Raw genomic sequence first — 72,089 nt, 5'->3', positions numbered from 1 at the left:
CTCCCCATGGGACGAGTGACTCTTGGAACCTCAAAAGGTTCATCTTCATTGAGGTCAATCTCGACATGCACATCAGACGATTGCCTATGTATTATTTCAGAAGTTTTGGTTCTTTTATAATAACCACCCGTGAACGTTTCATAAGTTTCGATGTCTTGTCATTTTTTTGACATCTTCATGATATTCCACACATGCTGAAATTTAAAATTCGCCGCTTTCTGACTCCGGTAAAGTGCATAAGCTTTTTGCAAACTTGTTTCGTCATTTGCACCACTTTGCCATTGCCGTTTGACATACGAAAACACCACGCTAAACTCCATCACAACTTTGTTGATGTTTCTCCACTTTGAGTAAATTTGGTCATTTTTCTTGTAGTCTCCAAGATTCATTTCCGCAAGAAAACGCCTAGTAAATTTCCGGAAAAAATAAGAAAATCTTGGTTCGTTTCGACCACCGGATCTTCAGAAACATCTACCCACGCACGAGCTAACGCCGTTTCTTCCTCCGTAGTCCATTGCCTTGGAGTCGCCTTTCCACTTTTCTAGGGTTGTGATCGAATTTCTTCTTCCTCCGAATCCGTTTTGGGGACGACTTCGAGTTGTGTTTGAGTTTGGAATTTGGTTTGTGTATTGATTGGGGAGTTGAGAATATGGTCAAATGGGTTAAAGTAATTTTCCATTTGAGATTGGAGTTGGGATGAAAAGTTCATTTGAGGTTGGTTTTGAAATTGTGGGTGATTTTGGAAGTGAGGTTGGTTTTGAAATTGTGGTTGGAATTGAGGTTGGTTTTGGACATGATATGGGTTGTAAACACCACCATAGTGTAAATTTGGAGGTGAATAAATCGGCCGATCACTTTGGCTTTGGACGAAAGTATGTGAAGAAGGTAAGATTGGGTTTATGTTTTGGGTGTTTCTTTTGGTATTTTTTTTAGAGTTTTTGGGTTGGAAAGGAAAACCATTTTTTCACAAAAATATAGTTTTTTGAGTGAAAAATTGAAGAATATAAAATGGTATAAAATGTGGAATGTAGTAGTACTAATATAGGGGTGAAAAGGGGTAAATTTTGATTTTTTTTTTAAAAGAGTCTATTTTAACCGAAAAGCGGTCAAAAAAATTCAAACAATCCAAATCCCCCCCCTCTCTCTCATCGGTGAGTTTTTGCCGAATTGCCAAGCCGAGCTCGACACACCGAGTCTACGGCCCGGTGTTCACCAAAGTTGCCGAGTCCTTTGCCTAGCCACTCAGTCTGGCCTAATACCAAAGTTAATATAGAAAGTAATGTTGGATTGAAATGATGTTTAGACCATCTTTCATATACTAAGGTCGGACGGTATGGGGAGCGGGGAGGGCCGCGGGAAGTGTCCCGCACGGAGGAACACCGCACCGGCGGTGCGGGAAGGGAGGCGCGAGAAAGAGGTGGGGGGAGGGGGTGCCGCACTCTCTCTCCTCATTCTATTGGCCAATTTTTTTTTTCTTTTATCTTTTTTAATATTTATAAAATTATATACCTACTAAAAAAATATTAAAAATATATCAAACTTCATGGTTTTTAATTCTCTACAAAATGAGTATAATATATGTATGAAATATATATATATTTTTTAAATAAAAAAATAATGAGGGGAGCTTCCCACCCATTCCTTGGGTTTTAGGTGAGGGAAATGGTGGTAGGACCCACAAAAAGTGAGGGAAACTCCCCACCCATACCCTCCGGTCTAAAAGTCAACATAATAATGTCATTGGTTGGAGATGTCCTAAACTAAACCTTTATTGACACGATGTTAGAAATCAACCATGAAATATCAATAAATTAATTAATCCGAATCAAATCAAATTAACGAGTGAAAAATGTTTCATTTTTCGTTTGAAAATTATCCATGTAATTACCAAGAAACATTTATCCTTTCCATTCACCACATACCTTTATTTATTAATAAAATATATTTGTTATTATTTTATTGAAAAAGAATATATTCATACTATATTGATCCATTCTCTTGTCACACACATGAAGGTGTCACGGACGTTGCACGTGGAATAGTCCCGACCAATGTTCTCTTGGAAGAACCCAGTGAAGTAAAAATTGTTTACTGCCCCGAGACACCCTACATTTTGGATTAATTACACTAAGAGTGCTCTTACTTTGTTTTATTTCACTTTCACATTAAAATTACAATTAAAGTTTAGGGGTTTTATATGCAAATACAAAAAGTAATGAATATCACTATGTATTTGGGAAAAGATGTGTTGGTTCTTTGTACTGTACTGGTGAGTAAAATATTGTCTTGATCAATCTAATATTAAGGATTGTTATGTCTTATGTTTGCTTAATATTTATCTACTCATAATATTTTTTAGTCAACATTTGACATTTTATTAATATATATGTGTTTGATGGGTTTTAATATAATATATGTTAATAAGAACCAAAAGGACTATAACATTATCAAGTGATTGAAAACTAGATCATTAGATATATCAACCATAAAATGTATCTATTTAATTTGCATACAAATATATACAAAAAAAGCTTTTGAATCGTCTACTATTTTGTCTTTATATGTTTTATTTTCAAGTTAGTTCTTAAAATTAAAAGAAAATTTTATCAATTTTACATTTCAACTCGATCCATTAGCTCCAAAACAACTTGTGTAGTCATTGACGACATCATAGCCAACTTTAATACACGTGTAATTATATGGACGATATTTCGGTTGTATCCCTTTGAATTTCAATTAATTAAGATCTTAAGTTGATAAATATATATATCCAAACAAACTTTTAAAAATTAAAATTTTAATACACACTCTAAATCAAATTCTCAATGTTATTAATTATTTTATATCCTACAACTAAGTCTTGTTCCTCATAACTTTATACGCAATATTCATTTAGTTTAAAGTCAATCCTAAATGAAACTATGTTCAAGTGAATATCGACTTATATAAACGCTTACTGTATTAATTAAATACGTAGTATACTATAATACATTAATACTAATTGATTTCTATCATAAAAATGATAAATCTTTTCCATGTGCAAATATTTATGACGTGAAGGTGTGGCTATGAATACTAGTCATAACATTAGGGGTGAAGATGCATTTTACCCAAAGTTAAATTGTTGTTGCACTCTTCCTTAAAGAGACAGCAATACACAGACATACTCACATACTCATCACCACCTCCTCCGCTTTTCTCTCTCTAAAACCCTCTTTCTCTCTCTAAAACCCCTGTTACCATCGCACCTTTTTCGTCTCAAATCCTCTATATTCTTATGAATCTGATCCCAGACGATTAAAAAAGCAACTCCATTAATTTCTTCTTGTAACAGCCCAATAATGCTATCGCGAATCCATACAGATCTCCCATGAGATCTCTCTTTAATTATCGCTCTTAGTAAGGTATATACACATTCCTCAGCATATTCCCCCAAGAATGTATCTATATCCGAACGTACAGCATTTGATGAATATTCATGCATTAATGTGATTCTAGGGTTTCTCTTGATTGTGATTCGACATTTTTTTAAAATTACCTTTTACTCTACCAAACTTCATTTTCAGCCATGAATTTGTCTGTTTTATTGTTTAGTTCTAGATATTTTTTGAACATGTTTTTCCTTTGAAGTGATTTGAATTTATTGCTGAAAATTTAGTACTCTGTCGATGCCTTTTTTTTCCTTATCAGCGTGTCTAAACTAGGGTTTTGATTTGTTTTCTTTACCTTTTTTGCAGGTCGGAATCACTTAGATCTGAAGCCTTCAACTCTACTTTTTTAAAGTTACCAGGTGTTAATTATTGATTATATGTTTAAACGATTTTCCTGTTTTATTTATGATAATCTTAGCTCCATCAATAGTATAAACATGTAATAAACAATTATTTTCCTTCAGTTCCATAATGTAAGCTCTGGTTTTAAGGTTCTGAACACTTTATATCAACAATTTTGTTCATCTTTTCAGCTGTGACGAAATCCAGATGATGCACAGACCTCCTCCGCACGATGATTTCTCACTCAAGGAGACCAAACCCCACCTGGGTGGAGGAAAGGTCACCGGAGATAAGCTCACCAGCACTTATGACCTTGTGGAACAAATGCAATACCTGTATGTCCGTGTGGTGAAAGCTAGGGATTTACCTGCGAAAGATGTTACTGGTAGTTGTGACCCTTATGCTGAAGTTCGTCTTGGAAACTACAAGGGTACAACTCGTCATTTTGAAAAGAAATCTAACCCTGAATGGAACCAAGTGTTTGCCTTCTCCAGAGAGAGGATTCAAGCCACTATGCTTGAAGTCACTGTAAAAGATAAAGACTTTGTTAAGGATGATTTCATGGGGTGGGTTCTATTTGATCTTACTGAGGTTCCAAAAAGAGTTCCACCAGATAGTCCTCTAGCTCCTCAATGGTATAGATTAGAAGACAGGAAATCAAACAAGCTGAAAGGAGAGCTTATGCTAGCAGTATGGTGGGGTACTCAAGCTGATGAAGCTTTCCCTGAAGCATGGCATTCAGATGCTGCTTCTGTTGGTGGAGCTGATGCTCTTGCTAATATCCGTTCAAAAGTCTATCTTTCACCTAAGCTATGGTATCTCAGAGTCAATGTGATTGAAGCCCAAGACTTAATACCAAGTGACAGAACTAGATTCCCTGAAGTTTTTGTGAAAGCTGCACTTGGTCATCAAGTTTTAAGGACCCGAATCTCCATGAGCAAATCCATCAATCCTATGTGGAATGAAGACTTAATGTTTGTAGCTGCAGAACCATTTGAAGAGCACTTGGTTTTAAGTGTGGAAGATAGACTCGCACCCAATAAAGATGAAATCCTTGGAATGTGTGCAATTCCTCTACAGTATGTGGATCGAAGGCTAGACCACAAAGCTATCAACACAAGATGGTTTAATCTTGAAAAACATGTTATAATCGATGGTGAAAAGAAAAAAGAAGTCAAATTTGCTAGCAGGCTTCATATGAGAATCTGCTTGGAAGGTGGTTATCATGTTCTTGATGAATCTACTCACTACAGCAGTGATCTTAGGCCAACAGCTAAACAATTATGGAAGAACAGCATCGGTGTTCTTGAAGTTGGAGTCTTGAGTGCTCAGGGATTATCACCAATGAAAACAAAAGACGGACGTGCAACAACAGACGCGTATTGTGTTGCCAAATACGGGACAAAATGGGTCAGAACAAGAACAATAATTGACAGTTTTACCCCTAAATGGAACGAACAATACACATGGGAAGTTTTCGATCCATGTACTGTTATAACAATCGGTGTATTCGACAACTGTCATCTCCAAGGTGGCGATAAAGGGGGTGGGGGTGGGGCCCGCGATTCAAGAATCGGGAAAGTCAGAATCCGTCTTTCCACTCTTGAAACAGATCGTGTCTACACCCATTCATACCCTCTTCTGGTTTTACATCCATCTGGAGTTAAAAAAATGGGTGAGATTCATTTAGCTGTGAGGTTTACATGTTCTTCATTGCTAAACATGATGCATATGTACTCACAGCCTTTGTTACCCAAAATGCACTACATCCATCCGTTGACAGTGAGTCAACTCGATAGTTTAAGGCACCAGGCAACTCAGATTGTGTCCATGCGGTTGTCCCGGGCTGAGCCGCCGTTGAGAAAAGAGGTGGTGGAGTATATGCTGGATGTGGGGTCCCACATGTGGAGTATGAGAAGAAGTAAAGCTAATTTCTTCAGAATCATGGGTGTGTTAGGTGGTTTGATTGCAGTTGGAAAATGGTTTGACCAGATTTGTAACTGGAAGAATCCGATCACAACCGTTTTGATTCACATCCTTTTCTTGATTTTGGTTTTATACCCTGAGCTTATTCTCCCAACTATTTTCCTCTATCTTTTTCTGATTGGAGTTTGGTACTATAGATGGAGACCAAAGAACCCATCCCACATGGACACCCGTCTTTCTTGTGCTGACAATGCACACCCTGATGAACTTGATGAAGAATTCGATACCTTTCCAACTTCTCGCCCTGCTGACATCATCAGAATGAGATATGACCGATTAAGGAGTATTTCTGGAAGGATTCAGACGGTTGTTGGTGATTTGGCAACACAAGGAGAGAGACTTCAGTCTTTGCTGAGCTGGCGAGATCCCAGAGCAACTGCACTGTTTGTGATTTTCTGTTTGATTGCTGCTATTGTTCTTTATGTCACACCTTTCCAAGTTGTGGCACTTCTGACTGGATTCTATGTGTTGAGACACCCGAGGTTTCGCCAGAAGCTTCCTTCTGTCCCTCTCAACTTCTTTAGAAGATTGCCAGCCAGAACTGACTGCATGCTATGAGATGATCAACACCGGAATGGAATCGTCAATTCCAGAGAAGGTTACTCTATAATCAAAAAAAGCCATTCCTTTCTTCTATTCCTGGTAAGATGCATACAACTATCTTGGAACAATGTTTTTGTATATCTTGTGGTTCTGTAGTCCTTTCTTAAATTTCAAATTTCATGGTCTGTGTTTTATTTAGGTTGTGTTTTTTTTTTATTTAATTGTTATTAGTAGATTATGACAATCATCTTTGGCGATATTATTGGATAAATATCTTGGATTGGCAGTAATTTTTATCAAATGTTTCTTTAAGTGGGAGAGAATCTTCATTACTGTATTGTGTTTTTGTCTGTGTGATAAAAAAAATATAAAATAATGGGACAAAAATAGCACACCCCTCTTTTCTGCAGACGCAGAATATATTTGTTTTAGCAAGTTGGTGGTTTTTTTGTTGTAGTATGGAAACAGACAGAGATAACATAAATCTCATAAGTTGATGGACCCATGTGCAAATGAACATGGTTTTATTCTAGGATATATATATAATTGTTTCCACTATCATGCGTAATCATTATATAAAACTTTTTGTGAATGGCTATGAATTTGTACATAGCAGTTAACTTCTTTTATATGATGAAACATGATTATTTGTGCTATTGTTACTTTATTCTAGGCTACAAGTACAAAATAGTACCTTTATTCTAAGACCATGATTTATGGTCAGATGAATTGTTCTTTTTTCTGTGTGTATTTGACTTTTTTGGTACAAGTCAAGTACTGCATGATGTACAATATTATTTAGGAAATTACCTAAAGATTAAAAAGGGTAAATGGTTATGGTGTTTGGCTATTTATTTTTGAAGCATACAAGTAGGGATTGGTTGGTTTGACAGCTGTGTAGACAATGATCTTTTGAAAAGCAATTTTGGAATTTTATGGAAGCGTGGGATCTTATCACATGTGCCCTGTTTTTATCTCAATGTGACCTTTTTCGGAGCTTCTTTCTGCAACAAATATTGATTAGTTCTTTGATTCAATTATATTAACTACTTATCTTGAAGAAGAATCTCATGGTTTATATATGTTTAGATAATACAAATCAACTAAGACTTGATTATATGTGTGTGTGGGTATACATGTTTTAATAGCCGAGTTACCGATAAAGTAGGATTCTATGATTACAACAAATGTGAGTGGAACTAAGATAAGGTTACAAAAATCATTTAGGTCAAGTCAATAGACTCTTGGCTAAATTCAAGTCTCAGAGTCTTGAACCACGTTTAATAAACAACCCATATCGAGTTTTATCCTCTAAATACTGAAGCACTTGGTTTTAAGAATGACATTGCAGTTCGGTTGGGGCAAACATGATTATGCTAATTTTTATTCACAACAAAATAAATATTTTGATGAGTAATTGGTAATTTGCCAACGAGACGAGGATAAGGTATCACAACAATTTGTAATGTTCCATGGACAAGCGTAAGAGTATATCGAATTGAGTGCTGTGACAATGTTATTGATACCATCCATGTGAAATTGTTCGTGTGGGTGTGTTAATGAGAGAACTTCAACACCTAGAAACAAATGTAACGTGTTAAAACGTATGGCACTTACAAGATACTTCATTATGAACGTATGTGAGAATTTTCATCCAAGAAGACCATGAAATGTTAGAAATACAATGGAGAATAGAAATACACAAAAGAACTAAAAAACATTAAATGCAATAAACGGAGATCACACAAGAAAAGGACATGGATTTAATGATATAACTTACTAAACTATCCTAAATTTATGTATTCACACCCTCCTATTCAAGTACATATCTTCAAAAGGCACCAACTCCTTGTCTATCCTCATACAATGTACCTATTTCCTTCTAAGGTGTCCCTTCTTTCACGTACCATCGACCCGGATCCTATCTACCTCTTAACTGTTGATGGCCACTTTTATACATATTATTAGAGAGAGATTAATTGGTGGAAAAGTTTGTGTGTTTTTTATTGATACCAATACAACATCTAGTTTTTTCTTAAGAAATGAAGTTTTAGTCTTGGTTGAACGATTGTTGGCAATATTCTTAGACTTCTTCCTTTTATTTGAACTAGAAAGGTTACCCCCGCTACGCGGGGGCCAGAAGCTTTCAATGTTGTTTCCGAATTGATAAATATGACAGACATAGAAAGTGCAAGGATGAAAAGTCCGGGCTTTGTAGGGGCAAATTTACAATTTCCTAAAACTAAATTGGTATCAATATATGAGAATTGGGTGGAGTTAGTTAGAATGCCAAATTACAGGGACTATTTGTGCTAAATCAGAAAAATGGTCTCTTCTTCCTCCCTCATCAGTTGCAGGTCCGACTTTGTCCTCACCCTCCATTAGAACTGATGCCAAAAACGAATCTTGGAAAGGAAGTGGTCTAAATTCCTCAAATATGAGTCTTTGACAAAATTGACAAGTCTCTATCAAATCCTTTTTGCTGGAAATCTCGGATTGAGGCTATAAAAAGGGGATTTTTGGCATTGGAAAACCACCACCATAGCACCACCCAAAAACCACTCTCCCTTCACCCGAAATCACCACCGAACACCCCTGTTACGGTCGGAATTCTTCCCTGTCCTCCTTCTCGTCGAGCTCGCCGGAAAAAGAAGAAGAAGGAAGCAACAGGAGACCGCCGAAGTCGCCATCGCCGCCCACAGCCGCCACCCACCACCACCTAGCTGCGAAATTCCTCCTGCCACCACTCACCATTGTAAGTCCAACAACGCCCTCATCATTTTTAACCCCTTCGTTCATGGTCAAACAGGCCGAGAGACCCTTCGATTAAGTGAATTGAGGAAAGAACATTACCGTTCAAACATAGTTACGGATTAATTAAAATAAAGTGACACACAAACAAAAATAGAGGGACCGGAAATGTAATTTAAGGGACCAAAATTGGGCAAAATGTCTCATGTTTACTGTTAAAACTTTGCACAACTTTAATATATATATAATAATTAGTTTGAGGAAAACTAGGAAAAAGACGCTCATCATTACCTAAATTGATTTCTTCACTATCTCCTTTCCCCTCCATATTTTCTTCACGTTGAACATCGTTCAAATTGTTGTTGTTTAGAAATTGTAACATATAGTTTGATCTCCAACAACAATAGAATCTCGAAACAAAAAGAGCATAATGTCTCATATATGGACAAAATTGTGTCCCTAAATTTGGCAAAGTCTTTATCAACCTACAAGATAAACAATGACGTTTAATTCATATATTTCACTATACAAGCATAACCTCAAATGATTAAAAAGAATGGTAAATCTTACATTTGTTTTCTCCTTCCACTAGGAGATGCATTTAATAAGCTTCTTGTCCCACCAATTCCAGTTTCAAGCCTCATTAAGTGGCCATAAAGCTTCCAATTATTTTTTAAGTTGTCATATTTGTTTTTAAGTTGTTTCAGAGAAAAGACTTTGCATGTTTCTTCTTGCATGCCTTTCTCTAAATTCGTCCACCCAATCTTACTAAAATGAGTACCAGGTTTATGCCCCTTTTCTAGCTCAATCAAGCACAATTTGATAAACTTCATTTAAATATCATATCCCAAATGATTTTTGGTTTATTCTTTGTCTGAAGTGTTTCACAATTAACAACATTTTGGTCATTTAGGTCCATTATCTGAAAAATCAAATTCATTGCATAACAACAAGATGCAAAATCATATTCATCTAATATACTCCAACATTGAAGTTGAAATTATGAAGCAACAACACATTACATTAACTTTTGCTTATAAAATCATGAAAACTATGATGAGTAGTAGCTAAAAAAGCAATGTAGAAAAAATAGACACATGGTAATTGTCGAGGCCAACAAAATAAATACCCTAAATCTTTCACACTAAAATAGTGTGTAGTGGTAAAGGGATCGTATCCACAGAGATTAGTTCAATTTATAACTCTATGAAAATCTTCATGTGCAAATACTTGTGAAACGAAAATAAAAGTAAAATGAGGGGTTTTAATCTTTTAGTGTTTTAAAGAAATTAAAGTTACACTAAGGTTTGGAAATTGCAAACAAATAAGTAAAGAGTTATGATTCAAATCAATGAGAGGGAGATGGTTGACATTGGAATTTCATCACTTGAACATTTGGTTAAAAGATCATTAGAATCTCACGGTGCAATGCTTGTGTTCAAAATATAACTGGGCTATAACAACTTATAAGCATAACTTGCCTCAACTCTTCTTTGTTATTAAAATGGCTAGAGAAGCTCATAACACATTTTCCTTAATCAAAGTCGCAAAATTAATGAAACATATAGTTTGTGAAAATTAATTAGCATTAGGTTTTAAGAGTTACCAAATCCAAAAGGTAATCAAATGCTTCCATTACCATTATGGAGAAAATATTTTCTTAGTCTAAATGAAATTAAAACAAACATTCAAACCAACTGTTGCTTGTTAATGTGCAGATCCATTACTTAATCAATAAATTAACCAACTAAATTGATATTCATACATCTAAACTCATGATTAAAGATATATAAATATGGAGGAAGTTTTTCTAGAAAATATCTTCATAGACATTTAAACCCAAGTTCAAGAAATTCTTCAAGATAACCAAATATTCAAGCAGCTACATTAAAGTCAACCAAATATTAGTTTAGCCAAGAATGGTTAAACTCTAGAAAATGAAATAAAAGTTAGATCTACGAAACATTCCAAGTGAAAAAGATGATAAAATGATGCCAATCTTCAAGTTCTTCAAGCCTTCAAAGTCTTCAAAGTGTAGAGAAAAATGGCCCCAAACTCGGATCCAAAGAAGAGCAAAAGTGAGCCACCAACCTTCCTCAAATAACAGCTATGAGTAAAATCTTGAAAATACTCCTGCAGGAGGTCACGCATGCTGCGTGTCATTTGGCCTATTTCTTATGTGGGTCGTGTAAGCTGGTCAGGATTGGGCCTTTTTCGTTTCTTGTGTCTGAATTGCGCTAGCCCACTAGCTAAACTCTTATCCATCAGATTATAAGTCTAAGAGTCTTCAATATAACATCCAAAGTTGTTCTAATTTACCTTCTTCTAATCACTCCACACTAGTCCATATCTTCAAATCTTCATTAATCAATATCCCACTTTGCTTTCAAAACCTAACATCTTCTTCAATAATCCACGAGCCCAATTCATCACATTTTCAAAACCACAAGCTGTGACATCCCCATTTTTACGGCCAGAAAAGACCGATTTCGTTTATGCTTTTTAACAAAAATCAGAGTAACTTCTTAAGAAAAGTATTGCAGAATTTGTTCCCAAAACAAAATATGATATAAATTTATCAAATCATTTCTTAAAGAAATGTATTTTCATTATATTACAAAAACTCGGGATATCAATCATCGATACAGACCATAAGCATAAACCAAAAAGAAATAAACATCTTAGGTCACAAAACACAATCTGGCCTCAAATCCATAATCTCTCGACAAGTCATCCAACTATGCTTTTGCCACTACCTGTAATACAAGAAAACTGAGTGGGTCAGGCTGGGGAGCCTGGTGAGCATATAGGGTTTTCAACCCACAATAATACGTTCATTATTTATTTTCATCAAATCATTAACCCGATTACCCGTTCCCGTTATCCTCACTTTACGTCCCTAAAGCATCTATTATAAGGGACCTATCCTAAGGAATTTCATTGGGATGGGCACTACTGCTAAGGGGATTCCTCAGCCATATGTGTCCGTAAGGCAACCATGAGGGGGGGGGGGGAATGGAGTACATCTTAAAAAAAATACCTACAGGTTGCGAGCCTGCTAGCGTTCCACTGGACTGCCTAGAAAAGTCCGTGGTCGTCATCTATACTCCGCTAGACGACTGGATCATCTTAAACATCGTAAACATCGAGGTCTCTCATCATTTTATCACACATCATCTGTTTCATCTACCCATTGTTCTACCCAACATATTTGTAGATAGAAATACATACACAGTCCACATCTGAAAAACAATGTTTACATCCTTCATCCAACATAACTTTCAAAGCATAAAATATTTATACAGTCTAGATCTAAAAAATAATGTTTACATCTTTCATCCAGCATAACTTTCAAAGCATAAAATATATATACGGTCTAGATCTGAAGAAAAAGTTTAGATCTGAAGGAAAGAAGTTCAGATCTTTCATCCAGCATAGATCTCAAAGTATACAGTTTAGATCTGAAGAAAAAGTTTAGATCTGAGATGAAAAAGTGTAGATCTGAAGGAAAAAGTTTCAGATCCGAAAGAAAGAAGTATAGATCTTTCATCCAGCAAACATCTCAGGTAAACACATAGCATATAATTTATATAAAATACTTCATATCTATGTGTAAGATGAAAGTGACTATACACTCACCAGATAAGGAGTGATTCGGACAGCACTTCGCTTTTTAAAATAATCTTCTTTGACGAAACCAGAAAGTTTGCTTGAAAACCAGGCTCTGTACGGGTAGAGTTTCAGACCAAAAAACTCTTTTTCTCGGAGACTCCGGGCTCTCCGAGGCTTTCTTCTAGTGCTAGGAGGTTTTCCTAGGCTTTTTGGGGGGTTTGGGGGCTTAGAGAGAGACTCTACAGAGAGAAGGAGAAGATGGGAAGGTGTGAGAATGAATGGAACCCGGCACCTCTATTTATAGGGGGCTGAAGGAAGATTCACGTCATGAATTTCTTGATATTCACGTCGTGAGCCAGCTGGCTACAGCCAGGCACAGCCTGGTGCTGACACGTGGCATCGCACATAGGGTGGAAATCAGCCGATTTTCAAAAATTAGTAACTTTCGCATACGAGCTCTGTTTTCTACGTTCTTTATATCCACGCGTAGGTAAAAATAAGATCTACAACTTTCATTTTGACTCCGTCGGCTAATTCTCGACCGATCTTAAATTTAACAGTAGGAGGAGATTAGACTGTTAAATGACCGCGAAGAATTCGTAACTCCTTCATACGGACTCCGTTTTCGTCTGTCTTTTTACCGCTGAGTTCCTATTAATGAGATCTTCAACTCTCATTTAGGTCGCGTAGGCCAAAAACCGCTCGAACTAAAATTCAAGTTTCAGGCCGTGCACTGCTATGCCGAATCTTAGAAAATTCATAACTTCCTCATACGAAGTCAGATTTGGGTGTTCTTTTTATGGATGTTCTCGGTTTAACATATTCTACGACTTTTGTTTAGATTACCAAGGCCAAAAAGTCTTCTATCGTAAATTCACTATTTACGCTTCCCGGTGCCGTGCCGGTTCCGTCGCGAAACTTCGACGAGTCATAACTTCTTCGTTATAACTTGGATTTCGGCGTTCTTTATATCCCCGAAATCCTTGTTTCGACCACTACAACTTTATGTAAAGATATCAGACTTATCTCACACTTTAATTTTGACGCTTATTTTTATCCTTTATTTATTATACATTTATAAATAAGTAATAAGCACATAAATGCACATAATTCACATAATACTCAAATAATTCATCTTTATTACTTCAAAAAGAGTTACTCAAATAATTCATCTTTATTACTTCAAAAAGAGTTACAATAGTTGACCTAGACTATTACATCATCTACTAATGCTTAGTCCCGAAACATGAGCGTCACACAAGCATACCGAAATCCTCAAGTTTAGCACGATCTCACATTCCCATGATCACTCCGTTCCTCGTGGTCCTCAAGAAATCTGCAATTATACTCAAGGAAACTAGAAAGTACCCGATACAAATATAAAATAACAAAAAAGGAAAATATGCACGAGGATTAACTAAAATGAGATGAAATATGTTAGAATAAACTAGAAAAAGAAGTAAATAAAATGAACCTATCAACACACTATGAAGTAGATGCAGAAAAAATTTACACACTTGATTCAACAATCAATCAGAAACCAATTAACAATCAAGATCAGAAACCAATTAATTAACAATCAAGATGCACAACACGTTCAAGGTGCATAATCAAAAACTAATTACCAATCAACTTCAAAATCAGATTCAAAAATCAATCACAAAATTCGTTGTTTCACATAGAAGATGAAATAGTCAAGATCGATGTCAGTCAATTGATTCGAATAGAGTAAAGAAAAAAGTTAGCATACTTGTTGAACACAAAAGAAGATTGCATGAAATAGATGCATAAAAGGGCTCGGTTCATATTGAGAAACACGTCGCAGAACAAGACTCACCATAAGAAACGATTGCAGGTGGGGGATTGTAGGAGACGAGCTCACTGTGGAGGCGACATGAATGATGGAGGCTTGTGAATAACGAGTCGCTGATAAGGGTATAAGGTTAGGGTAATATTGTCTTTTGTTTGTTTTTTAACCTAATAAGTTATAAGTTGTTTTAAGAAGTTACAAATTCCGACTTCTTAAAATCTCATTTTCAAAGAGTTAACAAAAAATTGTCTTAAAAGTCATTCTTATATATCTAAACATTTTTTGAATTATTGACTTTTTAAGAAGCCAATAAGTTATTTTTAAATGAACTCCCAATGTAGCATCCAAATCCTTGAGGTACTTAATTTATTGAATTCTTACATTTTGGGAAGAGGGTCACGACGTGAGCCATAGTGATCACGACGTGAGTGACCATTGACCATTTGACCCGCATTCTTGAATCTCACGACGTAAGCATGAGGCCTCACAACGTGAGCAAGGCCTGATGACCCAAAACCCTAATTTTCGAGTATTTAATGGAATGAGAGAGCTAGGGTTGCCCATCCTCAACCTCTATAACTCTCTAGTCTCCTACAAATCCTAGATTCAAGCTCCTTGAGACCTTTGGCCATTGTTGGTGACCTTGAAGGGGTTATTTGGTGGTTTTTGGTCTATTGAAGTCGAAGAGGACTCTTGTGGTGCTTCATTTTGGCAATCTAGCTACTACCTCTTGGTCTTGCTGAGCTTTTGGACCTCTGTAAGTCATAAATCTCTTACATTTTTTCCTCTTGCATGCAAGATCTAGGTTTTGGAGCTTTCTTTGCATGGTTGGGTTGTGTAGCATGCATGGGATCCATAAAGTTGGCAACTTTATGGATCATTGAGGCATCGTCTGTATATGAGGCTTTGGATATGAGTTTTGGTGTTGGTTTTAGACTCCAATCATTAGTCTTGATCTTATTACCTTTATTTTGAGCTAGTTAGTATCTAAGTCATGTATTGGACATGCATGACTGAAAAGCTATGATTTTTATAGTCCTTAGGGTCGAGGAAGGTCCCAAAGAATGTCTTAAAGGATTAAGAGCTTAATGCTCAAAGTTGGTCAGAACAGGTCTCACGACGTGAGAAATGGGAATCTCACGATGTGAGAGATGAGGTTGTCTCGATCTGAAGAATCTGGTCGGATGAGTTGTGACCGATTCGACTCACTGAGTGGGGCCGGGTCGAGTCCATTCTCATAATGTGAACGGAGAGCAGGTCACGACGTGAGGTGAGCTGATGGGAATGTTGACCGTTGACCTTAGGCATTGACTTTTGATAAGATTTGACTTTTGCTAAACTCTTGGTTTTGAAGGATAGACTAAAGGTTTGCCTTGTATGATTATCTAGGTGTGGAGTAGCACCAGTGTAGCTGACCGTGAGAGCAGTAGTAGTTGATTATCGATTGAGAGGTGAGTTTGCTTCACTATACTCGTGGGTCGAAGGCATCAATACCGGCCCACCAAATTATGTTTAGAGGTTGATAGTTGTATTTGTGACAATTTCTTGTTATGCTTGTATGTGCTTGTTGTCTCTGTGACTCTTGCTGTTATAATTATATGCTAGTTGTAGGGGGTGAAATAGACCCGATACCGATTGAAAGATACCGAATGGGGTGAAATAGACCCAGTACTGGTTGAAAGATACCAAAGGGGGTGAAATAGACCCAATATCGGTTGAAAGATGTCGAATGGGGTGAAATAGACCCAATATCGGTTGAAAGATACCGAAAGGGTGAAATAGACCCATTATGTTTTTTTAATGTTATGCATGTATGGTATGGGGTATTTTGGGGAGCTCACTAAGCTTTGTGCATATGGTTAACAGTTTATGTTTCAGATACTTCTAGCTCAAAAGGGAAGGGTCCGGATTGATCGCACTGTATCCGCCCATGTTTTTCGAATTATTTGATTTTGGGATTTATACTCTGATATTATTCACTATGATACACTTTCGATTATTTTGACATGATTTTTGGATGTTTGAAATGAATTAAAAGCAAAAATTTTGCCTGAAATTTTGGGATGTTACACCCAAACACCACATCCTTACTAAATAATTGAGTTGAAAACGTGACATGCTTAGAGTGCACCAGAGAAGTAGGGATAAGGTCTCTAAAAATATGACATTTGACACAAAGTTAATTTCATTTATTAGATAATATAGATTCCTAAAAAAACTATTATGCAAAAAGAAAAAAAAATTGTAGATAGCTTTACAAATATAACCAAATACCTTAATAACTTTTGAAAAATAACTAAAAAGTAGTGTTTTCCCAAAATAGCCACTCATTTCACAGACAATCACCGTCAGCTATGAAATCGGCCTCTTCAACTTCAATTTCATAACTTGCAGCTACGATTCCATACCCTCCAGATGCGATCTCGTGTATACAGATGGCTAAAAGCCACCCGTGATTGATTTCCTCTTATGCGACATGCGATCCCAATTTTCCTTCGATTTTGTAGATCTTGACTATAATTTTTGTCGTCTATGATTATGATTTCATACAAATTTTCACTAGTTTATAAGAAGGTGAGTGGACTCGTTATGCTTCAGAGAAAAATTAATACATATAACAATAACATTCTAATTTTTTATAGAACATTTTATATATAAAGTAATGAAAGTTGTATGAAATCATAGTTAAAGACGTTAGTAGTCAAAATCTACAAAATCATAATCAAACTTACCAACTTTTATTAGGATTAAAAAAATATTTTATTACTAAAATCGAACAGAAATTGGATGTCACATAAGAGGAAATCGCAAGTGGCTTTTATGCTTGAGGGTGTCATGTCATGGTTTTACCATGACAAAACACTCTACCTTAATTCCACTTAGGATTAGGGTGTGGTAAAACCATGGCATGGGTATGTTGGTGAAGAAAGGAAGAAGAGAGAGATAGAGGAAAAATGGTAGGAGAAGAGAGAAAGACATGAGGTAGTAGATAAGAGAAAGATGCGGCCAATTCTAGCCTTATGCGGCCAAACCACATTGAAAACGACACGGTGGGGGTTGTTCCCCACTGCCACCATGACAAACCGCAGGGCAAACCATGCCTATACCTCCAAGTGTCGCTCCGTTCCTGAGTTCACTAAAGAAAAGAAGAGAAAAGAAAAGAAATGAATTGATATTTCTTTCCTTTCTCTCCGGTTCCTTCCGATTTTGGATGATAGTTTATAGGGAAAATTAACTTAAATCTTCTTTTCCTTTCTTTTTCTTTCTCTCCTTAAATGAAACTCGGGAGCAATGATCTTTCCAAATCTTTCCGTTTCCTTTCCTTTCTCCCTACGTCTTGTTCCTGAGTTTTTAGTAAATTCACTAAAGGAAATGGAAGAAAAATATTGCCAGAAAGAAAGGGAGGGGAAGAAATTTTTTTCTTATTTCGTGATCTTGAGTTCGAAGGAAATGAAAGAAAATTTTTAAATTTCTGTGTTCCCGAGTTAAGAGGGAAAAGAAAAAAAAAACTAAAAGATTAATCTCGGGAGGAAAATTTTAAGTATCGTTCAAATTTTTTTCCGGAATCTGTCCAATTTGAGAAAAAAATTTGAATGAAAAATATGGTTCAAAAATCCTTTCATTCCATCAATTAAACTCAGGAACACGATTTTCCTTCCACATCCCTTACCTTCCCTCTGTATCTATTCATATCCCTCCTTAAGTAGAACTTAAGAACAACACTTAAATGAAACTCCGAAGCTTAGTCCTCAACAATTTAAAAAAAATAAAAGATTTCGGGTTTTTAGGCTTCACGGAGTAATTCGACAAGAAGCTTGGCAGTGATGACATGGACTCGAAAAACACCGCCCTTGAACTCGGCATGCCTACTCGGCAACCCACTCCTCTCTTCTCCCTCTTCTGAACTTCTTCTCCCATTATCCCTATATATAAAAGTTTGTTTTTCATGATTTTGCCTCTGGAGTCTTCTTATTTGTACTTTCCTCACTAATAGGTTTTTTTTTTTTTTTTTTTCTGTTTTTTTTGCGATTCTATTTCCTTCGTTTATTCCGTCCATTTCTAAAGTTTGACTTCATCCGTCATGACTGATGACCAACTTTGTAGATCAACTTTTGCTTATATAAATACGTTTCCTTGCAAAAACAGTATTATAAATAATGGTAGTATACAATTTCTATAACGTTTGTAAATGTCATGAAATGACCCATAGTTCATACAGTGTGAAATGTCCATCATTTAACCTCAAATTCAAAGTTTCCAATGAAGAACTAACATATTGCATAGTGTATACAAAGTTCGCACCAATGTAACCTACTTTAAATAACATCGAACAATAAAGTCTTACACCAAAAGTGGCGTAGCCACGAGATCTTCCACTAGTTTTTTCTGATGTGGAGTTCGGGCAAATGCGCCGCCCAACCTTATAGCGTAAAAAATCACATCCTAATAAATGAGAGCAAGAGCAGCTTGGAAAAGCCGATTTCATAACGACGCTAATGAATGACTATTTTTTGAAAAACGCAAACTCTTCTCATTTGCTCGTCTTCTCATAATACCCTAAGGCCAAGTGGTATACCTATAACGAGGAGGTTCGTGGTCGAGCTGGCCACAAACAACGGACGTGCACACCACCCCGTTGTTTCGTGGTGGCTCGTTTTCGTGACCACTCGTGTTCGGGACAACGGAATCGCACGACCAGTTGGATTGCAGCTCACGATTTGAACGTTACACTAGCCGTTGAACGGCTAGTTTCTTTAAAAAAAAAATTAAACTATTTATTTACCTTATACAACATTTTTACTCCTTATTTTTTACACCATTCTTTTCTATCTCTATACACAATCTACATACTAAATCTTCACAACCAAAAACCATGGATCCCAACCAAAATACCCCTCCAAATTACAGAAATCGCAAACCCGATAACGTTTTTGCGTTAGATACAACACATCGCCAATTCCCGACTATGGAGTCACCTGAAGGCGGTTTTCTCAATCTACTTCAAACCGGTTCCCCTATCCAACAAACACCACTTTTCCAACAACAATATCAACCTTTTCCGTCTTTCCAACAACAACAAATTTCACAACAATACCAACAATTTCAACAGTTTCAACAACTACAACAACTCCAACAACAATCGTCACAACAACAACAACCTCCAATATCACAACCACCAAGCTCACAACCACCACTTTCGCCGGATTTTGTTGCGGAAACGCAACCTTCACCACCACCTCAACCAAAAAAGAAAAAAGGGAAAAAACCGGCCCGACCCACTACCGCCCAAGAAAGGGTTCCATGGACAAAAGAAGAAGAAAAGTTAGCGGAGGCATGGGTGGCGGCTTCCGAAGATCCAATTGTAGGCGATAGTCAGCCTTACAGAAGTTTTTGGGAAAAAGTCTGAGCCATTTTCTACGAGTTAATGGAAAGTGAAACTCGAAACGCCGATCAAATTACTTCGAAATGGTGAGATATTCGACTAAAATGCACCGAGTTTGGAGGAATCTACAACAACCTCCTAAACATACGCAAAAGCGGTTTGAACGATTTTGATGTTTTCAAGGCGGCCATGGAGCAATTTGAAAAAACAACGCCAACACGCAAAGCTTTTCCGTATATGAAACCGTGGCTAAAATTGAAAGACGCCCCAAAATGAAAAGAGCAAACGGAAGGAACTTCGCAATCTTTCGGTTCAAAGCGTTCGAGAAACCCCGATGCAACTTCCCAACAATCGGACGGCCGAACACACATCGACATCAACGACGATCCGCTAGATCTTGAAAACGACCAACCTCTTCGTCGGCCCGTTGGAAGAAGTAAAGCAAAAAAAGCGGCGTCAACATCTTCGAATTCTAGTGTTATGGATATGTTTGGCGATAAATTTGATCGATATGTGCAACTTAAAGAAACGAAGGCCGAGGTGATGACTCGGATGGAACAAAAAATGATCGAAGCACAATCATCATTTCAAGAGGCACAAACGACGCTCCAAACAAAAACCGATATGGAAATCTTGAAAATGAAAGCGGACGACCTCGAGGGCGAAGACTTGGAACTTTTCCAAATGATGAAAGAGTCGGTTCGAGCCCGACGTAGGCGTATGAGGTAGTTTATTTTATTTATGGTTGGAATTTTTAGTTTTTTTTAATTTTTTTTTATTTTAAGTAATGTAATTTTTGTTTTTATTGTTAGTTTTTTTATTATTATTTCAATTAATGTAGTTTTTATTTAATGTAATTTGGTATTTTAATTTAATGGAAAAACTAGTATTAAAAAAATGATTTTAATGTATTTTTGAATTAAATTTAAATAAAAAAATAAGGTGGAGTGGTGTGTTAGTGGTAGGTATCCCATGCTAGTGGTAGGAGAATGTGGTGCTGATGTGACACCCACCACATATGTGGTATGTGGTGGGTATAACGGATGGTTTAAGGCTCAAGACAGTGGAGCGCGGTTTTGGCCGCACTCAATGCTACATAGGCAGGAACACCGCCCCTTATGCGGTTTTGGGTGTGGTTTGGCCGCATCTCTCCCAAAAACGGCCACACCTTTTTTCTTCTCTCTCTTCATTTATGTGTTTTTCTCTCTATTTTCTTTCTCTCACCTCTCTTTTTTTTTACTATAGTTTCCACACCGGTGTGGTAAAGAATCACACTTTGTGTGGTAAAAATAATGTGACTCCTACGTGTCAAAAGTGCGGTTCTTGTGTCACCACTCCCTCGTCCAATAGTGGAAATTAAGCTAGGAGTAAGAAAACGAAGATTTTCAGAAAATTTTTTAGGGTTTACTTAGAATTTTCAGAAAATAATTTAGGGTTTAGGAAAGAGAAGGATGGCGGAGGTGGTTTGGGGAGAAGAGGTTGTCGCCTCTCTTTCTCTTTTCTTCCGGCGATGACTGCCGTCTCTCTTCATCGCAATGGCATTACGCTCTTTCCGACAGTATCATTTATCCTTCTCCGTTTTTGCATCAACAAATTCTACCTTGCCTTTTCTTTTCTTCCTTATTTCGTAATTTCTGGAACTACACTACGATGAATCTGCTGAGATTTACAGATTCATCCTACTATTTGATGAATTCATATTTGTAGTAATGCTATTTCTATGCTCTAAGTTTGAATCAAATTTTTCCTAGAAGACTACAATGTCCTCAAATTTAGATGAGATTTCATAAATTCTGAAGTTTGAAGCAGTAAAATATACTCTGTATATGAGATGGAGGTAAAGAATTTTTGAAGCACTTAAACTTGAACATTCAATCGAAACAAAACATCAAATCATAATACAAAATGAAGACAATATCGTATACCAAACACTCTATAGTTTCCCTTTACTTCTTCTCCTTCCTCAAAGCATGCTATCAGCTCGAGCTGGTAATCTCCTGAAGAAATTACTAGGCGCTGAAGGCATCTTGCTTCTAAACCTCGGATGCCTCAACAAAAACAATCCCATCCCCAAAACAACAAGCTTAAAAGGCGTCACATACAGAGCAACAGCTACCACAAGACAAAGAACCACAAACAAACAGCTCGCCCTCGGGTCCCGCCAGCTCAGCAACGCCTGAAACCTTTCCCCTTGTGTTGCAATATCACCAACCACTGTCTGTATCCTTCCAGCCACACTCCTAAGCCTATCATACCTCATCTTTGTCACATCCTGTGGCTTTGAAGAAGGAAAAGAATCAAACTCTTCATCCAATTCATCCGGCTGAACAGCTTCAGCCCATGAGAGCTTCGTGTCCATATGTGGCGGATGACGTGGACGGAATCGGTAATTCCATACTCCGATAAGAAACATGTACAGGAATCCAGTTGGAAGAATCAACTCCGGAAAACAAACCAATATAAAAAAAAGAACATGAACCAGGAGGGTAGTTACGGGATTTTTCCAATTCGAAACATCTCCTAACCACTTACTCATCGAAATCACACCCGTGAAAACAGACACAATTCGAAAAAAATTTGCTTTACTTCTTCTCATACTCCACATATGCGAGTCAACATCCAACATGTATTCAACCACTTCTCTTCTTAACGGAGGCTCAGCTCTTCCCAACCGAATTGCCACAATGTTCATGGCTTGATATCTTAATGTATCCAGCTGGCTTATAGTCAACGGATGTTGATAATGCATTTTAGGAAGTAAAGGTTGACTATAAAGATAAATCATATTCGCTAACGATAAACAAGTAAACCGAAACGCTAATTGTAACTCACCGGTTTTTTTCAACCCCGAGGGTTGTAAAACAAGAAGAGGATACGAATGCGTGTAGATTCGATCCGTTTCCAATGTCGATAACCGGATTCTTATCTTTCCAATTCTCAAATCCTTTCCACTCCCTCCGTTTCCATTCCCGCCTAAATGGGAATTGTCAAATACCCCCAAACTAACAACCGTACACGGATCGTATACTTCCCACGTATACTGTTCGTTCCATTTCGGGTTAAAACTCTCCAAAATCGTACGCGTTCGCACCCATTTTTGTCCGTATTTCGCGACACAATACGCGTCTGTTGTTTTCTTTCCGTCTTTCGTTTTCATCCCTTGAAGTCCTTGCGCGCTTAAAATCCCGATTTCGAGGATTCCGATTGGTTTTTTCCATAATTGGCGGGCCGTGGGTCGTTGATCGCTTATATACATTGTGGATTCATCTAGAACATGGTAACCACCTTCTAGACACACTCTTAGATGAATCCTAGTTGAGAATTTAAGCTCCATTCTTTGTCCACCTTCCAACATTGCAAATCCAAATTGTTCAAGATTGTACCATTTTGAATGAACAGTTCGATGATCTAACCGTTTTTCAAACGCGGTAAGTGGAAGGACGATTCTACCCACGATCTCTTCTTTTGAAGTTGCTTTGTTTTCGAGTGTGAGAACCAACTGTTCTTCAAAAGGCTCGGCTGCTACAAACACCAAATCCTCGTTCCACATCGGATTTGTTGTTTTTGTTGGGGACAATTTCGTCTTTAGTATCTGGTTCCCGAGTTGAGCTTTGACAAAAACTTGCGGGAGTTGACTTTTGTCAGCCGATTCGACATCATGCGCTTCGATTACATTAACTCTTAGATACCAAAGTTTAGGAGATACATAAACTTTTGATCTTACACTAAAAACACCTTCACCATGAACAGTTGCAGCATCCGAATGCCATGCTTCTGAAAAAGCTTCATCCGCTTGTGTCCCCATCCAAACTGCAAGCATTACCTCTCCTTTGACTTTTCTGTCTCCTTTTCGATCTTCTAACCGATACCATTGAGGTGCTAACGGGCTGTCTGGTGGGACCCGTGTTGGGACTTCATTCATGTCAAACACGACTTTTCCTAAATAATCATCTCTTGCAATCATGTCTTTATCTTTCACGTAAACTTCAAGAACAGTTGATTGTATTTTCTCTTTTGAAAACGCAAACACTTGTTTCCATTCTGCGTATGTTCTCTTTTCAAAATGCTGTGTTTTTCCTTTGTAGTTTCCGAGTTTGACTTCAACATAGGGATCACAGCTTGCAGTCAAAGGGTTGATAGGAAGATCTCTTGCTTTTTCAACACGAACATAAAGATAATACATTTGTTCTACAAGATCGTATGTGCTTGTGACTCTATCACTGCTTATCCACCCTCCACCTCCTCTTATTCCGCCATGTGGCCATCTTTCACCTAGTTGTGGCTTTGTGTCTTTGAGTTTGTAGTCATCTGGATTTGCTGCAGCTGGTTTAGAACCCATTTTTTGATCACCTGGAAATAACCCAATCAAGATATAGTCATTAGTATGTTAGATTTCACTAAGGTTGTGATAGATTATCAAGCAGAAATTCATTACCTTTTTTGTAGAAATGTGCTCTGATCTCTTTTTTCTAGATGAGAGTTGCAGTTTTTATGTGTGTTTTTGGTTTCTTTGAAACTCATGGAAACTGGAACATGTGATGTGAAACCGTTTTTTGTAGTTGTCATTTGTGAATATTTGCCTTTTGTTATTATTATTATTTTTTTTCTTTTTGAAATGTGACCATAAACATTAGTGGAAGGAGAACCTAGCAAAAGGTGCTTTGATTGTTTGCTTTCTTTAAACGCATCACTGTAAGTTGATACCTTTCTTCGTATTTAGTCTTGAGTTGAAGTTGAAAATTATTTGGCTTTCATTGATAATCATTGATGGAAAAAGTAGGGTGAAGTGTTGAAAAAACTCGTAATTTATGGAAAAAGTTGGTTGAGGTGTGACAAAGATAAGCTTTTTGAAGTTAAAATTGAACTGTATGTAGGATGTGTTAGATTCTCTTGAAAAGAAACACTACCCATGAGATAAAACCTTGTCTTTTTGGTGTTGCTAATTGTATTAAATATGGAGAGAAAGTTATATAATATATTTTGTGAGATTAAACACTTGTTATATGCTAAGAAAAGTAGTGTGGTATGGTGAAAGTTTTGATGCCAGTGTGATGATAGTTAGGAGAAAGATGCTTTTTTTATATTCTTTCATCTTTATTCTCTCCTTTTATATCTACCAAGCCTACCATTACTGATTTTTCTATTTTCCTTATGTGTTGATGAATTTTAAAGATTCTTGTGATAAACTCTGCTTTCACCTTTATTCTTGATAAATGCTCCTCTCTCACATAATCAAGAATATGTGCTCAGCTCCACTTGTCTGTATATACATATATACATATAGCAGCATATCTTCACTTTCATATGGTATTATATGGGCTTATTTAAATATCAAATCAAACATATGCAAGATTGCAAGATTCTCTTTGTATGTGGAAAAGGCCTAAAACTTATGGGGAAGTCCATACTCCATAATGGTTCTGAGGTCCAAGTTACTTTCGCTTAGGCCCAAAAGCCCATGGTGTTTTCAAGACTCACAAAAAAATGGCTTGAAGTTTTGAAATTTATAAAATTAGTGCGTCCTTGTAATGTTTTATTCCAAAAGATAAAGAAATTTAAAATAAATATTGAAGTTTTAATTGTACCAAAAAAGAAGTTTGGTTAAGCAAATAAACACAAAAATCTGAGAAGATGAAACACACAAATCTTGTGCAGACTCATGTGTGTGGCATTTGTTAACCTACTTTGTTGGTAGTTAAATGAACATAATATTTATCATACAAAGTTACTCGATTGAAGACGTGAATGGTTCTCTGTATCTGAAGCCTTTTCAGTTCGTCAGATTAAACGATAAAGTTTATTTTGATTCTTAACTTATGAGGAATTGTAAGTTGTAACCATTTTTATTTGAAACTAAAAAACTAATTATTGGTGCTAAAGAACAAAACAAACCAAAAACCATTTACAATGCAAGTTTATAACCAAAATTAGATTGGGAGTACGAAATAAATAATCAAATTCATACTTAATAACATAACAATATAAAATATACACCAAAGTAATTATTAAATATCAAAGGGTTTTTGGCCTAGCGGAAAAAAGTGACTCTCTCAAATGAGAGGTCATGGGTTCAAATTAGGAAACATATGTAGTAATTAGGAGTAGGTTAGTTTAACTTTTTAAAAATAATAATCATCATTAAATTTTACATAACAAAAGTAATCATTAACTTTTAGATAACAAAAAGATCCTCTATGTGAGTCATTTGTACTCACAAACTTTTGTCCTCCACTAACTGCTGGATTAACTTGAATCGTGAAAGGAAAACTAAAAAAATATGCACCGTGTTACTGATTCTATAATTATATCATATTTGGATTTTAGTTTGTATGTAATCTTTGTTATGTTGACACACAAAACGAGTTGTCTAAAAAGTTGTCACGTTTGAATCTTACGTGTTTTAATCTTGGGGTGAGATAGTGTCGATTGATTGCTAGAGAATTATAAGTATTCAAAATGAATTGTTTTAGGTTCGGGTCCCACATACTTTAACGATTTGGTTACCTATTGTTAAAAAGATGCAAAAATAAATATTTACTATTTACAAGGATGCAAGGTAATATGCAATGAAATTATGAAAATGTAAATACCAAAAAGTGAGTGAATTCAGTTCATTTATTTATTTTTATTTATTTATTTATTTTTGCTTAGCATCACACATTCTAATAAAATGAGTCTATTTTACATTTTTTTTAAATCAATATCACATCAAACCCGAAATCCTATATAACTGGGTATGTAAGGAATTGAGACATGGTACACGCAGCGGAAACACTATCACACACACACACAAACGAAACGAGAAAATAAAGCAATAAAGAACACAAAGATTTTACGTGGTTCGGATTCGGTGTAAATCCTACGTCCACGGGCTGCAACTAAATTTTCTTATTAACTCAATAAGATTACAATTTATAACTCTACAAATTATATTTGATGCACACATACAAAGAGTTACATTGCACATATATATATTGAGATGTGCCGTAAACTTTTCTTCAATTCACATATTGTGAATATAATATTGCGGCCGTTCATTACCGAAAGTATGCATAGTCAAAGAAATATTAAACAATTGTTTAATTGATAGCCACCGTCCAACAATATTATTAAACAATTGATAGTGCGTCCAATTCAATATTCAATTGTTTTAATTTTCAAGTTTCATTTATGGCCCTTAAACTCTTAGGAACTTGTCAATTTGTTCAAGACTCCATAAATCTTAACAATCTCCCACTTGGAGACTTGAACAAATTAGTCTTTCTCCGCCATTCAACTCTCAATTACTCCAGTAATCTTAAAAAACAACCAAGTCCTTCAAGCTTCCAGTTTCAAAGAACAAGCTAAAACTTAGTCTGATTTCTCTAATTGCAGCCGCCCCTCATCTTCAAGTACTAGAAGGGCCAGTTGAAGCTCCCACTAGCTCCAACTTAGTCGTGGCTAATCCCACCACCGACTCATCCTCTGTCTCAACCGGTTTGGACACTCCACCAGATCCAGAGATACACCGAGGACCACTAACACTCTCCAAACTTTGCAAACTTCCAACAAGAGAGAATTTTCCAGTCTTAGTCTTCAAAACCCAACGGCTCTTTGTAACTGTACCCGGGACACACCCCGTGCTCCCACTGTCACATAATCCCCTGAATGGTTTAGAATTTCCGACTCGTTCAGCTAACATCCCCTTGGCTCCAGAATTCATGTTTGCAAAATGAACTCTCTTAGCAGTAGATTTAGCGAACCAGATTTTGTTTTGCTTAATCGGGATGGTCATACTTCCCTCAGCAGGTACCTCAACCATATACAATGACCCACACTTCAAACCTTGAGCAATCACCGAATTACCATTGACCACCATCCATTTACCACCACCAAACCTTACTTCCAGTCCTTGTTTATCCAGCTGACCAACAGAAATCAATTTCTTCTTCAGCTCCGGAATCACCCTGACATCCTTCAGGCTCCATGTAGTTCCCAATGAAGTAACCAAATCAATATCTCCCATGCCCGCTACTTGAAGCATCTCGTCATTTGCTAACCGTACCTTTCCAAAATCTCCTTCTTTTAGATTCACCATCGTTTCCCCGTTGTCCATGGCGTGAAACGAAGCCCCTGAATCCATGACCCAAGAGTCTACAGAACTTTCCATACTGAGTATCAATGCATCATCCTCAGACATACTCTCAGCACCAGCAATGTTCAATTCTTTCTTTGGACATTGACTCTTAACATGTCCCACTTCTTGACAGTTCCAGCATTTCACATTCTTCAAAGTTCTAGAAGAACTTTTTCCCCGACTCCCACTGCTCCCACTATTCCTGCTATTCCCTCTACCTCTTCCGACATTTAATAAATCAGAAGAGGAAGATCCACCTTGATTCTTGCGTCTGATATCCTCGCCTAGAACCAAATCTCTAACCCCTTCAAAAGTCATACCACTGGTCCCCACGGAACTTGTAATAGCAGCAACTGTTCCGGACCAGCTATCAGGTAGAGAAGCTAGTAGCAGCGAAGCTTGAGTCTCATTATCAAATTTAATTCCCACAGATGATAATCTGGACAGAATTGAATTTAGATTGTTAATGTGAACCGTAACTGAGTCTTCCTCATTCATCCTTGTAGTGAACAGCTCCTTCATCAAGAACACCTTGTTAGCCGCCGATGGTTTCTCATACATATTTGACAGAGCCTCCATCATACCACGCGCCGTGGTTTCATTCATGATGTTGAAAGCAACGCTCTTCGTCAACGACAATGTAATAACCGCCTTGGCTTTCTTGTCCTTTGAGTTCCACGCATCTTCAGCAGCTTTTTCCATTTTCTCCGGTTTGTCTCCGAGTACCATGTCCAAGTCTTTCTGACATAGCAATGCTTCTAATTGCATTTTCCACCAACTAAAATCAGAACCATTGAACCTTTCGATTATAATCTTGTCTTCAGCCATTACGACAAACAAGATACAAATCAGGTACACTCGTGCGTGATAAAAAAAAACGATCGTACCCTCCATAACCTCGCTAACCAGGCTCTGATACCAATTGTAAGGAATTGAGACAGGGTACACGCAGCGGAAACACTATCACACACACACAAACGAAACGAGAAAATAAAGCAATAAAGAACACAAGGATTTTACGTGGTTCGGATTCGGTGTAAATCCTACGTCCACGGGCTGCAACTAAATTTTCTTATTAACTCAATAAGATTACAATTTATAACTCTATAAGTTATATTTGATGCACACATACAAAGAGTTACATTGCACATATATATATTGAGATGTGCCGTAAACTTTTCTTCAATTCACATATTGTGAATATAATATTGCGGCCGTTCATTACCGAAAGTATGCATAGTCAAAGAAATATTAAACAATTGTTTAATTGATAGCCACCGTCCAACAATATTATTAAACAATTGATAGTGCGTCCATTTCAATATTCAATTGTTTTAATTTCCAAGTTTCATTTATGGCCCTTGAACTCTTAGGAACTTGTCAATTTGTTCAAGACTCCATAAATCTTAACAGGGTATTGGGAGATCGAAGTTGGTAGTTTACATGTGGATAGACGACTGTTTCAATAAATGGTCTTCGCAATGCGAAACAAAGTTTTGCAATGACACCAATAAAAGAGGAGTACGTGCATGAGTGCAATAAAACAAGTACAACAAAAAGGAACAAGAAGGTTGCAATATAACAGATAATGGCCCCAACAATAACCTATAATGGGCAAATGAAACTTGAAAATTGAAGTTGTTACAATGGAAAATGATGACCTTGGTGTTAAGGCAATGGAGTTCGCGAATGAGATTGCAAATCCAAGATGTTCTGATGACTACATTACCACCCTATTACCACCCTATCTATTTAACTTTGACATTGGAAGGAGAAATAATACACACACTTAGATGGTCAAGAGTTGTGGTTGTCATCCAGAAAGATAAAGTTCCCGGATGTGAGACGACGAGTTATTAGGCAACCCCTCAATCGACATCAAAATAAGTAGTAAGACTTTTCGAGGACGATATATGAAGCTGAAGACCATGATCAAGAGCACATTATAGCTAACCAAGATGTGTATTATGGAAGGAAAGTGTACCTCATGAGGGTCAATCATAACAAACTCATAGTAGTGGATAAATTGAGATTATAACAAAAAGGGTCTCAAGAAGGGAGAAGAGAAAACGACCAAGGAACGAAGTGAATATATTTTAGGAGAGGGATTACCAATGAAACCCTTGATCTCAAGATAATTGGTAAATATATCATTGATTCCATATATGAAGATAGATACAACATAGCAAAATTAAGAATCAAGGAAACAAACTGTATTTTTCTTCTCGAAAACTTCTCTTATTGGACAGTTGCTAACCATACGATAATATTCATAAATTTTGAGCAACCAAATAGTCTATCAAAAAGAAAAAGAAAGTGATAACAGAAAAACAATGAAAAAATTATACACTTATACCATCTCTTTTTATGGAATGAATGAGATATTTATCAATTATCATTTCTCAAGAGAATAATACAAAACAAAAAGGGGGAATTTAAGGTTTTTTTTTTGTACAAAATCAATACATAAAAATGTTTTATTATATAAAATCAGAAAATAAAATGGTTTTTTAATACAAAAAATAATACAATAGTTTTTTCACGCATCATAATATCATAATATGTTGAGTTTTTCTAATGTCACAAATACCGGTAAAAAAAAATTATTTTAAATGATCAACAAATAAAATAAAATGATTTTGATAACGATTTACGGTTTATTCGAGCAATATGGATTCCCTAATGAAAAAGTCAATAACTATAAATTTTGAACATATTTTTATTAACTTCTCAAAGCAACTTTACAACTATAAAATAGAAATATATAAAAGCTTCTAGAAGCCATGAAGATATTCTTGAATTTTATTAGCATGCAGGCAATGGAGACCCACACAGGCACTGGTTATGAAAATACGCCGAGCTATCGTACTTCTGCAAACTTCCGCCGGTCGGAATTTCACCACACAGTCTATTGAAACTCACGTTCCACGTCTGCAATTTTAGTCCTGTCAACGTCGCCGGCAAACTCCCATATATCCTGTTATGATTCAAATCTAACACCGACAAGCTCTCCGGAAACTGATTCAAATTCGAGAAGTTAAACTCAAACAAGTTCCTCGAAAAATTAGCAGCTTTAATCGTCTTATTCATCCCAAAAAACACCGACAAGTCTCCCATGAGCCTGTTTCTGGACAAATCTAACGCCGTGAAGTTCACCTGAGCCATTGACTGGGGTACACTTCCATTCAGTAGGTTATGAGACAGATAAATCGCCGGAAGCCTTCCGGTGAAATTCCCAAACGACTCAGGAAATTTTCCGGTTAGTCTATTCCTGTCCAGGCGAAGTGTTCGGAGTTTTGGCAGCAAAGAGAGCTCCGGCGGGATTGTTCCGGTGAAACCATTGTACGACAAATCCAGTGTCGCTAAGCTTTTGATTTGACTGAGGAAAGAAGGGATGGGGCCGGAGATATTTGTATAGCTAATGGTGAGAGTTTTGAGTTTAGTGAGTTTGGCAATTGAAGACGGAATTTGGCCGGTGAGATTTGTGAGCTTCCGCAAAATTAGGGTTTCGAGGTAAGGGAGGTTGCCGATGGCCTCTGTGATTCGACCGGAGATGTTGCCGGAGAAGATGGTGAGTGCACTGATACGATCGGTGTACTCGTCACATTGCACAGAGTACCATGAACAACAGTCGATTTCTTTGGTCCAAGTTGTTAAGACATCGGGATTTCCAAATGATTTTTTGATTCTGAGAAGGATTTTTTCGTCTTTTTTGTTGCAGCGTTGGGAGAGAGAAGGGTAAAGGGAAAGGAAGAGGGAGAGAAGAGCAATGGTGAAGAAAGATGTCTTCATTTTCATATGAAATTTTAACTGTGGAAAGGCGTATTTATAGATATGGAAAGGTTAAATTAGATCTTTATAATGTGTTTCAAAACCATCATTGCAATTGTAAAAGATGTTGATCATAGTTTATAGTTTGTGATTTTTTCGTTCATCAACAACCCAGCTTTGTAAACTTTTGGTCGAAACATACAAACTTCAGGATCTTTTTAATCTTCGTATGTATAATAATCTATAATAATCGTATGTATAATAAGGTGCTGTTTGGTTCGCAGAATGTTACCGAAGGAATTTGAATTGGAATTGGAAAAAGGAATCTGTCAGGAATTTGAATCCAATTCCATATGCTGTTTGGTTGGCAGGAAATGGAATTGGAATTAATTCCAAATTCTGTTTGGTTCGCAGGAAATGGAATTGGAATTCATGTAAAATGACATAATTACCTTTTTTGCATGTTTTGCTTAATTTTACCTTGTTTTCTAACTTATATGTAAAGATACATTATGAAAATTATAAAAACAGTAAAATTTCGGCGGTGATGGTGGCGGTGGCGTTGATTGTAGTAGCGGAAGTGGTGGTGATGGTGGCAGTGGCAGCTGGTGGCGACAACGACGTCGGTGATGTACTGGTGGTGGCAGTGGCGGCTGGTGAGGATGGTTGTAGCAGCGATGGTGGCAGCGTTGGTAGTGGTGGTGGTAGTGTTATTGGTGGTGGTGATGGTGGCGGCGGTGGTGGTGGGTGATGGCATTAGTAGTGGTGGTGGGTAATGGTAATGGTGGTGGTGGCGGCAATGGTGGCGGTGGTGGTGATTGTGGTCGGTGGCGGCGGCGACGGTGGTAATGACGACGATGGTAGTGGTGGTGGCGTCAGAGGCAGTGACGGTGGGTGATGGCGGCGACGGTGATGGTGGGTGGTGGTGGCGGCGGTGGTAGTGGTGGGTGGTGGTCATGGCGGTGGTAGTGGTGGTGGCGGCGGTCGTTGCAACGTAGGCGGTGGTAGTGGCTATGGCGGCAGCGACAGTGGTGGTGGTGGTGGTCAGTGGTCGGTTGGGCGGCAACGGTGGTGGTGGTGGCGGCGGTGGTGGTGGCGGCGGTGGTGGTGGTGGCGGCGACGGTGGTGGACTGGTGGCGGCGGTGGCGGTGGTGGTGGCGGCGGTGGTGGACTGATGGTGGTGGTGGTAGCGGCGGTGGTGGTTGTCAGTGATAGTGGTGGTGGTGGCGGTAGTGGTGGTGGGTTTTTTGATAAATACAAGGGGTATTTTTGTAATCTGTCACTTTCCTTCATGAGAAGGAATGTTTTCCATCCAACTTTGGAAGGAATTCACTTTCCTCCATATGGTGGAAAGTTTATTTCATTTAGGAATCTTTTTCCCTCCTCTAAGTCCAACCAAACACATGAATTCGAGGGAATTAGAATCCTTTTTCCCTCGAATTCCATTCCTTTCCTGCCAACCAAACGCACCCTAAGTGTGTTGAAGCGGTTGAAAGCTAGTCTCACTAGAAAAGGTAATAAAATATAAATATAATCTTGCACCATGACATAGGCCATAGCTCAGCTGTTTTTGGAAAACAAAGATGCATCAACAACAATATTCAAATCTTATATACAACAAGGCGATGAGGATATTAGATGTAACAATTACCCAAGGCTAGATAGAATGATTTCAAAGAAGATCACTAACATGACATGAAGAAGGAACCAAAATATAGTGAATAAGAAAAGTTGAGAGTGTGGGTTGGGGGTTGGTTTAATAAAATGATACAAACAACAGATATGAATATCAAAAATAGAATAAATAAGACAATCAAAAATATATTAATAAGCTCAAAAAGATAAAGTAGGGAAACTACTCAACAATCATAATTTTAACCCTTCACTCCTTCATAGCTAAAGTTATCTTTTGTGAAGTGACAATAAATATCATAATGATAAATTCAAAAAGATAAAATACTAAAATATGGAAACTAAGATCTATGCTACTCGACCGTTATAATTTTAAGCCTTTACTACTTCATATGTAAGGTTAATTTTTTCCGAAAAATGTCCAACTCTTTCGTGCAGGGCCGGCCACGAGATTTCAGAGGGCCTGTGCAATTAACAAAAAAATAAGCCTTAAAAATTAAAAGATCAACAAATTTATGCAAAAAATAAAAATTTCAATTTTATTGCAAAATATATAAAATTAAAATTTCATTCAAAATAATAAACAAAAAATAAATTTGCTTCAACATGAAAACAACAATCCTCCTAGTATTCGTTGAAATAAACTTTTCAACAATATCTTTGTTACTAGTTGTAGATTACTTCTTGGTTCTATATTTTGAAACTCAAGTAGTAAAGGGCATCAAAACTGTATAAAAAAAATCAAAAATCATAACAGTAAGATATATTTCATTATCAAGAAAAAAGAATAATGATCTGCTTTTAATAAAAAAAAAAGTCCAGAAATCATAAAATTACATTTCTCTTCTGATTTTCAGACCTTTCAACAAGAAAGGGTATCAAAACTGTACAAAAAAATCGAAATTCAAATAAGAATTATACATTTCATTATAAAAAAAAGGAACAATGATCTGCTTATAAAGAAATCCAAAAACAGAAAAATACCTTTTGATTTTCTAAATTTCAAAAAAAATTGAAATCAAAAACTTCTACACCACAAAGTTGGATTGATATTCACTAAGTCAAAAAGAAAGAAAAAAACAAACTGAGTTACTTCTTACACATCAAAAACTTATCAAAGCTAAAAAACATAAATTGATTTGCTTGTACTTTCAAAATTCAGAAATTGATTACCTTAATTTCTTGTTCCTTCCGAGTTCTGATTTTCGAAGCAGATATCCTTGTTCCTCCGATTTTGGAAACAAATTACTGATTAGAGTGTAGTCTACCTTCCAAAAATATTAGAAATTAGAAATAAAGAAGAAAAAAAAGAGGTAAAGACATATAAAAACAGAAATACCTTAATCTTACATTCTAATTTCTAAACCTCAAGCAAGTAAGAAATTTGAAGCTTCTAAAATTCTGATTTTCCAGAAGAAACAGGAAGTGAAGAACGATTGTAAACTTTGTAAGAACTCAAATAAACTAATATTGCTAATTACCTATGTTTGTAAACTAAAATTGTTCCTTCAGAATTTTGAGAAGAAAAAAAAAGTAAGATTGTTGATTGCATCTGAAATTGAAACTGATGCTTTAGAAAAAAAAAACAAACAAGAATAACGTTACTGTTGCCTGTCAAGGATTAGAGAAAATTTTAATTCATGCCCCATGCTTGTAAGCGTTATCAGTGAAGAAGAAATCGAAGCGTTTATCAGTGAATAAGAAAGCGAAGCGTTGTGTTTGTTTCTTTCCCGAAAATTTTGAGTTTCCCGCTCCTTCTTGCGTCGCCTGATACATGATTTGATGAAAAGATTAACCTAATCTTTTTGGGCCAGTAACCGAACATAGGCTATAAGTGCCAAAAAAAATGGGCCCTAGGATTGTTTTGGGCCCTGTTCATGGGCACTTTGTGAACTCCCCATGGGCCGGCCCTGCTTTCATGTCTAATCTTAAGTTATCTTCACACCTCCTCCTCGGTCACACTCCTCCTCTCCGAAATGACGATGAAAGTCTTCACCCTCTTTACCATAGTTGTCAGTTGCCTCCTCCTCTACACATGCATGAACCACATTAATCTTCATTTCCCTAATTTTTCAATGATAGGTTTCATTTCCAACATATTTTTGATATCGTATCATGTCTAATATAATTCTATTGTTGTTCCATTGTAGCATCCTCATTCCACAACTTCCTACTTCTTGTCATGCATCTTTTTTCTTGGCTAACATATTGATCCCTATAACATAGCTAGCTGTTGATGCAACCTCATACAACTTTCCCTTCAATTTCAACAAACTCATGTGGCAACCTCCACTTTAACCATCTCATATTTATGTGGTGTGTAACATCGTCCTATAAATCCCATTTCTTGTGGATTATACACCCCAAGTACTTAGAAAATCTCTTTGAGTGTATTACTTGAGCCTCAAAGAAGACTTGTAGTCTCTCGCTATTACGCTCACACTCTTTGGTAAAATTGCAACAAATATATTTCATCTTGTTGGTATTAATCTATAACTTTTTTTCTTCAAAGTTTTCCTCTTAATATCCAACCGAGCATTTAGTCCTGTCACTAATCTCAAGATGTCATGAGAAACCCTATTGATAGTCAACAAAAATGTATGGAAGATCCATGGTGGATCCTTTTTTTCCACTAGGAAAGACTCTCAATCACCCACTGTCATTCGGACACAAGTCTATGAACGTCAATACATATTGTGGATAGCCCAACATATCTCCATAGCACAAGGTTCCTCCAAATCATCCAAATCATCTAAATCATCTCATCATATAAATCTTGCCAATGTGGGACTAGTCCACTTGGTAGTTGACGAATTCTACTAAGGCCCCGTTTGATACGCATATTTGTAGGTCCAAACAGATCTTTCTGGCTGAATGGACCGGAAAGACTGTTTGATTTGCATAAAAGAAGGGGTCTTTCCCGGTAAGATATGTCTTTCCCAGAAAGCCCCAAAATCATATCTTTCTAGCTGAATGGGCTGGAAATACAATTATACACCAAACCCCGCCTCTTTCTTTCTTTATTGGATTATTAATTTTTTTAAATAACTTTTTTAAAATTTATTTTTTATTGAATTATTACTTTTTTTCATCATTCAGCACAGTCAATCAGATGTACAATCAAACAACATGGTTTGTTTCCCAGTCAGAAAACTTTCTCAGACAACACTTTCCCAGACAGAAACTATCAAACAGAACCTAACTTGGTGAATTCTACTAACTTCTAACCATTAACCAACCGTTCACAAACAATTCTAGGTTCTCTAAATCATCCTAGGAGGTAAGACACATGAGGAGGTAAGGCAAAGGTGTCTGAGAAAGTGGATCGCCTTATTCGTTGACCTCCCACATATTTAGTTTTTGGTTATGAATATTTCACCTTGTAATATGCCTTCAAACATTCTCTCACATAGTTTCATGGTATGACTAAGAAGCTATATACCTTGATTGTTGCCATAACTATAGGTGTCACATTTGTTCTTACAAATCTGTATCACAATTGTAGATATCCACTCTATGACGCCTATGCATTCATTTAAATAATGTTGAAAAAGGTTTGTTGACCATCACACTTCCACTTCCTCAAGGCAATGCCATACATTAATAGGGATGTGGTATTGGTCTGCAACTTTGTTCCTCCTAATCCTCTATAAAACGCTCTTCACTTTTAATATCCGTGCATAAGCATCATTGTATGTATGTTGTTCACCCTTCGATGCCCTCTCCATTCTCTCCATCTTAAACAATGTTGTCTCGTTAAATAAAGAATGAAAAGTAACTACTCCATCTCCCCCTAAGATTATTATCTTTCACTAGAACTCAACCGTTGGCATCCATAATATAACTGACATTTCATGTGCCCTTTTTCTTCTCTATCTAGATTTTGATAACTTGTAAATTTCATTCTCCCATCCTTTAATATCCAACCTCATATACATCTCTTCTTATGACATATACATCGCTTTGGGCACCAATTTTTGTATCTTTTTTGGCCTCCTGGCATCTTTTATTCGTCCTATCTCTTTTTCCGTATTCATTACACAAGAATGCCCTTATAACGCATTTGTTTTACCTTAACTTGAATTTTGAACTTCCTCATGTCACCACCAAGATCCTTTCAAGTTTGAGGGTAAGTAACTCTGATGACTTTATGACCAAAATAGGCTAAATAGTGACAAAATAATAGTTAAGTGGCTTAGTTTACTCACAAATTCATGATGAAAATAACAATTTGAAATAAAAGGCTAAATATACAAATGTAACAAATCAACAATAAATTCATAGTCCTATAATCATAATCATAAGACTAAATTATGCTTTCAATCCAAGTTGATGAAACAAATAATAGGAACTGAAAGATCGACATTTTATTTGTCATTTGATCTTTAATTTCAGCAATATCCTAGTTAATTTGATTAAAACAAAACCAAAATAATATATCAATTACAAGAGTTACAAAGACTAAATCATTTAAAATCAAATGAAGATAATCAAATTGTTAAAATCAAACCACTCAGCACAACAATATACAAGACAAATCTATTCCTTCCTGTTTTGTATCAACTTTACAGGTTAGTATCTTCTTTGTCTTTTCATGATCGATACCTCACACTTCACAATATCATAAAGGAGACTCCTTCCACTGTAATCTGTTTAACCCGTCTCTAATGGCTCTTCTAAACTCCCCATTGTGGAGAATGAACGATGACACATGTCCACCTGTCACCCATCTCACTTCAGATCCTGGCCAAGCTCTTTGCACCTCCAACACCGAGTGTTTAGGTATGTATCCATCATCCTAACAAACACCAACACCAAAATTTGAATTTACACTAATATAACAGATAAGGGTTCAAGTCTTAACAACCACAGTGTCAAAGTTTCAATTCTAATATGAATTGGGCTCCTTTTGGATATTAGGCTCTTATGTCAACCACCTAATAGGCCACTGTATACCTGTATACCTAATTTACATCTGACATGATGTTTTTTGAGCAGTGTGGGTCAAGTCAGAGGTTATGGGGTACTTACAGTGGCTGCAACAAGAATAACAGCGTCAGGGTTTTTGGGTATGGGGAAACGTGTGACATCTGTGAGAGACAATACGTTTCTCATCCGCTCTCTTACTTCATCAAGTGTCATACCAGCATTATGCACTGAAAGATCATCTCTTAGTGCTTCCCAAGCTGTTGCATGCTTTAATACTCCTTCACAGAATGCCACAACAGCAGAATGCGGGGATAGAAATGGAAATGTAGCAATAGGTGTAGGATGTAATGATCCAACCATGGCAGCATGTACTCCACCTAAACACCATAAACAAACCCTAAAAGATCTTGAAAGCTTTACATTTCTTGATATTTATGTAGAAGAAATTTTCAGAGCTTATGCATTTGGCTACTGTATCGTTTTCACATAAAGTTTTGCCCTTTGGACCTAATTTTTGCATAAAAACAAAGTGATTTGACTCGTTTGCCCTTAAAAGATAGTATTAGAGTTGAAAAGTTACCCATGCTTAGACCACAAACGCCCATTTTACCAAAACCTGCTTCAGAATCCAACCAGTGTAGGAGACTGCGTGCTTCTTCAATGGTAGCTCTTCCTAATAACAGCAAATCACTCACACATAACAATTTTGACCCACTTTGCAGAAATGGGCGTCTTTGTCCATAAAAAGGGCTATACAATTCAAAAAAGAATAAAAGATAAGATGTCGGAAGCTAAAATCAATAATGGAATTGGTTATTACCTCTCAAGAACCATTGTTGCTATATTTTCCTTCAAAAGTGGTCCACCAAGTCGCAACCTTCGCTCAAAACTATGGTCCCCAGTACCTAAAGTTCATAATCAAAGGATTTCAAATCCAATCATCATATCGGAAACAGTAAATCTTATGTTTTAATGGTGTATACCTGCGAGATGAACAACACAAGCCATTTTGTGAGGTGGGACAGATTTTGGGGCAAGAAAAGCAACTCTTGCAATGTGACTCTCAGGAGGCAATGCATTGATAAGTTGTTCATCACAAGGGGTCCTGAAAACACCTTCTTTCAAACAAGCACTTTTGGTTTCCCAAACTGTTTTCCAAACGGGTTGAATCAATCTTGGAGGCCAATTTTGGCCTTCAACTACTGGGAAAATCTGTCGAATCATTCGTTCTAAAAGATCAAGCTTTGTGCCACCCCATCCTCTTGAAAAGAACGGCGTGCTTAGCTTTGTTCTGTGCATGAATGCACCATACACATGGTCCAATACATAGTGAAGCATCCCAATTTTTATAGCCACCATACTCAAAACTTGAAATCAAACCAAGAAACCCTTGAAATTTTGTCAAGATTCAGTTTTTATGAATTTAATTCAACTTGAAAGCAGACCCACCAATCAGAACAGAACACACTTGAATTCACCAAAATATTAGGTTACCAATCAATACACCACAATCTGAGATTCGATTTCGAAGCCTCGTACATTCACCAAAAGATTCGATTTCGTATCAAAACTCGTCAATTTGAAAGAACCCAAGCGAGGAACTAGGCTAAAATTGTGCACTAGGATCCGGAAACGATGGAATAAATGGTTTCGATGGGTCAAGAAGCCAATAAAGAGACCGGTTCATCGAGTTGCTGCGTGGGTTTTAAGGGATTAGGATTAAGCATTGATAAGAGGAAATCAAGAAATGGATTAGGAAAAATATTGGTTGGAAACACCGAAGGGGGACGATGGGAGAAAGAAGGTGGAACCGAGAAAACTGTGGGCGGGGATAAGTAGAATGCCGAGTATATGCTGCTGACGTGACAGCGTGGATAAGGCCTTTTTAACACCCACGTCTCCGTCGCTATCTGATTTCTTGTTTCTGGTCAATTGCGATTAAACCTAACTTCAAAGATTTACAAACGTAACCTAATTCGATCGGTATGAAAACAGCGGAGTTATAGGTGTGTTTGGAACTTTGGATGCGTTGTCAAATGATTATCTTCACATTTGTAGTTAATTATTGTATTCCTTTTAAATAATAATTATCATCAAAATCAATAATCGACTTTCTTATAATAATAAAGACACTGGTGGTCCTAACGGTGTGGGTGGTACGGGTGTACGGTGTCTCCAATCCTAAGTAAAGAGCATAGGGTTGCTATAACATTTACCCCCTAAAAAATAGGAGTGTGCTAAGGCTTCACGGAGTGGGATGCGGTTTGGAACCGCGATGGTGACACGTGGCCAAGGAACACCGCCCCAGGGTGCGGTTAGGTGCGGCCAAGACCGCAGTGCGGTCCTTGAAGACCGTGGTTTGTGATTGGTTGTTGGTGGGTGTGACCGTTGGGGGCATAAATGAATTGATTTATTTATTTATTTATTTATTTTTTCTTTTTTGCCTTTTGAAAGTGTGGCACCACTCCCTTGGTGTGGCAAGAAACCACACTTGTATGGTAAAAAATGACATGACGCTGATTTGGCGGGGGAGGGAGTGAGGTTTCGGTGGCACCACACCCTCCAGCCTAATAAAGACATTGGTGGTCCTAATGGGTGCGGTTTAGCTCCACACGGGATAGATTCCTCGTTGCTTCTCTTTTCTCCTATTCGGCAACGCTAGAAAAAAAAATTATTCTTTTTCAGTTTTTATTAAATAACATATATACTAAAAAATTACAAAAACTATGTATATATTTTTATTTTTTGATTGTCTATAAAAAAATTGTATAAAATATATTAATTTTTTTTTAAAAAAAAATGAAAGATTAAATTTTTTTGGATTTTGAAGAGTCGGAGAAAAATAAGATAGGGCGGAGGTGGTACACAAAAAGTAAAGGGAGAATTTCGTATATATCCTTATTAAGTTTCAAAATATCGTATTTGTCAGGTCTATAATTTAAATATCATATTTACCCATCCTTAACTTTTAAAATATCATATTTATCCAAATTTATTTTTAAAACAATTTTTAAACTGTTTTTATAACTTTTTATATTTTATAATTATATTAATTTATCAAATAAAATTAATTGACCAAATTGCCCTTCATTATTGAAACCCATTTGCAATACATTTGATTGACTGAATTCCTGTCGATACCTGTTAATCATGTTCTTCCTTTCAAACTCCATTGAATTAAAAAGTGTCTCTTGACACTCCTCATTTCTACCTTTCACCCGTGCATGTCCACCATGCTAATATGATACATCTTTGACTTCCAATTCGATTGGTTTATTGTCACTCTTTAGAATCGTTGATATCCTTTGTCTTATACTTCCCAAAACACCATTGTCCATTAATATTAGGGTTCTCAATTTGTGAATAACCATCGGATTTTGAGTCATCAATATTTGAGTTCTCTAACATATTTCTCAAATTTTAAATTAGATTCTAGTTGTTTTAATGGGGCTTTGAATATAGGTGGACGATTCAATCCATTTCTTAGCTTGTAGTCTTTTACTTATAAATAGAGCTGTAAACGAACTAAACGTTCGACGAACAGTTCGTAAACCGTTCGGCGAGATGTTCGTTTACGTTCGCTTATTTAATAAACGAACGAACATGAACAAGATACCTAGTTCGTTTAGTTAAACGAACGAACACGAACAATGCTCCTGTTCGTTCATTTACGTTCCTTTACATTCGTTCACATTCGTTCATTTATGTTTGTTTACGTTCGTTTGTTTATGTTCGTTTGTTTATTTATGATTATTATTATTATTATTATTATTATTATTATTTATACTAATATATACATGTATGTGTATACGCAATAAACTACTACAGTACTAGAATAAAAACTCTTTATTATTTGTTTATGTTTGTTAATATATGTTAGTTTAAGTTTGTTTGACTTTGTGTTCGTTTATGTTCGTTTGTGTTCGTTTATCAACTAAACGAACGAACATAAACGAACACGAACACACTAAATTGCTTAACGAACGAATACGAACATAAAAAGTCAGTTCGTTTAGTTGTTCGTGTTCGTTTGTTGTTCGGTTAAAGTTAAACAAATGAACACGAACAAGCCTCTGTTCGTGATCGTTTGGTTCATTTACAGCCCTACTTATATAGTCAAGACCTTTTTCTATTACTTTCAAAATATTCAAAAACCCATTGTTTCTAGAAGGTGTCAAAATCTGTTACAAACCCAAATGAACAATGAAATATGAGGAAACCCTCAAGATTGCACATGGTGACCAAACAAACCTTGAACCCATAAAATTGCTAAACCTTTGGTCAGTATGGAATCAGAAGAAGCCTCAAAAATCATATTTTTAATACTGGAATCAAAATAAGCTTGTAACTAGACCTAAGAAACACAACATGCAATCTTGTTTTTGTAAGTATTGAATTGGTCTTCAAGGGGTTGAAGATTTTTGCCATAGAATAATAATTGCTCGTATTTGGCTCTTGGATCCTCTATAGATTGAAAGAGAATGACAATTTCTTGTAGCTTTTTAGGGAGTTCTTCGATGGGTAGGAGTGTGTTCCAGTCTAATGAAGATTGGGAGTCGAATTCAGGGGAAAAAGTATGGTGGGTATCGATTGGATTGATACTATTTTGATAGGTAAAACACTTCTTGGGGTAAGGAGTCGATCTACATCTCAGGGTTAGATAATTGGGGATAATTCGATCAATCGAATGTATGGCAAAAGTTTTAATATTGAAGGGCAATATGGTCAGTTAGCCTCTTTTGATAAATTAATATGATTAAAAAGTATAAAAAAACTGATTATAAAAGTCCAAAAAATAAATTTGGGTAATTATGATATTTTAAAATTTAAAAAGGGTAAATATTATATTTAGATTTTAGGTAGGTTAAATACGATATTTTAAAGTTTAATAAGAGTATATATGAAATTCTCGTAAAAGTAAAATGTAAAATATAAGTACACCTTTCGATTTAAAGGGTTCAATCGTAATTTTCTTATAATATTATAATACCAAAATTAGAAAACAGATTATATTACATCAATTAAAACATATTTGTATGCTACTAATTTTCTTCATGTTTTATTGATAATAAAAAAACAAGTTTGTTAAGTATATTATTAATAGATTAAAAGCTCAACTCAAGTCAAAATATTGCATCCAAGCTTTACGTTAAAACAACTTATGTTTTTTAGTAAGAGTGATTATTAGTTTATCTAGCTTCAAAAACATAATTAAAAAAAAATGTTTGAATTAGCATATCCGATGTTTTAATAATTGTTGTCAAGCCGCAATAAGCCCAATAAATACTTCAAATAAGTAATCACAAGCACCCCTATATATAATGACAGTTTGGCAACGAAAAGAGTCGAGAGAAAATCACAATTACACAGACTACCACTCTTACATATCACGTTTAACTGTTCGATGCCAATTGACACTTATGTAAGCTACATCTCCTTTTCCACATTCTCCTATTTCTTCAAAGTGTTGTATTCGGTTTTAGTGTGTGTTATTGATACTTCTGGTGGTTTAATTTCATTTCAATAAGGTTTTGGGATTCTGCTGCCCTAATTCGTCTTTCTCCATGGTGATATCGTATCAATAGAAGGTTTGTTTTAGAGACTACTTTGAGTGAATGTTATATATGATTCAGTTTGTTTATTTTTTTTTTTTTGTAATAAGGCTTTTTGGGATTGTCTATGTTGGTTTGTTTCTAATGGAATTGGGCATCAGGGTCGTGTGTACCTTCATCAGCATCGCTTCGGTCCTCATAAAGCTCTTAAAGGGCTTCGACTCATTAGTAACACTAAAATCAACTTCTATTCCATCATTATATGACATCGGTGATTTTGGGATTCTATTGCCCTAATTCGTCTTTCTCCCTGGTGATATCACACCGCTAGAAGGTTCGTTTTCGAAGGTACTTTGGGTGATTATTCTATCTCATTCAATTTGTTTAAATTTTTCTTTAACAAGGGGGGTGTTTAAATTTTTCTTTAACAAGGGGGTGTTTGGATAGGAAAAAAATAGGGTGTATATTGCTTATTCTCACCATAATAAGCTAACTTTAAGTGTTCGGATAAAATCTTTAAAAATCAGTTTATTGTGTTTGGAATAAGCTAAATAAGCTAATTTTAATAAACATCTCTCCCATTGCTTATTGTTTATTGCTTATTCCCACCACAAATAAACTAATAAGCAATAAGCTAATAAGCTAATCCAAACACCCTAAGGCTTATTGGGGTTATCTATATTGGTTTGTTTGTAACGAATTTGGGTATTTGGCATGTGTCTAACCTTGATCGGCGTCGCTTCGGTCCTCATAAAGCTCTTAAAGGGCTTTGATTCATCAGTAAGAGAAAAAGAAACTTCTATTCCACCATCTTATGTCACGGTGATACATAAGTGATTTGGGTTTTCTTAGTTTTGTTTTCCAGACTGTGGATAAGATGAGGCAAACCCTAATGTTTCTGGATAAGAGAAAAAGAAACTTCTATTCCGTTTTATTTTTTTTTCTAATTTTCATTGCTTTGGTTTTGTTTTCCAGTTTTCAATTGCAACTATTCACTATTAGAAAGGTTAAACATCCATATCGTTTCACTGTTCAATGTCTTCATTCTTTCTTCCTCAATGTATTATCACTAATCATCTATGATTCTTTGTCTACATAGGACTTCCATACCATCTTTTGGGTGCAATCAGCCCTACTATCCATTTTATTGCAAATGATGAAATTGGTATGGCTCCAAAAGCTACCAGGAAGGCTGTTTTTTCCAGTCAGTATTCAAACTAATTCCAATTTTGTTGCTCATCATATAATTTGTACACATATATGTATATATGTATTAACAATTTTGTTTTGTTGGTTATGAAAAAACAATTTTGTCCAAAATTATGGTTTGTGGCCCGCTTCAAACCAAAATTCGTACACAACCTCGTAGGTTAATTCCCACTGTTCAAATCAAACCCTCTACAACTACAGATACTTAAATATCACATTAATTTCTCTTTACCATAACATCTTCTATAATTTTGATGAATTACAAAAGGCTTAATCTCTATAACTTGTTTTTCTTCTTCTTTTTGTAAAATGATTTTTTGTTTTCATCTAAAAATGAACATAAGGGTGTGTTTAGTTGCAGAAAAATTGGCTGTTTTCCAGAAAAATTTTCCAAGAAAAATAAGAATTTTGAAAACGCGTTTAGTTCGTTTATTTTTCTAAATTTTTCATGGAAAATGAAAATTTTCCGTTTTCTAAAATTAAAAAGAAGTTGGAAATTTTTGGAAAACCAATAATCATTGTTTTCTATATTTTTCTAATTCCAAATTTTTTCTAAAATATAAACACACACCCACTCCCACTCCCACCCCATCTACCTCTAGCTACCCCCGCCTTAACACCCCCAACCCACCACACCCCTACCTACCCGCACCCGCACCCGCATCCACTCCCAAGCCCACCCTCACCCCACCCCACCCCCACAAACACACACACACACATACCAACCCCCACAAACACACACACACCCCAACCCCCACAAACACACACACCCACACACACACACCCACAAACACCCACCCACCCCACCCACATCCCCACAAACACACATACACACACACCCACCCACACCCCCACAAACACAAACACAAACACAAACACAAACACATAGAAACATACACACACACACACCCAACACCATTACCACAATCACCGACCTACCATCACCACCACCACAACCCCATCACCATCACCACCACCACCGTCGCCGCCATCACCACCACTGCCATAATTGTCGCCACCATCACCACCGTCTATCACCACCACTTCCACTGCCATGACCACCACCACTGTCGCCATCATCGACAACACCACTTCCCCCCGTCGCAGCCCCTACCACTGCCACGGCCCCTAAACCCACCTTACCACTGCTACCATTTTCTAAAAATGAAAACCGATAGAAAAATACACATCTAAACACGTTTTTTAATTTTCTAAAACTAAAAATGAAAAATGAATAAGTTTTAACTAAACGCGAAGCTGAAAACGGAAAACGAAAATTGAAAAGCGAAAACGAAAAACAGAAAATGAAAACTGTTTTTCCATAACTAAACACAAGCTAAGATTCTTGGAACATGTTTTGAGTTTTAGGGCATTTATGTATTTCTGACTCACCCTTGATATGATTTTTTTTTTAAATTTCCAGCAGACACAACGGAAGAACGAAGTGAAAGACTCAGAAGTCGATAATCTAGTACGACAAGAGATCAAAACCAGAAACCCCTTGAAATTTTGTCAAGATTCAGTTTTTATAAATATACATCAACTTGAAAGCAGACCCAACAATCTGAACACTTGAATTCACCAAAAGATTAGGTTACCAATCAAACACCACAATCTGATATTTGATTTCGAAGCCTCACACATGTTGGATTAGGTGTCTAAGTCCATAACTATAATTGGTATAAACTTGAATTAATAGTAGCAATGTCCTTTTGGGTTGCCTTCAAACCTGACAATGGAATAGGATGACTGTTAGAGAGAGAAGAATGATTTATTAATTTATTACTTGGTTGATAAATTAATTTGAAATCAAAATAAATGATTTAATTAATGTATTATGTGAATAATATATTAATTAGTAATCATATAGTTTAATTAATATTTAATAAGAAATTAACTTGGAGTTAATTTTGGGATTAAAGGAATTAATTGAAACTGCAGGGACTAAAGGTGACAATGTTCAATAGTTGAGCATTGAGCATTCTAGAACCTCCCTTAGAGGAGGGGAGGGGGGACGAAATCTAGATGCTCCTAGGGTTTCCTTGGGCTCTAAGGGTGCCTTGGAAGCCTTAGGGAGGAAGTTAAGGGATTAGGGTTATCTAAGATACACATGCCTTATCCTAAACCTATCTTATCACCTATATAAACCCCTATAGGGTTGGATTTCGTCCCATGCACTCCAAGAAAGGCTTAGAGCCGAATTTTCCACTTCCCTTCTCTCTCTCTCCATAGTAATCCTTGGTTGCTAGGTTTGTTTGTGAGCCATTAGAGGCGCGCCACTTGTGGCGCTTGCTACTAAAGGTCTTTCAAGCAAGGTTTTTAGATTGTTATTACAATATAACAATCAAGGTATGTATTTTAATCCATATTGTGTGAATTTGATTATAATACATAGAACCTAGGTTTCTTCTTTTGTGTTCAAGTTGCATGTTCAATTAGAGAAAACCTAGATCCAATTCAATTAGGGTTGCTTGCACACATAGGATTGTATGTTTTGCTTAAAACCCATCAACACATTCACCAAGAGATTCAATCTCTGATTAAAACTAATCGATTTGAAAGAACCCAAACGGGAAAATCGGCTAAAATTTTGCAATAGGGTTTGGATTCGATGGAATAAATGGTTTTGATGGGTCAAGAAGCCAATAAAAAGACCGATTTATCTAGTTATTGAGTGGGTTTTAAGGGATTAGGATTAAGAATTGAGAAGAAGAAAGCAAGAAATGGATTAGGAAAAATATTAGCTAGAAAAACTGAAGGGGGCGATGGGAGAAAGAAGATGGAATCGAGAAAACTATGGGTGGGGCTAAGTAGAATACATAGTATATGTTGCTGTCGTGACAAGGTGGATAAGGCCTTTTTAACACCTATATATTAGTCTCTATCTGATTTATTGTTTGTGGTCAATTGCGATTAAACCTAACTTCAAAACTTTACAAACCTAACCTATTTCGAAAGGTTTTGAAAACAACATGGTTCAGATGAAGGGAGTTATGAAACACTTGTTGAACTCCACATCAGCTCCATCAAGGAAGAAACAGGGGAAGAAGCTCGGAAGAAGAAGAGAAGGGTGGGTTGCCGAGCGGGGATAAGAAATGAGGAAAGAATAGATGAAGAGGAAAGAGACTCAGTAAGGAAATATCTAGTTACCCTTCCAAGCTCGGCATGTCGAGTTTAAGGGGCAGTTTTCCCCGAGTCCATGTCACCATTGCCAAGGGTGTGCTGAGTCCACTATGTGTAACCTTATAGGTGTGTTTGTAACTTTGGATGCATTGTTAAATTATTATCGTTATTTGTAGTTAATTATTGTATTCTTTTAAGATAATAATTATCATCAATCTCAATAATAGACTTTCTTACATTGTTTTAAAAACCAGATCGGTCGGTTGAATCGATCGGACCAGAAACTGAAGATGAGAGTGGTTCGATAACAACCAGATTTATGTGAATTTTAGACCATATCGAACTGGACAATTTCTTCAAAATCGGGTCGAACCGATATGATAGAATCAGTAAAAAAACCGTTTGAACCACTTCATTGGACTTGAATAGTTGAGTTTCTCTTAACCCGTAAAAAACATCTCATTTCCGAAACAATTTAAACAACTTGATCGATTAGGTTAACTAGAGTACACAACTTGAAGATCGATGCACACCACTTTCACATGTAAGAAAATTGTTGGTGATTTTAGTGTTATCAACATATTTTAGTGTAGTTAGTATCTATTGTATATTATAAAATAAATTTGTCTTGATATAGATAGATTGAATATAATAATAATACAATTTTTAGACGTCCAAGTATTTTAGCTAAAAATCCAATTAACCACTAATAAAATAATATTAATTTTTTAACACAATCCTTGGAAATCAAGTTTATCCAATGCATAGTCAATCCCTTTCTTCCTTAACTCGACATGAATCTCACATTCAACTTCCAAAATTCAAAGAGGGTGTTTAGGATTTCATTTTGAAACTTAAAAAGTATTTTAGACAAAATGACTTATTGACTTATGGTTATAGGAAAATGAGTTTTTAAAAAAGTGTTTGTATTAACTTTTGTGGTAGAGAAAGTAAATAAGCCAGTAAGTTATTTTTAAAAGTGTTTGTCTTAACTTATACATCTTTTAAGGGGTATTTTAGCTTTTATAACCCAAAAAGTCATAAGAAGTTTAGAAAAGTTAGAAATCCTAACTTATTGAAATCTCATTTTTAAGAGTAAATTACACAAATGGTCCCTATGGTTTGGGGTAATTTGCGCACTTGGTCCCTAACTTATTTTTTTAATTCGGAAAGTCCCTACTGTTTGTTTTTGTTATGTGTTTGGTCCCTACTGTTTGTTTTTGTTACGCGCTTGGTCCCTATCGTACCTAAAAAGACTATCATTTAAATAGGAAAAAAACAGTGGGATAGGTAAGGTAAGGTGAGGGGGGTGGGGTTGGGGGTGTGTTTATTTAAATGAATTAAAAAATCATGAGAAAAGTAGTCTTTTTAGGTAAGACAAGGACCAGACGTGTAACAAAAACAAACATTAAGGACCTTCCGAGTTAAAAAAATAAGTTAGGGACCAAATATGTAAATTACCCTAAACCATAGGGACCATTCGTGTAATTTACTCCATTTTTAAAGGGTTGATGAAAAGTTATTTTCACATTGTCAATTTTTTTGACTTATTGACTTTTCAAAAAGTCAATAAGTCAATAAGTTGTTTTTAAATGAAATCCCAAACACCGTCGAAGTCAACATCCTTAAATCTCCGTTCCCTCCCATCGCAGATGTGACCCTTTGTTCCCTCTCCCATTACAAAGCCCACCGCCAAGCATCACCTCCACCCTTTCCTTATCACATACTTTTGACCTCTCGCAACCATCTACAGTTATGCACTCTGTCGCTGCCAGCATCATTACGCAAAATCACAAACACTAGGTACAGTTACCCACCCTTTCTGGTTTGTAATCATATACACACATGGCCTACACTTTTTTTGTTTATCTTTTTTGGATCCTATTATATACACACCAATTAATCATATAATACTTATCTCTAGACTCTATTTTTTCATTATTGTCATATGATAGTCATTTAATTATTTTTTATTCTCTTACTTTATTATCTTGTTTCGATAAAAAGATTTTCTTTCTCAAATATATATATATATATATATATATATATATATATATATATATATATATATATATATATATATATATATATATATAGGGATAATGACTTAAAAGGGAAATATATTTTTTGATTTGTCCATATTTTGACACTGAGTTTTTTTTGTCCACATTTACCCCTTCAAATTGTTAAACTGTACACATTCAGTCCTTATGACCGGCTACTCCAGGTTAGCCGATAAAAATAACTTAATAGGGTAATATATTTATCACTTTGTACACATTTAGTCATTAATATTTTTGTACACATTTAGTCCTTAATATTTTTTTTGTTGCAAAATAAGTCTTTTTTTTTGTTTTTGTACTCATTCAGTACTTATGAATGATTTCTTTAGGTTTCTCTCATGACATCTTATGTGGAACAATCATTAATGAGGTGTTATGCTTATGTCCATCGCAATCGCGACTACTTGGTTGCTTAGGTCATGTGTTCTGAACACCATAACTTCTTCATACAATCTCAGATTTTAACGATCTTTATATCCATGCGTTCGTATTTAAGTCTACTACAACTTTCGTTTAGATTACTCTTGTTAAAAAGTAATATATTTTTATTTACAATCTTTATATCCATACGTTTTTTATAAATGCATGTAAGGATGTTTTTTTATTAAATCGTAAGTAAAAATATACTACATTTTAACGGGAGTAATCTTAACGAAAATTGTAGTAGACTCAAAAAACGGACACATAGGTATACAGATCGTTAAAATTTGATATCGTATGAAGAAGTTACGACATTCAAAACACAAGACCTAAGCCAAACCACAAGACCTACGCAACCAAACAGTCAAGATAAACATCAACAACCCCAAACACCTCATCAATGATCGTCTCACATAATATGTCGTTAGAAAAACCTAAATAAATTATTCATAAATACTAATGAGTACAAAAACAAAATAAAAAAACTTATTTTGAAACAAAAAAATATTAAGGACTAAATGTGTACAAAAATATTAAAGACTAAATGTGTACAAAATGAGAAATATATTACCCTATTAAGTCATTTTTCCCGGCTAACCTGGAGTAACCGGTCATAAGGACTGAATGTATACAGTTTAACAAGTTTAAGGAGTAAATGTGGACGAAAAAAAACTCAGTGACCAAATGTGTACAAATCAAAAAATATATTACCCTTTTAAGTCATTATCCCATATATATATATATATATATATATATATATATATATATATATACACACACACACACAAATTTATTATTTATTTACTATTTATTATAACTTTTTTTTTTGGGAAAAAATAGATGATAAATTACTCAAATTTATTATTTATTTGCTATTTATACACACATATTTATATTATAAAAAAACATCATAAATGGTCCTTGTGGTTACCCAAAATCTGAAGTTTAGTCCCCGTGGTTTAAAAACCTCATAGATGGTCCATGTGCTTTCAAAACTTTTGACTATTGGTCCTTATTGCTAACTCCGTTAAGTTTTGTCCGTTAACTGAAGGGTATTTACGTCATTTCACTATCACAGGGACCATTTATGATGGTTTTTCTTAGTTAAAAAAAAAGAAATATATTATTTAATTTCCTCTCTCTCTCTCTCTCGACTAAATCTTCATCTTGTTCTGTAACTTCTTTTATTTAACGTATACACATATAAAATTAAGAAAATTGATGTAGTATGTTAGCTGCTGAATCTTTTGGAGTATTTCTTCCACCGAAGAAGAAGGTTGTGGTATCTTTGTGTGTGTATCGACATTCTGGACCATTTTGATAATATCCCAACTTGCACCAGTATTTTTTGGATTTAGCATCAAAATAACTCCTCAACGATCTTGTACTGATGAACAATTAGATATGACAGTACTAAACTGAATTTATAAGGCAAAATTTGTTGATATATTGATTTGGCATATGAACCCAAAATTGGGTTTGGTTCAGTCAAATCGGGGGTTGTAGGGGTTCTGGAGATGGAGTCCAAATTCGATGTAGGATTTTTATTATGGGATAAATCAGTTAAATGATCTTATAGTTGAATCGATTTAGAAATCTCTCGTTGTCTCTCTCTCAGAATTTCCATTCAGGTGAGTGCAAATACAAGAACAGACGGAGCTTCAGAAAACCCTTGAAGGAATACCAACTGTCGGCCCCGGTGAAGAACATAACAGAACAAACACACAATTGGCGTCGCTACAACGATCGCTGGAGCTACAGATGTCGCCGTGGCTGTTGTCCGACTCACAAACCAGAGCAACGGAAGTCTGCACGTCTGTTTGTGTTCGTCTCCTCAATTTGGCATTAGAAGACCCTTTTGCGAAAGGAATCCGTGTAACTGGAAATGAGAATGAGATACGAGGTAGTGTTGCATTGTTAGTATTATTGTCGGGACATGCTACAGGGACACAGTCGACGATTTTGAGCTTTGTGGAATCGGAAAAGTCGTAGGAAGTGATGGGCATGTCATCGGAGTGAGACCCACAATGGGATTCTGGAGTAGAAGTTTGAGTAAATGTAGTAATGGTGGATGGATTAGCGATTATTTTGTTTTCTAGATGATGATATGGATCATCTCCGATGGCTCTGGGAGATATGTTAGGAGAGTGTAGGGCTGAAACAAAGGCTGAAGAAGATGAAGAGTTATATGAAGATGAGGATGAGATTGATGAAGCAGAAACAATGTCGTCGGTCGATATTTCTTTTCTAGGGTTATGTGTTGAAGTCGATATCTTGATTGTAAGGTTCACGGCTGAGAAGTCTCTAGAACCCTTCTTCGATAATGGTTCTAATTCTTGTTCTTCATTCATGTTCAAACCTCAAACAATAGCTTCTCGAAAATCTCGCTGGGTTTCGAGAAAGACGAAACAAAATACCTTCAACTGTTGAGAAATTACGATCATATTCAAGAAATCATAACTCGATGTAATCGATTTTAAGATTCAGAATCATGTGTGTGTGTGAAGCGAAAACCCACAAAAGCAAATATGTGATTCAAATTTTGTGTTCTTGAGTGCGTGTATGTTGAAGAACAAACCCAAAAATCTGCATTCTCGGCTTTATTGGTTTTTGATTTTGTGTTATTGGGGTGTTACAAAGAGATATGTTTGTATGATAAATCTGAACCCATATCTTCATAGGGTTCGTCCCAAGATCTTCATCTCAATGGGTTGAGAGAGAGAGAGAGAGAGAGAGAGAGAGAGAGAGAGAGAGAGAGAGAGAGAGAGAGAGAGAGAGAGAGAGAGAGAGAAGAGAGAGAGAGAGAGAGAGAGAGAGAGAGAGAGAGAGAGAGAGAGAGAGAGAGAGAGAGAGAAGAGAGAGAGAGAGAGAGAGAGAGACTTTACATATTATTATTTTTTTAAAGAAGACAAAACATCATAAATGGTCCCTATGGTAGTGAAATGACGTAAATGCCCTTCAGTTAACGGACAAAACTTAACGGAGTTAACAATAGGGACCAATCGTCAAAAGTTTTGAAAGCACAGGGACCATCTATGAGGTTTTTAAACCATAGGGACTAAACTTCAGATTTTGGATAACCACAGGGACCATTTATGATGTTTATATATATATATATATATATATATATATATATATATTATTTATTTACCGTTTTGGATTAGCCAATGTATAATCGAAAATGAATAAAATGTCAAAAGACAACATTAAATATTATATTCGGACAAAACGTCAAACTTTTTAAATTGTTTTACAGTTTTTTATGGGATAATGTCATAAAAAGCCTTAAGTTTGGCAGAAAATGTCGGTTTTACCCTTCGGCAGATTTTTTGTTCGTTTATACCGCAAACTTGTCATTTTTTTGCCGGTTTTGCCCTTTTTATCTGCAATAGCAGGTTTCCAGGTTACCATGAATTATTTTTTGCGAAAAAACCCTTAAGTTTACAAATATTTTGCAAAAAAACCCTTAAGATTATAAACATATAAAATATAAATATATATTCAAATTTTGATAAAACTAAATAATTTTTTTAAAAATTAAATGTCAAAAGTTTATATCAAAACTAATATAAGTTTTATTGAACTTATATTATGAAACCAAAATTGAAATATATTTTTAGCTTTACATACGGTAAATTTTATATTGGTTTGATATAAACCTTTTATATTTAAATTTTAAAAAAGTTACATAGTTTTATTAAAATTTGAATATATTTCTTAATTAATACTTCAACTTTTCAAAGCAAAACTAAAAAACGTCTGATAGTTAATAATTAAGTATGCTAAAATAGTTAAACATATGAATAATATGACATCAATTACATTCAATTAATTTTTTTAAAAGGAAAAAAAAATATTTTATATGTTTAAAAGGTTTGTATTTCAGAAATAATAATGTATCATATTTTTTATATGTTAAAATACATAATAATATTATCATATATTTTTTATAAAAATATTATAAACATTTTAAGCATCAAAAATAAACATAAACATTTTAAACATATGAAATATAAATATATTTGTCTAATTTATTATATAAATATATTTACTTTTATAAAAAAATATGATAGTTTATTATTTCTAAAATACAAACATTTTAAACATATAAAATATTTTTATTTTCCTTTTTAAAAAATTAATTGAATGTAACTAATGTCATATTATTCATATGTTTAACTGTTTTAACGACGTTTTTTTAATGTTTCTTTGAAAAATTTAAGTATTAATTAATAAATATATTCAAATTTTGATAAAACTATGTAACTTTTTTAAAATTTAAATATAAAAACTTTATATCGAACCAATATAAAATTTACCGTACGTAAAGCTAAAAATATGTTTCAGTAGAAAACTATTTAGTTTTTTATCAAATTTTGAATATATATTTATAATTTATATGTTTATAATCTTAAGGTTTTTTTTGCAAAATATTTGTAAACTTAAGGGTTTTTTCGTAAAAAAATAATTCATGGTAACCTGGAAACCTGCTATTGCAGGTAAAAAGGGCAAAACCGACAAAAAAATGACAAGTTTGCGGTATAAACGAACAAAAAATCTGCCGAAGGGTAAAACCGACATTTTCTGCCAAACTTAAGGTTTTTTATGACATTATCCCTTTTTTTATTAATATCTGTTTCATGCTTTTTAATTTTGTTTTACATCTTTCAAGTTTTCTTTAAATATTTTTGTAATATTTTAAATGTATAAGACCTTAACCATTAAAAAGTTTGAAAGCACAATTTATTATAGAGAGATTCGAAGCTAGGATGCTATAATACCCAAATGAATGAAAGAATATTGCCGTTTCTTGCATTTATCCATTTCCTCTATGTGGGTTTTATAATTATGTTATAAAATAGGGTAGTTCAATCGAACAATTAAAGTGATCTATAATCTTAAATCTATATTTATATTACAAATTTATATATGTTTATTTATTCTAATCAATTTTATTTATGTATTAATGATTTGTGTTGTGGGACCAGGAAGGTTAAGGCTGACACTAGGAGGACATACAATATAAGTTTGTAGTTTAGTTTTTATATTTTTAAACTTGACTTTAAAAAAGTTATATTTTATTACCAATCTGATTTTTGTATAGGTGCTAATTTTAAAATTAGTGACTTATTACATGGATTGTAGTTAGTTGTAGGCATACTCTATGGTGGCAATTGTTTCTGCAGTTGCTCAAAATTTTGGATTAATGGATTAGATTAGACGTATTCAATAAGAAATTCACCCTTCTTTCAAGTACCAGGGACCCTTATGTAACCATATCTATAGCAAACAATGTAATCTAAAGAACTTGTCAAACAACAATAAAAACCCTGTTTGGATGTAGTCTTTCAAGGAAACCAACATGCACACTTTCAAAGGCTACTAAAGTCAATAACATACTTGGTTTAGCACATTATTTTTATACTTTAACTTATAATGATTTTATATTTGATTTTTCATTTTGTTGACTGTTTACGGGAACGACTTCAAAGATCTGGAATAAATCCTTTCAAAAGAAAGACATAAGAATCAGTTGTGATATATTCTAATTTACCTAGAATTACCAAGTTTTACATTCTTAAATGTTTCAAATTGTTCTACTAAATGTTACCTTGAACTCAACATGTTGATTTCACCATAATAGATCGATGCACAACTATAACACCCCAAATTTTTCAATGTTTAAAATGATATGGTTATATAATCATTTCGGGGATTAACCCGAATTTAAAAAAAAACTCGGTCGCACAAAAATGTTTACAATTAAAACATTGGGTGTTATCTTAAATCATCAAATAAACCATAACAAGCAAATGCGGATTACATCAATACCATTAATAAGGAACTTAACAAGCTCCACTCCATTTACTATCTCTTAACTTCTAACTTTGATTTATTATCTTTTCTCCTTAAGTGTAACCTGAGATACATGACATTAAAAAGATATATGTAAGATAATGATGTCTCGTGAGATACGTGAGTTTGTGACCAAAACATTTATCATATTTCTATAAAAAAAAACATTTCATTAAGCAAAACATATTTCAAAAAGTCATTTTTCCACATTAAGCGAAACATATTTCAAAAGTCACTTTTCCACATTAAGAAAAACATATCTCAAAAGTCATTTTTCCACATTGCATTCACTTCTAGCATTAAGGTCTAATTACGGTATCAAATCGTTGCCATTTTTTATACTTAGTGTCAATGTCCAATAAAGGAACCACTACCAAGTCTAGGCCGGTGGAAAGAACAAAATCAGCCCATCATGCATCATTTGCATAAGGATATCTACATCGCGAAGGGAAGGTACCATCCCAGTATATTCCTCTAGGCCCCTCATGAGGCAACATAATCTCGACAATTCATTGTGTCATCATTACTAGAAATATATAATTTGAAAATACTGTAACGTCCCAATTTTCACAACAAAATTTTCAATTTTTAATTTAGAAAAAGGAAATCATTTTTATAAAGAAACATCATAAAACCATTTGTTCCAAAAATTTACTTACATCTCAAAACCAGAGTATAATCATAAATGTAAAATCACAAAATACGAAGTTGACGATGGTGTTATACCCTAGAAACAATAGCCCATATACTAACCTTGTTCAAAGTAAGAAGTTTACTAAGACACCTTCTAAAATATGGAGTGGAACCTCCCTTTCTTGCACATTTATTTAAAAGTATGGGGTTATGAAGTGTTCGTGTGTCGCGATACAAACGATAAACTCGGACCCATATAAGAGAAATGTCACTTTGTGGGTTATCCTGAAAAATCTTTTGGATACTTGTTCTACAAGCCTTCCGAGAACAAAGTATTCGTTGCTCGAAGGGGCTTCTTCCTTGAGAGTGAGATAGTGTCCAAAGAAGATAGTGGGAGCCAAATAGATCTTGCAGAAATTCAAGTGAGAAACGAAGAAGAACCTATAGATGACACTAGCACTCAACCTGAGGTAGAAAAACATGTTGCGGAAACCGACATATCTTTTAATGGCGCCTTTATAATATGTAAACCATAAAACTCAGGAGGGTGACAAACTCAACTAGATGTACGTAGAAGAGTTGGAGATATATCGATTTCCTTAATTGGTTGTTCTACCTCAGGTTGAGTACTAGTGTCAACTAGAGGTTCTACTTCGTTTGACTCTTAAATTTCTTCAATATCTATTGGGCTTTAACTAGCTTCTTTGGACACTAGCTCTATCTCAAGGAAGAAGCCCCTTCGAGCTACAAACACTTTGTTCTTAGAAGACTTATAGAAAAAGTATCCAACAAATTTGTATACATAACCTATGAAGTGACATTTCTCTGATCTGGGTTCAAGTTTATCTCATTTTTTACAACACACGCAAATATCACAACCCCAAAAATTAAATGTGAAAGAGAGGGAGGTTTCCTACTCAACATTTCAGAGGGTGTATTAGTAACCTTAGTTTGTATGGAGTTTAATATCGAGACTGCGGTCTCTAGGGCATAAGTTGATAAACTTATTGGAAGTATAGCTCGATTCATCATAGATCAAACCATATTTAATAGCGTTCAATTTCTTCTCTCAACAACTCCATTAAGTTGTGGCATTCTGGGAGGAGATAATTGCGAAACTATTCCATAATTCTCTAGATAGTCGTAGAATTCAGGACTTAAATATTCTCCACCCATATCGGAGCGAAGTATATTGATCTTTTTGACCAATTGATTTTCTACTTCGTTTGAAATTCTTTAAACACTTCAAAGGTTTATGACTCATGCTTGATTAAATAGATGTAGCCATATCTACAAAAATCATCAGTGAAAGTCACAAAGTATTGTTCACCATGCCTTGTGGCGGATCTGAATGGTCCACACACATCTGTTTGTATGAGGTCCAAGAGATCATTTCCTCTTTTACAGCTACCTGTGAATGGAGTTTTTGTCATATCGTCACGTAAGCAACACTCACATATATCATCTGAATCTAAGTCAAATGATTCCAAGATCCCATCCTTCGGAGTTTGGCGATGCATTTATTTTTTATATGCCTAAGGCGACAATGCCACAAACACGATTTATCTTTGAAAATAAAACAACCATTTTATAAACTATCTTTGAAAATAAAACAACACTTTGATATGGGTCATTGCAAGACTATCTTTGAAAATAAAACAACCATTTTATAAACTAAATATCATCATTGTTATTATCAAAAGAAAAACAAAATCCATCCTTAACCAATGCATAAAAAGAAATAATGTTTCTAGCCATATTAGTTAAGTAGCAACAATTTAATAATCTAAATGAAACATCGCTACTAAGTCGAGAGTACATAACGTCTAAGGAAGGTTCTTGATAAGAAAGACTTGGTACTTAAGCGTGTCTGTTGTGACCCATCTCTCTTTCATGGGCATTCTTATTGGATGCAATACTTATAGGCTTTATGTATATTTTTCTAGTATACTATACTATTTTGGGGATACAGATACGATGTCAAAATAAAGTCCCATGAGGTTCGATGTAGAGAAATTTGATGGAAGAATCAACTTTGGTTTGTGGAAAGTTCAAGTCAAGGATGTGTTGATTCAGTGTAGGTTACACAAGGCTTGGAAGGGGTAACCAACCCCTATTTCCAGCGATGATTCAAGAAAAACCAGTATAGTAGATGATGAAGAATGGGAAGATTTGGATTTGAGAGCGTCAAGTGTGATTCATTTGTCACTAGAAAATAATGTTCTTGCAAACGTGCATGAGATATCAACAACAAATGATCTTTGGGAGAAACTTGAGTAGTTGTACCAAGGCAAAAGCATACCAAATCGGTTATATCTTAAAGAACTATTTCATACTCTTCGTATGAATTGAGATACAAAAATTTCAAATCTTCTAAGTATTCTTAATAACATCATGTTAGAACCGGAGACTATTGGAGTGAAGGTTGAAGATAAGGATAAGGCACTAAGGTTCATATTATCTTTGCTATCTTCCAATCAGCATATGAAGCCCATTAAGATGTATGAGAAAGAGACCATGAAGTATGTAGATGTTACTGGAAAACACTTGTCCGAGGATAAAAGACTGGAGAGTAGCAGCCATGCTTCGTTAGAAGGATTGGTTAAAATATGCAGGAACGAGAAGAAAAAGAAGTTCTAGAGGACTTTGGTATGCTGGAAGTGGGGACATTCTGGACATGTAAGGAGTAATTGTCCAGGTGGAGCGGATTCGGAAAAAGGCTCCAATATAGTTGTCTCGGTCGTTATTGACAGTAATGACTTCCTTTGAGGTCATGTTATCCCTATGATATTCCCGTGCTACCATGAAAAAAGGATGTAGTTTTGTTACCAGTTTCACGATTTACACATGGATATTGGATTGGCATGAACGCAAGATATCTGGTGAAGTTGATTTTGATGGATGATGAACTTCCGAGTATGCCAAACGGGGAAGTTGCATCATAATTTTCAGCAATTTTTTCAACATGTGCGGATGTGAAACTCTTAGAATGGTTTATTCTAAGTGGAGATACTCTTTTATTATGGAGTATGATAATTCTAAATTTTTGAAATTTTGATAGTCGGTTAAAGACGATGTTATTTTCTATATGGTTGTTGTTTTCTTTCACTTATCCAAGTTGGAGATTTGTTGAGTTTTTGGTTATATGAAAGAAAGGCTCCCCATCCCACATTGCTATAAGGATGAAACTTTAGGTAGGCTCCAAGCTTATAAAAGGAGTCTAAGACTTTGGTCTCAAAATACCCCACCAAAATACACTTAGAAATGTTTGGTTCTTTCTTTCTTCTTTTAGAGTGTAGAAATTGTTAGCTAACACTTTAGGAGAGTGTAGTTATTTTTGAAGAGGCTTAAGAGATTAGTCTATGTGGTTGTAATAATTTATCACAGAGTGGATATTTCTCTCCGGAGGCACTGTGGTTTTTCTCTAGTTTTGGAGTTTCCACGTATATTATTGTATCCATTTATTTTTCTCTATTATTGTTATTAGGAGGTTGTTGGGTATCCTTGAAGCCATTTTCTCAAAAAAGTAGACACTTAGGTTCACGAATTAAAATAGTATTTTAACAATTAAATGATTCAGGAATACATGGAAATAATAAACTAGGAAAATTGTATAGACATGAGGTACTTGGACTGTTGGAACCGGAGGTGCTTGGACCACCAGTACCGAAGGTGCTTGGACCTCCAGTACCGAAGGTGCTTGGACCTTCGGAACCGGTCAAAAGCCATGAAGTACTTCCAAAACGTGTGTACACCAAGGTCTCTATCCCACCAATTAAGAGGGCCTAAATATTAAGATAATTACCCCAAAATATATGACTAATTTATGCAATATTACTATCTACTTGGGAATAGTCTTCTCGAATCGTTCCCCCTTGTACAAAAGCCATGAAGTACGTCCGAAATACGTGTACGCCAAGGTCTAGCCCACCAATTAAAAGGGCCTTCTTCATCCCTTATGATATTGACCCCAGTTTTCCCACCCAATTCAACGTCAATATTATTCTTACCTAGAAAAACAACGAAAAAGAGATGTAAGATTGAAAACCTAGGTGATTATAGCAATTATGAATGAAGATTACTAAAATGAAATCGATGCTTCAACAAAACCTAGAAAGTTGTATGAAACAAAAGCTCCACTGAATTGTACTGAGACATAAGATAACATAATCAAATCTGACGAATAATAAGTAGAACAAAATTAAATAGAATGATGTATTTACAGAATAATGTATGAAATAAATAAGATATAATAAGCTTAATCTTCAAGAACGTCTCTGTAAACTATTAACAAGGTCTATGAACGATGTGATTGCTTTAGCAGAAGCAAACGATTCAGGTAAAATGACAGCAACAAATCCTAGAAAGTTTTGCCACAAAAACTTCACTGAATCGTGTTGAGACATAATAGAATAGGCTCATTAATCGAAAATGGAAATAGAAACAAATGATTGATACAGAAATAGAATCAAATTTGACGAATAATAAGTAGAACAAAAGTGAATAGAATGAACAAAATTTGACGCAAAAGCTTCATGCATTTGAAAGAAATCATGAAATCTATGAACGTTTTTGTAGAGGATCGATGCAATTTCTTTGCCATAAGCAAATGATTCATGTAAACTACTAACAGACTAACTTAACCAGAATAATAAACAAAGATTTGATATCAAATAGATTCAAAATCCTTGAAAACTCATATAACAACACATTGTAAGATTACAAAACTCTCAAAGAAACGATAAAATTTAATTTGATAGATATTGGGATAAAGAAAATGTACCTAACGAACAATGAAGAACCAATGAACAAGTAGAAGAGTTAGAAGAGTAATCCTCTATATTACCGATGAAAAATAGTATGAAATTGTGATTGCAAATTGAAACCGAACTTTGTTAGAAAAAATATAACATAACGTATTTATATGAAAGAGAGAAAAATCTTCAACCGAAGGTCCTCTTGTTTTCAACTCATATGGTAATTAAGTTAATTATAATTTACTTATATATTGTTTAAAAGTAAAACATTAATATGATGTTTTTTTACGGAAAAAATAAAATGTTATCTAACGTTTGTTAAAATAATATATATATATATATATATATATATATATATATATATATATATATATATATATATATATATATATAGAGTTAGGTTCAAATGTTTTTAGCAACTATTGTGAGGTTCAAATATATAAATATATATATATATATATATATATATATATATATATATATATATATATATATATATATGGTCGCTTTGTTGGGGGCTTTGGTCCTTGTGATTGACTGGACCATTTAAAATTACTATATTATCCTTATAAATATAACTAACTTAAATAATTGGAGTATCAAGTAATGTAATAAAATTCATTGATAGTTCATATTATGTATTCGTTGTGTATAAATCGGGCATATAACCGTTTTAGAAGTTTTTTTTGCATAAATTACCTTTTTGTCCCTCGTTTGTTTGTATTATTTGTATATCTATAAGATTCTAAGATCTTATTCGTGTTGTTATTTATGTATGCCACGTCATAATTGTCACCTAAGCAGAGTTTGTTAAGTTAATTATTAGAAGTGAATGAGTTCTGTTATTTCAGTATGTTAGCTGCTTATCTTCTTCTTGTATATAATCACTCTGTAGTCATTTTTCATTAATCAATGGAACATTTGTGTTCATCATTTTCTATCCATATCTTTTTTATTTCAATGAATCTAAAATCAAGATGGTATTAGAGCTAAGATAGCTTATTTCTTCGTTCTACAAATCCTCGAATTCCGCAATTTAAATTCTTTCTTTTTTCTTCATTTTAATCATAATCTTTGTTCATAATCATCAATGTCTACGTCAAACAATCAAACGAATCCATAAACTACTATTTGTCCATCTAATCCTCTTTACCTTCATCCATCAGATCATCCTAGGATGTTGCTCGTCTCAAAACATTTCCATAAAATAAAAAGTTTCAAAACCAAGTGATGATGATCATCTGAATGTTGACCTGTTGAAGAGATGCAATGATATGGTCACATTGTGGATTCTCAATGTTCTAGCCACTGAAATTTTAGAATTGATCATCTATTCATGTTCTTCGTATGTAATTTGTATCGATCTTGACGATCGTTTTGAGAAGTCAAAAGGAGCTAAATTGTATCAATTGCAAAAAGAGATTTCTGATTTGTCTGAAGGAACCAATGATCTTGCATCTTATGATAGTAAACTTAAGAAACTGTGGGACAAATTAACTGCTTTGTCCTCAATTCCTTCCTGCACACAATAAACAAATGTTATATTATTGTTGAACTTCCAAAGGATTTCAAATTCACAAAGACCAAAAATGTTGTTGCCAATGCCATTCATAATGAAAATGAGTCACCTCTCCCTTCTTCATCCGATCAACAATTTTCAGACTTGATCAACACTCAATTTCAGTAATTGAATGGATAGTACCAAAAACTTATGTTAATGATGAATTCTGCTAAAAGCAATTTTATGGACAAGAATCAAAATGACTCATCTGATGCTGCAAAAGATACTGGAAACTCTTCTCATGCCAACTTTTCTTGTAATTCTTTTTCGTATAAAGTACCTCACAATTGTGATTATATCACTACATCTACAAACACTTCGATTATTGATTCTAGTGCTAGAAATTACATGTGCTATGACAAATCTACGCTTTTTCAGATAAGAAAACTTGATCACCCACATTCCATAACCTTACCAAACGGTCAACAAACCTTTGATTTTGATATAGGAAATACTTTTATCACCGGATGGTGTTGTCTTAAATAATTTCATATATGTCCCTCTCTTTAGTTACAATCTTTTGTCTATTGGGAAAGTTTTTAAGCAACTCAAAACTTTTTTGTCTTCTCTGAAAACTTATGTCTCTTGATGTAGGCCCTTTTATGAAGAAGCCTCTAGTCCTTGGTGAACATCGAGCTGGTCTCTACCTTTTTCATTCAAAATCTCAAGGAACCAAAGACATAGTTATGTCTGTTACTTCTTAAAAGCCATCAAATCCATCTGTTTTCTTTGATTCCCTTTTTAATGTTGTTTTATATGATAACATTGTTTCTCTATGGCATAAACGCCTTGGGCATATACCTTTATATAAGCTCAAAATATTTGAACTCAAAAACAATAATATTTGTTATGATAAGTTTGTACGTGATGTTTGTCCAAAAGCTAGACAACATAAACTTCCATTCAAGCAAAGTTTAATTCGTACTTCTTTTCCATTTGAGTTGATTCATACTGATACATGGGGACCATATAATACAAGAACATCTGTTGGCTAATCTTATTTCTTGACCTTGGTTGATGATTATTTAAGATCCACATGACTCATCTTTTGAGTACCAAAAGTAATGCTTTTCAAGTCATTAAAGGGTTCCTAGCCATGGTTCAAACTCAGTTTGACAGAAAGGTGAAGATGATCAGATCTGATGATGCTTTTGAACTTGGTACAAATAAAGTAGCCTCACTATTTTTAAAAGATAAAGGGATTATTTACCAAAAAAAACATGTAGAAGTACTCATCAATAGAATTGAGTAGTGGATTGGAAGCACATGAAAGATCTAGTATGCTCAATAATCATATTAAAGTGATATTGCTAATTAACATATGATAGTAATGGGTCACACTAACAACAAATTGATACATTTGATTATTTATTAGAAATTTATTTTAATAAATATTCAATAAACTCTTATAATTAAATTGAAAATTATTTATTTCATGAAAATATTAATTTTCAATGGCAAGTATTATTATATTTCATATGGTATGAATTGTTAAGTCATGTACAACATTTTGGACTATAAGAGGTTTTATCTTTTATCAAAAGGTTACAGTTTATATTTTATAAAAGAGTTTATAAAAATTACCAAGTTTGACTTCCTTTTTATTTTATAAAAAATATCAGAATGCTTGCATTGTGTAAGACTATCTCCAACCCATCTCTATTTTCCCCCATAAATAGAGTAAAATGGGATAAACAGTGTTTCATCTCCAACCCTACTCCATTTTCTACCCCTTTTTTTTACCCCAAAAGTATATTCCAAAAATATTTCATTTTTATAACTTATATATTGTCAAATACACCCCTCTACTAATTAGATTTTAACAAATATATATTATATTTTTTCATTACAAAAATATTACGAATTATATTATCATAAAAAAATGTTTATATATAATAAATTTAAATTAACTTTTAGTTTATTATAAATAATTATTAAATAAATAAGATTATATTTATAATAAATATATGAAGATCACGATCATATTTGATTACAATATTTTATAAATTATGTTACCATGTTTCAGTCTTTAGTATATATTTAATTTTTTTATATGAATTCGATAAATAAATGTATTAAAATCGATATTTACGATTAATTAATATAAATTAGTATATAACATGATATTATAAATATTAAATATTGCAATTAAATTATAATTAGTAGAAAAAAATAAACTAAAAATGTATAAAATAAAAATAAGAGGGACTAAAATTGACAACTGAAACTTCAACTCCATTTAAGATATGAATAGTATTCCTCCAAATATGGGGGAATACTATTCATATCTCCTAAAATGGAGATGGAAATGGGCTAGGGTTGGAGGAGAATGGGGGAAGAAATGGGGGAAATGGAGTTTGGGGGTAGGTTGGAGATGCACTAAGTCATGGCTTTTTGATTATTTAAAGGAAAAGAAATCATGTCTTAAGGAGTATGGGAGACAAGTAGAGTATAAGGACATAGTGTTCTTAAAGCGTTAAGGACTTATAGTCCAAGTATGCAGTTTATGAGGCTTGTTTTTTGCTTGGTATTTATACGTGCTAAAACTGTAAGTAGTTTCCTCTCTCTAAGATTCTCTTTAGTTTTTGGTTAAACACTTGGAGAATACTTGCACTTATGCTCTCTTGAAGTTTATATTGGTTATGAACTTCAATCTTAAGAGTTTTCTTAGAAATACTAGCATCTTCAAGTCAAGTTGAGTTCTTGTTGGTGTCTCAAAGGTTTCCACATTCTCCATCAACTTCCAAGCCTCCCCTTGAGGTTTCAAAGACTACAAAGGTTGTTATGTTATTCTTCTTCTTTGGTGCTTATTTTCTTTCCAAACTTTGCAAGTAGATCCATGGTTGGTTATAACTAGTTTATAATTGTTCAAAAATCTTGAAGTCTTCCGTTGCTAAAATCTTGTTTTTGAAACTGCTTTATGCATAAAAACCCAACAGCACAAACACTTGTCGGAGACATCAAAAGCATTATTGTTTCATTCCAATATCCCAATTAAAATTTTGGGTGATTGTCTTCTTACAACCTCTTATCTCATAAGCAGATTTCCATGAAAACTTCTCAAAGGTAAAACTCCTTTCTCTATGTTATATGGTTTGGATCCAACTTATTCTCATCTCAAACCTTTTGGGTGCTTATGTTTTGCTAATACTCTCAAATAAAACAGTGACAAGTTTAAACTTAGAGTTGTCCCATGCATATTAGTTGGCTATCCTTTTGGAAAAAAACATATTACAAATTATATGACATCGATTCTCATAAAATAGTTATTTCAAGAGATGTCAACGTCCATTGAAATATATTTCCATACCAGTCAACATATATGAATTTTCAAAATCTTTCAACTTTTGCCCCTCAAAAAGAACAGTTTTCTTTCTTTGATTTTGATCACACACCTCACAATTCTGATCCTACATTTCAAAATTCCCAACATAATAATGACAATCATGTTGAAATTCCTTCTCCAATTTTCAATTATCCTCCACCTACCAATTTTCACCTTTCACCTATTGATCCTCCTGTTGTCAGAAGATCTGAAAGAAATCATTACCCACCTATTAAATCCCAGGATTATATTTTTGGAAATGTTCTAGATCTTTGTACTCATATTGTTACAAACATATCATCTTTCAATCACAACTGTTTCACTTCATTGGATGATAATAGCAAAGATCTAATCAAAAGTGTTAGTGTTCTATTTGAACCTTCAAGTTATGAATAAACTATATAAATTCAAGAATGGAGAAAGACCATGAACAAAGAATTTGATGCTTTACAAGCTAATAACACTTGTGTTGTTAATAATCTTCCAAATGGGAAGTGACCAATCAATTGCAGATGGTTATATAAAATCAAATATAGGACAAATGGAGAGGTGGAAAGATGTAAAGGAACATTGGTTGTTAAATGTTACACTCAAAAAGATAGAATTGATTATAACGATACTTTCTCTCTAATTGTCAAAATGACAATAGTTAGAGCCTTAATATTCATTGTTGTCAAAATTGATTGGAAGATGCACCAACTGGATGCCAATAATGTTTTTCTGCATGGTGAATTAGATGAAGAAATTTATATGAAACTATCACATGGATTAATTTTTGACAATCCAAATTAAGTTTACAAATTGAAAAAGTGTTTATATGGCCTAAAACAGGTTTCAATTCGGTGGTATGCTAAGATGTCTTCTGCATTATAAGACAAAGGGTATCAACACTTAAAGAATGATTATTCTTTGTTCCACAAATCCATGGGAAATTTTTTCACATATGTTGCAATTCATATGTTGATGACATAGTGATAACTGGGAATTATAGTGAAGAAATTTCTCAATTAAAATCTTTTCTTGATGACAAATTCAAGATTAAAGATTTGGTACTTCCTAATTTCTTCATGGGAATTGAAATTCTACATTCTCCTAATGGTGTTGTATTGACTCAAAGGAAATTTGCAACATATATACTTAAGGAATTTTAATGTGACTGAAAAGTTGTTTGTCCCCTTCCTTCAAATAAAAGTTGTTGATCAATGAAGGAAATGTTCTGCCCAATCAAGAGATGTATAGAAGACTTGTGGGAAAGTTGAATTTCTTGACCAACACAAGGACATGCCTTGCTTTTACTGTATAAAATTTAAGTTGGTTCATGTTTGATCCACATGTCCCATATATAGAGCGGCACTTCATACACTCAGATACATCAACAATAATCATGATCAAGGATTGTTTTTCAACAAAAATGTCGATTTGACCCTCCGAGCATGTTGTGATTCTGATTGGACTGGATGTCCTCATTCTAGGAGAAGTATAAGTGGATTCTTTATAATGCTTGGAGGAAGCCCAATTTCATAGAAATCTAAGAAACAAGTGGCTGTCTTTTTATCCTCGGCAGAAGCATAATACGGAGTACGGGAAGAGTAACTGTTGAGGTAGCTTGGTTATCTAGATTGTTGCATGAGTTGATTGTTCAAGATGTCACTCCTATTCATGTTTGTTGTGAAAACCAAGCAACCATCTATATTTCAAAAAACCTAGTTTTTCATGAGAGGACTAAACATGTGGAAATTGATTGCCATATTGTCAGAGAAAAATTGCTAGAAGGGCTAATTTCACTTAAACATGTTCCAACAAACTTGCAATTAGCTGATATGTTTACAAATAATTTGCCTAGCCTAGAACCATTATCGATCACTTTACAAGTTAGGAGTTTCTCACTCTCAAACTTAAGGGGGTTTGTTGTTATTTATGTATGCCACCTCATAATTCCCACATAACATAAGTAGAGTTTGTTAAGATTTTTATTAGAAGTTAAAGAGTGGTTATATTGTTTTTTTTTGTTTTTTTTATTATTTTTTATTTTTTATAAATGGTTATTGGTTTGTAAGTAATATTCGTTTAATTGTATTTGATTGATTTTTTGAAATTGAATTTTGGGTTTTGAGAAAAAACATAAGTTTCGTTAAAGTAAACATGGGACGAGAACAATGGCATAGCCAAAAAAAATGTTTAGGGGTGACACATTTTTCTAAAACGTAAAACCTAAAGATGACCAGCTTAAACTCAAGGTAAAAACAAGAAAAACTCCAGTTCTGGATATTGTATTATTAAACTATGTTATGAATAAATAATGATATTTTTATGGATAAAAATGTTTTCGGTATAAATTTTATTTATTATTTAGACTAAATGCACTAACGAAATCTAAAGAAAAGTTTATTTTACCTTTGAAAATTAACAAATTGATGCTTATAATAGTCGTTAAATTAAAATTATATGCTATCACATTACATTATTAAAAGATAACTGGTAATACTAATGCAAGCTTAAGTTATTTGTTTTCTTCTTATTAATGTATTAAGTATGGTCTAGATATTAAACAAGACTGGCAACTTATTAAAAAACAAACAATGAAGGACTTACATATTAAAACTAAAAAAAAACTAAATTAAAAGCAATTAATATATATTAAAACGGTTTTAAGGGCTGGAAATAAAAAGATAAAAAACAAAAACAAATAATAAGGAAAATATTTAACTTAAGACAAATAATGATTTTAAAATCATAATTTAATAGCTATTATGAATTATCATCTCCACATTGAAGATAAATGACACATGTATGTTCAAAAGTGAAAGTCTTTTTCTATTTGTATGTTACCAACTCAAAAGAGTAATTTATATTAAAATTTTCAACCACAACATACAATTATATTCTTAAAAAAAATACTTAAATCAAGAAAATACAAAAAAGAATTAGTATATAACAAACTTACAAATTAAAAAACTTCAACATAATAACATGACTCGAAAAATTGTTCAAAACCCTCAAACCAACACAAAAAACTTCAAAACTTGTTTTCTTTGTGACTTTTGTATGTGATTTATATTTGTGTGCCTACTCAAAAAGATTGACTTTTTTATAGTAGAGTATCCATTAACTGTTTATTAAATATATTATATAAGTTATAAAACCTTTGAATTGTTAATCATTATTAAGAGACTTTTGAGTGTTATTCATTAAAATAGGAGGTTTCAAATGCATGAGGTGTTTGCAAATTTTTATGGGGGTTTTAAATGCATGAGGTTCAAGGAAAAATGCTAGCTTTATAAGTATGTATGATGATGTTACCAACTCAAAAGAAAAACAAAAGAAAGAGTGTCATAGCTTTACTTGCGATTTTCTTTCCAAAAGGTTTACATTACTTATTAGGATTTTTTGAGTGGTAGCAAGTGCTACCCTAGGCTACAACTTACATCCGTCATTGGACGAGAATTGATATCATTGATTGTAGTTAAACATAACTTTCTTTAAAATTTCATATACGATTAGGGTCGGTCCAAATAGATCTGAGGCAAACAAAAGTTACGGTCCCTTCAAATTACAAAAATTTAAAGTCAATTTGACAAAAGATGATTATTTTTGTTCCTATACATAATAATAAAAACATAATGTTATTAAAATATCGGACCACATATCCTCCCATACTGATAGTTTCATTTTATTTACTTATTTTTATAATTTATTTTAGATTTTTTTCATTCATAGTTTAGCTAATATTTATACATATTTTCCTTTTTGTTATTTAATGACTATTTCGGGTACTTTCTAGTTTCATGAGCATAATTGCAGAATTTAAGGAAACTAGCGGAGCGGGATCTTTGAGAGGCGATTGGACTTGGAGGACAATAAGGATTATGGGCTTAATAACTAGTGGAGATGATGCATATAGGTGGCTATTGTAGGATGGAGCATTAACGAAGATGGTCTCTCACTTAAACGAAGACGGAAGAATATTTTTGCATGAAGAGGTTATTGATCGAGGCATTACGTGAGCTATGGGTGATTTGGAGATGCCAAATTGGGCTTAAAATGAAGAAAACTTGAAGAAAAATGGGCTATGAGCTAATTGGACTCGATCTGGGCCAGTGGGCTAAACCTTTGGAGGCCCAAAACTCAAAGGAACCCAATTCAGGTCTCACCCATGCACAGTTGCCCGACCGCACATAGACGTGCTGGGGCATTTTCAAAATTCTTTATTGAGTGCTATTTGAGAAAGGTTGGTTGTGCGCCTTTTTCACACTTCTTAACATCCGCAAATTGGTCTTTTCTTTTGAGTTTTGGGAGCTTTTGGAGCCCTTGAAGAACATCAAAACATCATCTTTTTGCTCTTGATTCTTGCTAAATGTTTGGTACTCTAAACCTTACTTGGTTTTCTTGAGTTTAGTCATGTTAGGCTACACTAATCTTGGTTGGCTTTGGTGAAACCATTTGAATATTTGGTTGAATGTTAAAGAACTCCATGAACATGTTCTTGAATCTTTATGAGAATGTTTTATGTTCTAACATCTTCTTGCTACTTGTATGTTTTTATTCATGAGTTTAAATGTGTTTGTAGTGATTAGTTGGCTAATTTCTTGATTAAGTAATGGATCTTCAAATTACCAAGCAACAAGTGGTTCTTGTTTAGTTTTCACTTCACACAATCACAAAAATATTTTCTCCAACATGGTAGTGAAAGCATTTGACTCCTCTTAGATTTGGTGACTTTTTGGTTCTTAATGCTAGTAAACTTTCAATAATTACATGCTTAATGGAAATTGTGACCTTAACTAAGGAAATATGTTATGAGATTCTCTAGCTATTTTAATAACTAAGAAAAGTCTAGGTAATCTCAAGCTTCTTGGATTACTATAGCCAAATTAGGGATTTAAAACAAAACTTGCACCTTGGGTTCTAATGATATGTTCACCAAATGTACAAGTGAGAAAACCTTAAGTCAACCATCTTTCTATCATTGATTTTACATTAAACTCCTTCTTTGTTTAATTGTATATTTAAATCTTAGTTTAACTCTAGTTCCCCTTTAAACATTTTAAAAGATAAAAAAACCCCCCATTTTATTTTAATTTAGTTTTGCAAGTATTTGTATAACAATACTTTCATAGAAGTAACAAGTTGAACCAATCTCCATGGATACGATCCCTTTACCACTATACACTATTTTGGTGTACAAGATTTAGGGTTATTTATTTTGTTTGCCTTGACAACCACCAAATTTTGGCGCCATTGTCAAGGGTTGGTTTATTTTTAATCAAATTGTTTCTCTATGCCC

At 34.6% G+C, this 72,089-nt stretch overlaps 4 protein-coding genes, 1 long non-coding RNA gene and 1 pseudogene across 6 annotated transcripts; 2 read left to right on the top strand and 4 right to left on the bottom strand.

The window, feature by feature from the left end:
- Positions 1 to 3,152: 3,152 nt before the first annotated feature.
- Positions 3,153 to 6,592, top strand: LOC145134318 (FT-interacting protein 3). Its single transcript, XM_079069182.1, has 3 exons — positions 3,153 to 3,404; positions 3,738 to 3,790; positions 3,965 to 6,592. Exon 3 carries the CDS (start codon positions 3,981 to 3,983, stop codon positions 6,315 to 6,317), a length of 2,337 nt encoding a protein of 778 aa, XP_078925308.1. The 5' UTR covers positions 3,153 to 3,404; positions 3,738 to 3,790; positions 3,965 to 3,980; the 3' UTR covers positions 6,318 to 6,592.
- Positions 6,593 to 21,703: 15,111 nt separating this feature from the next.
- Positions 21,704 to 24,424, bottom strand: LOC145129714 (FT-interacting protein 1-like). The gene is made up of 2 exons (XM_079064495.1): positions 24,294 to 24,424; positions 21,704 to 24,208 (listed from the first exon to the last, which is right to left on the bottom strand). Exon 2 carries the CDS (start codon positions 24,195 to 24,197, stop codon positions 21,822 to 21,824), a length of 2,376 nt encoding a protein of 791 aa, XP_078920621.1. The 5' UTR covers positions 24,198 to 24,208; positions 24,294 to 24,424; the 3' UTR covers positions 21,704 to 21,821.
- Positions 24,425 to 30,760: 6,336 nt separating this feature from the next.
- LOC145133136 (polygalacturonase inhibitor-like) lies at positions 30,761 to 31,766 on the bottom strand. Its single transcript, XM_079068069.1, has one exon. The coding sequence runs from the start codon at positions 31,764 to 31,766 to the stop codon at positions 30,780 to 30,782; it is 987 nt and encodes a 328-aa protein (XP_078924195.1). The 3' UTR covers positions 30,761 to 30,779.
- Positions 31,767 to 37,787: 6,021 nt separating this feature from the next.
- Positions 37,788 to 40,246, bottom strand: LOC145134008 (alpha/beta hydrolase family protein). The gene is made up of 5 exons (XM_079068940.1): positions 39,290 to 40,246; positions 39,127 to 39,211; positions 38,887 to 39,056; positions 38,409 to 38,683; positions 37,788 to 38,175 (listed from the first exon to the last, which is right to left on the bottom strand). The coding sequence occupies exons 1-5, from the start codon at positions 39,663 to 39,665 to the stop codon at positions 37,999 to 38,001; spliced, it is 1,083 nt and encodes a 360-aa protein (XP_078925066.1). The 5' UTR covers positions 39,666 to 40,246; the 3' UTR covers positions 37,788 to 37,998.
- A 1,941-nt stretch (positions 40,247 to 42,187) lies between these two features.
- LOC145130791 (sufE-like protein 1, chloroplastic/mitochondrial pseudogene) lies at positions 42,188 to 43,362 on the bottom strand (annotated as a pseudogene).
- Positions 43,363 to 43,623: 261 nt separating this feature from the next.
- Positions 43,624 to 45,178, top strand: LOC145129180 (uncharacterized). 2 transcript variants are annotated; one of them, XR_013717351.1, is made up of 4 exons: positions 43,624 to 43,728; positions 43,835 to 43,894; positions 44,020 to 44,864; positions 44,958 to 45,178. It is a non-coding gene; the product is annotated as an uncharacterized LOC145129180 (long non-coding RNA). The 2 variants fall into 2 exon arrangements; XR_013717350.1 differs by having other exon boundaries at positions 44,020 to 45,178.
- The last annotated feature ends 26,911 nt before the right edge of the window (positions 45,179 to 72,089 follow it).

This window comes from Lactuca virosa, chromosome 8, assembly GCF_052849685.1.
Source record: "Lactuca virosa cultivar CGN04683 chromosome 8, Lactuca_virosa_CGN04683_v6, whole genome shotgun sequence".
NCBI classification, from domain to species: domain Eukaryota; kingdom Viridiplantae; phylum Streptophyta; class Magnoliopsida; order Asterales; family Asteraceae; genus Lactuca; species Lactuca virosa.
This window is presented reverse-complemented; position numbering and strand designations above follow the sequence as displayed.

Bases quoted from the DNA above. Each gene is read 5' to 3' on its own strand.
- LOC145134318 (XM_079069182.1), top strand. From the start codon at position 3,981: ATGATGCACAGACCTCCTCCGCACGATGATTTCTCACTCAAGGAGACC.
- LOC145133136 (XM_079068069.1), bottom strand. From the start codon at position 31,766: ATGAAGACATCTTTCTTCACCATTGCTCTTCTCTCCCTCTTCCTTTCC.
- LOC145134008 (XM_079068940.1), bottom strand. From the start codon at position 39,665: ATGGTGGCTATAAAAATTGGGATGCTTCACTATGTATTGGACCATGTG. The intron at 39,212-39,289 runs GTATACACCATT...TATGAACTTTAG, and splicing joins TTGTGTTGTTCATCTCGCAG to GTACTGGGGACCATAGTTTT. The intron at 39,057-39,126 runs GTAATAACCAAT...TGAATTGTATAG, and splicing joins GCAACAATGGTTCTTGAGAG to CCCTTTTTATGGACAAAGAC.
- LOC145129714 (XM_079064495.1), bottom strand. From the start codon at position 24,197: ATGGGTTCTAAACCAGCTGCAGCAAATCCAGATGACTACAAACTCAAA.